Below are 72,089 nucleotides of genomic sequence, written 5' to 3' on the forward strand. Positions count from 1 at the left end.
TTAAAAGTCGCATGATGACTTAGGCCTAAGGTGGTGCCTTGGGTATTAGCCTAGCTGATTATTATTATTATTATTATCTTCTCAATAGCCCAAGGATTATAATAATTTTTGCATTTTTGTGTCCGCTTATTGTATGTTCCGTGTGAAACGAGGTCTCATTGAAATTTTTTCTATGGAAATGTTGTATAGAGGCATACTTATGTTACATATGGTTAAATATATTAAAATGCAAGTATCATTATTAATCAAGTCAAATTTGCGAATAACGATGAGGAAAAACTAATAGCGTCTGTTTTAGCCGCTACCTATCTAGGTTTCAATAGTGAACCAAAGGGGGTGAGGCTATAGCTTTCGGTCGCAAATAGGGCCCGTTCGGAAGGCGAAGTCTTTTCCTGGTTCTCGCACAATCATGGATATCACTCTCTCGTGTTGGGATGACATTCTCTTTGCGCGACTTGGTTATGGCTGGCTTCCGATGAAAACTACTCTACATCGGTTTCGATTGACAAGGAGACTACCCGAGGTGTTACACACCGATTTTTTTCAAACTCGGGGCATTGGTAGACCTTCATGTAACTTGAAAAATCGTAAAGGGATTTTATTCAATGGCACCGGGTTTGCCATGGCAACGAAAAATGTTTTTGACAACATAAAATGGAAATTTTCCCATTGAAAATAACATGGGATTTTACAAAATTGAAAAAAAATTAAAATACCAAAATTATAAAAAAGTTTATAAAAATTTACGAAAAAAATCAAAATTGGTCACATTTTTATCAATTTTTTAAATTTTTTTCACAGGGAAATCGGTCAAAATCTCATGTTATTTTATGTTGTCAAAAACATTTTTCGTTGTCATGGCAAACCCAATGCCCATTGAATAAAATCCCTTTAGGATTTTTCAAGCTACCTACGAACTTGGGTGCGCGGTGCGGATTTCGGGAGGACTCTCACCACATACTGTTTGACTGCCCGGGTTTTGCAGCTTCTCGGCGCTCTCTTCAGACATCGATCTTCAACCTTTTCATCTGTAAACAGAACGTCGTGCTTTCGTTAAGCCTAAATATGTCAATAAAAGCTACCCGTTTAAAATTTAACACTTGTTGCATAGCGTTCAAGTGAAAAGTGACTCGGAAATATTACTTATTGGCGATTTCCTTTGATGATGATTTATTGACGCGTCTACTTCGGAAATAAAACTCAAATAATCCCAGAAAATTTTCAAACGCCGATCTGGCCCTTTAAAGGACCACCGAATCTTTTGATTTTCACTAGTTTACCGCATTGGTTTTCGGAAATAAGGCTGCAAAATTTCAGAATATGATTGGTTTAATCTAGGGGAGGACCTAATATCGCTTCAATAAAACATCTTCAAGGAAATCGCCAATAAGTAATATATCCGAGAGCCAGGACCTAAAAGATACTGTTTATTTGGTGCTTGAAATAATGGAAACTTTTCACCTATAAACAGAACGTCGTGTTTTTGGATAGAGTGTTTGCTTAACCTTAATCTGTAAAAAAAAGCTACCTCTTTAAAAGGAAACACTTATTGCATACCGTACAGTTGATAAGTTTCCATTATTTCAACAAGCACAAACATTAATTCTTGGCGATTTCCTTGAAGATGTTTTATTGAAGAGCCAATTAAAATTCGAACCTAATTATCCGAATAATTCTGTGGCGCTTTACGTTAGAATCAATTTTTTACCCTGCTTAGCCTCTGACTTCAGTATTGTTTCGCGAGAGACAACTAGGCTGAGTTATATAAACCAAAACTACAACTGCAAGCAAAAATAATCTTGTAAGAACTATTTGACGTCAGTTGTTTTAACTTCCGTTTAAAAAAAACATCCAGTCTGCGATATAGCTAGAATTTTAATCTTATTTCAAGAAATCTTAACTACATACCCTAGATTCAAAATCACGGCGATTCTCGATTGCGCGTTTTATCGTGAGGCTTTTACTGAATTCGCGCCGAAAGTCGGAAAAATTGGGCTCCATAGTCTGCAGCGGAGCGTCCGCTATATTCGATAAAGTTAGATGTAACTTTAAACGAACAGATCTTCACAAAATGGAATGCACTGCGAGAGGAAATGAACAGGATAGAGAAGCTGAGAATCCATCGCTACGTCAGCCATAGTCAGGGGAAAGACTTATCTTTAAACGGGTTCTGCGATGCGTCGGAGAATGGCTATGCGGCGGCAGTATACCTACGAACTTCAACCGGCACAGAGTTAGCAACCGTTCGGCTCGTTGCAGCAAAGACGAAGGTGACTCCTCTCAGACAAGCGACCTTACCACGGCTGGAGCTCTGCGCTGCGGTACTTCTGGTCCGCTTGATGTCCCTGATTCAACGGTCACTGAGCACCACGATTTCGGAAGTCTTTTGCTGGAGCGACAGTAGAATCGTATTGGCATGGTTGTCCTCACCTCCTCAGCGTTGGAAAACGTTCGTTGCGAATCGGGTATCCGAGGTTCAAGAAGCGCAACCAGCTATCAAATGGCAGCATGTTCCCGGGATATGCAACCCAGCGGACTGTGCGTCACGCGGGATCACTGTAGCAGAATTCTGCCGTCATCCGCTCTGGTGGAATGGCCCGGCCTGGTTGGCAACCGGACATCCCGGCGGAGATCAGACTTCAGTAGCGGAGCCGACCGAATGTACCGTAAAGGAACGGAGAACATTGGCGGTCGTGACACATGGCGCTGTCGATTGGGCTCTGCTCACGAATTATTCATCTTTTACAACGCTGATTCATGTCACGGCGTATGTCCAACGTTTCGCACGGAACACTCGAAAACTCGCTGACAAACGAGAAAGAGGACCGTTGACTAAGACTGAGAATGACGGAGTGCTAAACCATTGGATACAAGCCACGCAGCTGAGCGCATTAGGAGAAGAGATTCAACGTATACGAAAGCGAGAGAGCTTGTCCTCTAAGAGTCAGCTGCTTCCGCTCACGCCGTTTCTGGCCATAGAAAGGTTTCTGAGAGTCGGAGGACGTCTTCGCCACGCGCGAGTACCAGAAAGCCAGAGTCATCCAATAATCCTTCCTCGTAAGAGCAAATTGACTGACTTCATTATTAGCCATGAGCATAACAAGACGTTACATGGTGGCGCGCAGCTGATGATGGCGTCTCTTCGAGCGAGGTACTGGATCTTTAGCCTTCGGGACGCCATACGATTCCATGTCAGGCGATGTATGCGGTGTGTCCGACAGCAAGCCAAAACCGTCCAACAATTGATGGGTGACTTACCAGCTAGCCGAGTGAACCCTGGAAGGCCGTTTCTCAGATGTGGCGTCGACTACGCAGGGCCTTTCAATCTCAGGGTCCTAAAGGGTCGAGGATGCAAGTCGTTCAATGGGTATATCTGCGTTTTTGCATGTTTCGCTACCGGAGCCTTGCATTTGGAGCTTGTAAGCGACATGTCGGCTCAGGCGTTCCTGGTGGCCTTGAAGAGATTCGTCTCCCGTCGGGGAAAATGCACAGAAATCTATAGCGACTGCGGCTCGAATTTTGTTGGAGCCAGCCGAGAAATGAAAGACTTCGTCATTTCCGTATCTACCGATACTAATCATCCGACGATAGCAAGATGGATGGGTGACGAGAGCATAACTTGGAAATTCAATCCATCACCTGCGCCTCGTTTCGGCGGCCTCTGGGAGGCGGGCGTAAAGTCTATAAAGCACCATCTGAAGAGGGTTATCGGCGAAACCAGCTAACCTTTGAGGAGATGCAGACGCTCCTTTGCCAGATAGAGGCCTGTCTAAATTCGAGGCCGCTTACGCCAATGACATCAGACCCTGCCGATCTCTCAGCCCTCACGCCCGGTCACTTCCTAATCGGGGATGCCCTGACAGCCATTCCGGAACCGGACTTAACTTCAGTCCAGATGAGTCGGTTGTCTAGATGGCATCTAAGCCAACAGCTACTGCAGCATTTCTGGCGACGTTGGCAAGCAGAGTACATATCTCGATTGCAGCAACGACCGAAGTGGGCTAATCCTAAGAGAAACCTGCAAATTGGGGATGGCTCGGGTCACGCAGGTCCATCTAGGCGATGATCAACTAGTTCGAGTGGTGACGGTGAAGACGGCAGAGAAGGAGTTCAAACGACCCGTGGTGAAACTATGTCTTCTACCGTTGGACACTTGAGGCGTCGGATCCATAGAAATCGGATAACAAACTAGAACGATTTTTGAAATTTTGTCGCGGGTTCCGATTAGAACTTTTAAAAAACCCTGCCTTTGGCCCATGCTTTTCGTTTGGCTGGCAACGAAAGTTACGCCATCGGTGCCAAACTGGTAAACTAACACTCTATTTCGCCTAAAATAAATGGCCGACTTTAGCTCGACGCTAACGCGGTTTTTTTACATCTTTAAAATAACATGTTTAATTAAAGTAATCAAATCGTGTAAGAGTACATACTAAAAAGAAAACATATCTTTTCACAGGTTAGTGTTAAAAATAGTTTTCTTTTTAAAATAATTTCCAATCGCTAAGAACGCACTAGAAAACGCGTTTCTTTCAAATAAATCTTTAAATAAACAAGTTGGCAAGCCAAAATATACCTCTCCTCGGAAGAATTGTCCCTAGTGGTATTAATTTCTCGAGATTACCCTTAAAGATATATCTCCGCAATTTAGAGTTATTTGTTAAAAATATTAACCCATTTCTATCCCGCCCGGTATAAAATTTTAATTATAATTAAAATAATTGAGACGAAACGACCAATTTTAATTTATTCAGAATATCATAAGTTAAGTAGTTACAACAGTAAGTTAGACGTACTATAACAATGCACAATTGAATTAAACCCTTTTACAGAACAAGTTTATCAGTTAAATATAATACGAAGCAAATTTTAATGAAAGAAATATCTACAGAGGCTTTTTGGAATTACTCGCTTACGAAATACTTGCCGCATCTTTAACGCTCATTTTATTTCAACACTCGCCCTTGATGAAGATACCGTAGATATCTGGTAGTGGACGACTCGTTCACTTCCTGTTGACGTTATGACGCATACCACATGAAAAAGACCAATGCCGTCCAATTTCCAATATCATATAATGACTCGCACACCCAAGAAATCATTGACTGCGTTAGAAATCGTAGATATCCAAATATCCACACCAAATGTATTTACAAGAAGCAAAAACCTTACCATCAACAAAGCACAGAGAGCCACTTGACTAACCGCCAGTTCTTAAAGCAATTAACGTTAAATTATCTCCTTTGAATTAACAGAACTATATATAGGTCGTTAAAAAAGTGGACCACCCACAGGGTCTACCCTTTAACCCTCTAATCTCGGCTGACTGCGCTAAAACAAGATTTAACCTTTAAAAAATACCAGATTAGGCCTTCATAAATTCATTAATAAAAAAAGACTTTATTACCTATTATGCTTACGATGCCTGTCTTAATTTCAGTGAATCTAAGCAGCTATCGGTGGTTCTGTGGTAGAGCGCTCGACTGCCAAGCCGAATGGTCTGGGTTCGAAACCTGGGTGGCGCGTTTGTTTTTAATCAATAGAGAAACGCTAAATTAGAATTTCTTCGATGCAATAATTTCAATTTCAATTATATTTCAATTAAACCAAAATTTCGTACTCTATTAAATACGCTTCCGATAAAGCTGAAGGTCTAATTTTCAATAAGGCGTAACAAGTGTCGGTGGTTCTGTGGTAGAACGTCCGCCTGTCAGTCAGGAGGTCTCGGGTTCAAATCCCGCCCGATGCGATCGCAAATTGATACTAAGACGAATACCGTGTACAACTGGTGGAAACCCTGCCATTGGACGTTGAGAGGTAGCATTACACTCAGCACTCGGTCCGTCCCAAAGTCATTAAGAAGAAGTTGGAGAGAAAACGCCCATATAAACACAACAGACTCAACATGCACAACCATCAGAACACAAACACAACAAATTCAACACTCACAACCTACGCATAAACATTACAAAAACGTAATACACCAAACCGTCACGACGGTGAGCGAAAAAACACCATCCAAACCAAACCGCAAATGCATCCGTTAACGCTCACCGTCACACGGTGGTTTTGCCAACCCTTTGAGAAACTGCGTACGCAGTGATTACACTTTGCACCGAAAATGCGAACGCGTTCGCAGACAGACAGACCCACCCACAGACCCACCCACAGACCCACAGACAGACACGGTCGTTGTATAACCCCTCCTAGGGGACTTTGTCCCCTCGGAGAGGTAAAAATAGAAACATTTATCCTGCAAAATGTATCTGATACAAGTTAAAAAATTTAAGTTACGGAGTAAAATATAAATAATAAATAAATTAAATAATAAATATAAATGCATCTGTATTAGTATTATCGAAGATTCTAAATACGAATTTTGTTTTCCTGAGTCAGGCGGCTATTAACGTAGTAATAGCCGTTCGTGCTACTCCGTCGAAGTTTTAGCCGTTCGTGTGTAGTTTTTAGATTAACGGACTTCGGACTCAAACGGACACAGATTATACGGACACTGTGTATATCACTCATTTGACACTGACGTTTAAATTTGTAGGTTTTTTATTTTCTGTATTTTTTATTACGGCATTAATTTTACATGGCATTGATATACAGGGTCTTTTTTTTGCTCGGAAAAGTGTTTTTTTCAAAAACTATTTATAGTACCGATTTCAAATTTGGAAGGTCAATTCTCTATACCGGGGGACATCAGTTTGAGAAATTTGAGCGTTTTCGGTAATGTTTTTCACCAATTTTGAAAAATTATTTTTCGACCACTAGGTGCGAGATAAAAAATTTCTATTATAAAGTTGTAGGCCGTCATCGAAAACCCCTAAAAATTGTCCCCTCGGAGAGGTAAAAATGAAGAATGGTTCAAAATTCCGTAATTAAATATTTCAGGAGTAATTACTCAAACAAAAACATCTTTTCACAGGTTACTGTTAGAAATAGTTGTTTTACGAGCAATGGTTATGGGGTAAACCGGTGCACAGTAATGGTTTATCGCGAATATCTACGTTAGTATTGTATGTACGGCTATAAACCCAAGTATGAACATTAGGGTCCGGCTATTTCCTACAAAAAATGTTCTATGAACATTTTACATACGAGATGCGAGATATGTGTTACGGCCACGCCAACGGGGGGATACTTGGGGATAGGGTTGGGATACCCGTGGCGGAAGTATGACAACCACCCGTTGGGGGATTAGTGGTCGTCCTCACACGGCCATCCACAAACTCTGCCTCCCGGACGCCTGGGATTACAGGAGTGAGCCACTACTCCCGGCCAGCGAAATTTTACGGTAATTTCCCGAGATTGGCTGTCGTTTGCATCATCTGCAATTGACTCCCGCGAGAGTAGCCGAACCAGGCTGGGAAATAAGGATTTTTTTTAAAGTGGACATTTGACCAGTGACCCCCCTGGCCTAAAATAAATAAACTGGTCCATGACCAGTGCAGGTGGTCTGCTACATTGGCATAGCGTATGTACTTGTACTGTTAACTTTTAACCGTTTTTAATAGGGTAAATTCCAATTGGAGTGTACAAACTAACTAAACTAAACGTAAAATATCGTTTCTAACTAATTAGTATTTTATTGCTTATGAGCTTACAAAAAATGTATATGAAAATTTATTACTTTTTCGCAGTTTAAAGCTATATACCTTTAGAAACGTTTAGGAACTATGGTATGAAAACGTTATACTTAATTATCACAATTAGTTATATCACAAAACTCGTCAACCAATGAATATGAAATTCTATCACATTTTGACAGTTTAAGGTTATTTGCCTTGAGAAACTAGTATGAAAACATAATGAAGTTGATACTTAATCATCAAAATTACTTATATCACAAAACTCATCTACCAAAATATTAGTAGGGAAATAGTCAAGGTCTTCTGACTCTTCTATCAGTACAGGTTTGGTTTTAGTTTTAGCAACTTGCTTATTTCTATTTTTGTATCTAAGGTTTGAATCCAAAAACCACAGATTAAGGACAGGCTGACAGTCAAAATCTTTAACAACTATGTTTTCCATTTTAATTCTAATGAAATTCTCTAGGTTTTCTCGACTTAGGTGACCCCTATACACAGACCTCTAAATCCAAAGACTAGTAATATAACATTTGGAACTACCATTTGCAAAATATTCAAGCAGAACCACAAAAAAAATTAAACACCTCGAATTAATTAAGTGGTCCAGTGGACCACTAACCCCCCTCCGATTTAATTAATAAACTGGTCCAGGCAATTTTTAAACTGGTCATTTGCCCACTGCCACCGCCTTATTTCCCACGCTGAGACGAACCTCTCTACGGCCTCTCATTGGCTGAAGGTTCAAAACGAACTGGCGACAAGCTCGGCCGTAGGCGGCAGCATTCTAGTTACCTATGAGATTTCTATGGTGTTAGAAATAGTTTTCTTTTTACCATAATTTGATAAATTTCCAATCGCTAAGAACGCACTTCAAATCATAGAAAGCTAGTTTTTTCTAATAAAAAATGAAGAATGGTTCAAAATTGTGAAATTAAATATTTTCGGAGTAATTACTCAAAAAAAACATATCTTTTCACAGGTTACAGTTAGAAATAGTTGTTTTACGCGCAATGGGTATGGGGGAAACCGGTGCACAGTAATGGTTTATCACGAATATCGACGTTGGTATTGTATGTACGGCTATAAACACGAATACGAACATTAGGGCCCGGCTATTTCCTACAAAAAATATTCTATGAACATTTTACATACGAGCAATCGTTGTGTCGTAATCGCGGTTTTAACGTTGTACCTGAAACGCGTCTTACAATTCTGCGCCTTCGTTGACTTAAAACGCATCCGCCGCTCTTCATGTACGTAGTCTAGATTATCTTTGGTCTGGCCGAATCGGCCCCTACTAAAAAGCCTACCGGCATACCGGGCATAACAGGCATACCATTAGCCAAGATAGAAGCGAACTTGGCCAGAAATTTTCCCATCATATACAAATCAGCCTAGATCGCTCTTATCTTACGAGCTATTCCAATCTCACTTCAATCTTTATTGTGAAAGTCGAACCTTAGAGTAAAAGAGTTAGAAATCAGTCACTCCAGCCTCCAGGGGGCTGAAAATCCTCTCTCCGCTACCTTTGGCTGTACAGCATAAGTAGAGAAACCTCCGCTACTCTCATTGCCACTACTATCTAAAAAAATTGAAAGAAAATAAGTAGTCCCGAACTCGACGCTAACACTAATTTTGAGCTTGCGAGAGTGCGTTTAAAATAAATCATTCGAAAGGGGGTTGCGGACCACCGGGGCCCCCAAATTTAATAAAAATAGTTATAACACACTTCACGGACACTTAGGAAAATATTTTTTACGCCGTCTCAGAAACACTGTTTGCCTACCCTAGTCGAGAGCGAAATCTAGCGGTAACGTTAACGTTTTAAAGTCAATAATAATTTGTATTATCGTATTTTCCCTCCCCATTTTTAAAATGTTTCCCGCATTCCCCCCTCCCCCAGGCTAGTGGCCTTCAATAAAAATTAACTTAAGATTGGCCGGGAGCCCATACTGCCCACGTTAAAAATATCACTATTCGCAAGTCTGTTGTGATTCACTGGTAAATGGAAAACATTTTAATATTATTAATGTGGTAGGGCACACGACCGAGGGGTACATGTAGGTCACTTCGCGAACTCGGTGTACACTGTCGTACCGCTGACTGTGCTAATAAGAGTTCGTGAACTCTTAAAAATCCGTACCTTTAACAGTACTAAGTACTCGAACTCGGTGTACAAGTCATCCGAGAGTGTCTTACCCCTCGCACACGACGACGGGAATTTTCGGAATTTTCGAATTAGTCGAACTAATTAATTTATTTTAAGTGTCAGCTTTGAATTTCGAGCTTCTCCGGATTTAGGTTTTTCGGCTAAAATGGGGCCTATAAAAATCGGGGGCCCTAGGGCGCGCACCTCGTGCGCCTGTGGGGAAAATCGCCACTGAGGGGAACCATTGTGAAGTTTAAAAAAACGCGACGTATTTACGCCTGTGTATCTAGAGTTCGATAGCTCAAATTGTTAAGCACTTTTCGGTTTGGTATTCACGAGGTCTTGTTCTAAAAGTCTTGCGAACCAAATTTTGATATCGCTAATGGGTATTAAAATAATCGTACCTAAATATGGCTGAAATAGACCCATGTTGAAAGTTGGGGGGCCGAAAATTAACATTTTTACCTGGCAACTCAGCATTTGGACGGAACATTCGTTTCCTTACTTCCGCCTGTATATTTCGATGGCGGTCACGTGGTTCAAAACGTCACAAACAGGATGTTCCGTCCAGAGGTTTCACTTAAGCCCTCGTCTGCGGCCCCTCTTTATTTATGGGTCTATTCCCATACAAGCTCACACATAACACTGTTTATCTCGCAAATGGCAGTGATTGTCATGGAAACGGAGGCGGAGCTTATGGCCAGTGTCAGAGCTCTATTGACGCGGAAAATTCAATTAGCACAACTGCCGAGAGAAATCGCATACCAACAAGCCGTCGCGTGGAACTCGTCTCCAATTTTTAATATTTAAATTTTTATTAAATAAAATCTTTTTTTTTAAATTGTTAAAATACCAATTTTTTTTCTATTTTGAAGCCATCGACTCTTCTCTCGATCAATGCCAGATATCCAAGAGACCCCTTCACACTTTTGGTAAGCACCTGACATACTTCATGCATGCACCTGACATACTTATGCATAAATCTGGCATTGTTCATGCATAAATCTGGCATTGTTCATGCATAAATCTGGCATTGTTCATGCATACAACTGGCATACTTTCTGCATATACGTGGCATACTTTATGCCTAAATCTGTAATACTTCATGCATACAACTGGCATACTTTCTGCATACACGTGCATACTCCATGTATACACCTGACATAGTTCATGTATACAACTGGCATACTTTCTGCATATACGTGGCATACTTTATGCCTAAATCTGTAATACTTCATGCATACAACTGGCATACTTTCTGCATACACGTGCATACTCCATGTATACACCTGACATAGTTCATGCATACACCTGACATCCTTATGCATACACGTGGCATACTTCGTCCATACACCTGACATACTTCGGAGCTCCACTTTTCGGGAACTTACAAACTCTAATTATATTTCAAATCTAAAGATCGTTGGGTTTTCTTTTTATTTACGCTCGAAAGAGCGCGCGATTTAAAGGAGTGAATTTCAAATCACGCGTCTGACGCCGTTAATTTCCTTCAATATATAATACATTGGTTATAGGTCTATATTCTGTTATACATATATACGCGAATACTATTTGATATAAATATACATGTGTTAAAATTATATATTTTTTCTATACCAACAGTTTTTGCTCTTTTTACATAATAAATTTTGACAGCGTTCCATTTTTAAAATCAATAATACCAATAAAACTAATTATACTATTTAATGCGCGATAATTTTCAACACCATGTATACACCTGACATAGTTCATGCATACACCTGACATCCTTATGCATACACGTGGCATACTTCGTCCATACACCTGACATACTTCATACATACACCGGACATACTTTCTGCATACACGTGGCATACTTCGTCTATACCTAAAACATGCGTTTTAATAGATGACATGTGGCGAATATATATGACATGTGGCGAATATATATGACATGTGGCGAATATATATGACATGTGGCGAATATATATGACATGTGGCGAATATATATGACATGTGGTGAATATATATGACATGTGGCGAATATATATGACATGTGGCGAATATATATGACATGTGGCGAATATATATGACATGGGGTGAATATATATGACATGGGGTGAATATATATGACATGGGGTGAATATATATGACATGGGGTGAATATATATGACATGGGGTGAATATATATGACATGGGGTGAATATATATGACATGGGGTGAATATATATGACATGGGGTCGTGTTTTTCCCAACACGTAATACACCCGAAATTTTCACTCTTTCCGCCGTGGATTTCGGAGGGGGGAATCGTGCGGGGTAGTATCAGAAGGCCCGTGAGTTTCGGAAACGGGGAGGGGGGGGGTTTCCGGGTTCGTTCTGATTTGAAAGTCGGCGTACGTTAGTCCCGTGGCCTTTATGCATCAGTCATTGGATACAGGGGGTTTAAAGGGGTACAGGGAGGTTTGGAACGACTGCGAGTTTGAGTTATTGAGTAATTATCACATGGGGAAAAGGGGGAGGAACGGTAATTATCACATGGGAAAAATGGGGAGGGGTACCCCTGCAATTTTCACATGGGAAAAAAGGGGAGGAAGGGCCTTACTGCGGTGGTTCGACTATGGGGTAAAGAGTACCACGGTAATTATCACATGGGAAAAAGGGAGGTACAACGGTATTATAACATGGGGGAAAAGGGGAGGAACGGTAATTATCACATGGGGAAAAAAGGGAGGAAGGGCCTTACTACAGTGGTTCGACTATGGGGTAAAGGGTGCCACGGAAATTCTCGCGTTGGAACGGGGAAGGGGAGTACTACGGAAATTCTCGCATGGAGAAAAGGGGGAGAGGGTACCCCGATAATTATAACATGGGGACAAGGGGAAGGAAGGGCCTTACTGGGGGGGTTTTACAATGGGTAAAAGAGCACCACGGTAATTATCACATGGGAAAAAGGGGGAGGTGGGTACCCCGGTAATTATAACATGAGAAATAAGGGGAGGAACGATAATTATAACATGGGAAAAAAGGGGGGAACGGTAATTATCACATGGGGAAAATTGGGAGGTGGTACCCCAGTAATTATCACATGGGAAAAAGGGGTTGGGGGACGTACTTGAGTGGAGCGCCTCGAAACACTCAATTAGCTGAGGGCCCGCCTGTAAGGCGGGCTTCTCGGCTAGTTCAATATCATTCATTTGTTCGTGGTCACATGCATGTTTGTTTGGAAACCGGATGATTTCTAGGGTTAGTAACGGAATTAAATTATTTGGCAACGTCTCGATCATGCGAGGATTGATTGTTTATTCGTTCCGTAAGGAGTGCCAATGTATTAAGGGTTGTTATAACTGATTTCTACGGCCCGTAGAGAAACAATAAAATATAATCGTTTAAGTAATAGTAAGTGTAGTGGATATCGTTGCTTGAAGGGCTTGCTACCGACCTTATACGCAATTTAACCAAGCCACATGAATTATTGCCATTAAAGGGGCTGGAAAGAGGGGTTTTGAAATCGTCTAGTGACGTGGTATCTCCAAAAAATCTGGACCCTGCTTTATTTTCATTTTCTCCCGCTTGAGGAATTTGGCTCTGACGGAGATGTTTTGAAAATAGTGAGGAGCGACCCGAGAGAGACTAGTGACAGGTATTCATACGCGAACTAAGATATTCGGCCTTCGTGGACGTGGTTTTGGTTCTAGTATTTTAATATTTATTTAATTTAATGAAGTTAATGAACGAGTTTAATTCAAATAAAAACGGAAACGTGATGATACGAAAATATCTCTTGTTGGTGAATTAGATCAGCGGTTCCCAAAAGGTGTTCCGCGGAACCCTAGGGTTCCGTGGAAGGATCACAGGGGTTCTGAGAATTAGCAGCGCGGCCATCTTTGTTTGTGTCAAAAGTCTTTTAAGATAAGTAAAAAAAATAGTTGGGGTTCCGCCAGAATTAGGTGGATATTTTAGGGTTCCATAGAAAAATAAAATTGGGAACCGCTGAATTAGATAATTGGGAAAAGGCAAAAGAACTGTGGTGTAGTATTAAGGTTTATCAAAATGCTCTGGACAGTGAAACCAAGGCCCTTAGAAATTGGCTTCGATCCAGCTAGCGTTTTTTTACCAAATTCGATGAAACTCGCAAATAATAATTTAAAACAAGTTGGCAAGCCAAAATATCCCTCTCCTCGGAAGCATTGTCCCTAGTGGTATTAATTTCTCGAGATGATCTTCTAAGTTATATCTCCCCAATTCAGAGTTATTTACTAATAACGTAATCCTGGTTCAATCCCGCCCGGTATAAAATTTTAATTTGAATTATAATAATTGAAACGAAACAACCGAGATTAATTTGTTCAGAATATTATAAATTAAGTAGTTAAAAAAGTGAGTTTGACGAACTAGAACAACGCACAATTGAATTTAACCCTATTTACAGAAATTTTTTATCAGTTAAATATAATACGAAGCCAATTTTAATGAAAGAAATATCTACAGAGGGTATTTGTATTTTTGTCGCTTACGAAATACTTGCCGCATAGTTAACGCTCATTTTATTTCAACGTTCGCCCGATCAAGATACCGTAGATATCTGGTAGTGGACGACTCGTAGACTGTCGGAACCATCCTGTTGACGTTGTGACACATAAAGCATGAAAAAGACCAAAACCGTCCAATTTCCAATATCATATAATGACTCGCACACCCAGGATATCAATGACTGCATTAGGAATCGTAGATGTCCAAATATCCACACCACCAAAAAACTTATTAACAAGAAGCGAAAAACTTACCATTCACAAAGCACAGAAAGCCACTTGACTAAACGTATATCAATAAATGACCGTAGAGGGAATAGTTAGGGTTCTTTATAAATAAACACAAACGAACCCAATTGATGAACTGCATTAAACATCTTAATCAGCCGAGAAAACCTTTAAAATAAATTACGACCGAGATGAAAACCAGACCAACTCGATATGTTGTTAATAAATGAATTATTAAGCTTGAAAACCAATACGCTAAACCTAATAGATAAGAATATACGACTGAAAAAAACTAAATAAATTACAAAAAACTAACGGGTTCTACCCTTTATCTTATCTGCTGACTGCGCTAAAACAAGATTTGACCATTAAATATTTTGAAAATGCGACGTATACACTTTGAAGGTTCCGTCAAAAATTATCCTTTCCCAAACGTAAAGGTTCTCAAAACATTAATACACAAAAAATAAGTAAAAAGGTTCCTCCAAAAAATGAACCATTTTGCGGAAGAAGTAAATAATTTTAAAAAAATAAAAGATAAAACAAATATACAACCGCAAAAATAAAACGTCAAATAATAGAAGAAAAAAATCTTTAACTCCATTCATTAAAAAAACCCTAAACAAAAGTACCAAATTGAAATAAAGCAACTTATTATATTAAACAAGATTAAGTCTTTATAATTTTTTCGTAAAAAAACCACATTAGGCCTTCACAATTTCATTCGTAAAAAAATTCAAGACTTTGTTAACTATTATGCTTACAATGAGTGTCTTATTTGCAATATAGCTTGAAGTTATCGTTGGTTCTGTGGTAGAGCGCTCGACTGCCTAACTGAACGGCCCGGGTTCGAAACCGGAGTTACGCATTTGTTTTTAATCAAATGAGAAATCGCTAAATTAGAATTTCTTCGATGCAATAATTTAAATCTTTCACGAAATCTTGCTCTATTTCAATTAAACCAAAATTTCGTACTCTATTAAATACGCTTTCGATAAAGCTGAAGGTCTAATTTTCAATGAAACGTAATAAGTGTCGGTGGTTCTGTGGTAGAACGTCCGCCTGTCAAACAGGCGGTCTCGGGTTCGAAACCCGCCCGATGCGATCGCAAATTGATACTAAGACGAATACCGTGAACAATTGGTGGAAACCCTGCCATTGGATGTTGAGAGGTAGCATTACACTCAGCACTCGGTCCGTCCCAAAAGTCAATAAGAAAGAGTTGGAGAGATACCACCCGTACATACACACCACAAACTCAACACCCACAAACGTCATAACAATAACACAACATTACCACCCTACACATAAACATTACAATAGCGAAATATCCAAACCACTGAATTGAACCTGTCGTGACGGCGAGCGTTGACGAAAAAAAACCACCGAACCAACCCCGCCTGCAAATTAATCCGTTAACGCTCACCGTCCCACGGTGGTTTTGCAAACACGGTTTTTCGACTTTGTTCCCTAATTACTAGCAACTGCGAACGCAGAGATCTCGAGAAACTGCGTACGCAGTGATTACACTTTGCACCGAAAATGCGAACGCGTTCGCAGGCCTGACAGACACACAGACCCACCCACAGACCCACAGACAGACACGGTCGTTGTATAACCCCTCCTCGGAGAGGTAATAACAAGTTGGCAAGCCAAAATATACCTCTCCTCGGAAGAATTGTCCCTAGTGGTATTAATTTCTCGAGATAACCCTTAAAGATATATCTCCGCAATTTAGAGTTATTTGTTAAAAATATTAACCCATTTCTATCCCGCCCGGTATAAATTTTTAATTATAATTAAAATAATTGAGACGAAACGACCAATTTTAATTTATTCAGAATATCATAAGTTAAGTAGTTACAACAGTAAGTTAGACGTACTATAACAATGCACAATTGAATTAAACCCTTTTACAGAACAAGTTTATCAGTTAAATATAATACGAAGCAAATTTTAATGAAAGAAATATCTACAGAGGCTTTTTGGAATTACTCGCTTACGAAATACTTGCCGCATCTTTAACGCTCATTTTATTTCAACACTCGCCCTTGATGAAGATACCGTAGATATCTGGTAGTGGACGACTCGTTCACTTCCTGTTGACGTTATGACGCATACCACATGAAAAAGACCAATGCCGTCCAATTTCCAATATCATATAATGACTCGCACACCCAAGAAATCATTGACTGCGTTAGAAATCGTAGATATCCAAATATCCAGACCAAATGTAATTACAAGAAGCAAAAACCTTACCATCAACAAAGCACAGAGAGCCACTTGACTAACCGCCAGCTCTTAAAGCAATTAACGTTAAATTATCTCCTTTGAATTAACAGAACTATATATAGGTCGTTAAGAAAGTGGACCACCCACAGGGTCTACCCTTTAACCCTCTAATCTCGGCTGACTGCGCTAAAACAAGATTTAACCTTTAAAAAATACCAGATTAGGCCTTCATAAATTCATTAATAAAAAAAGACTTTATTACCTATTATGCTTACGATGCCTGTCTTAATTTCAGTGAATCTAAGCAGCTATCGGTGGTTCTGTGGTAAAGCGCTCGACTGCCAAGCCGAATGGTCTGGGTTCGAAACCTGGGTGGCGCATTTGTTTTTAATCAATAGAGAAACGCTAAATTAGAATTTCTTCGATGCAATAATTTCAATTTCAATTATATTTCAATTAAACCAAAATTTCGTACTCTATTAAATACGCTTCCGATAAAGCTGAAGGTCTAATTTTCAATAAGGCGTAACAAGTGTCGGTGGTTCTGTGGTAGAACGTCCGCCTGTCAGTCAGGAGGTCTCGGGTTCAAATCCCGCCCGATGCGATCGCAAATTGATACTAAGACGAATACCGTGTACAACTGGTGGAAACCCTGCCATTGGACGTTGAGAGGTAGCATTACACTCAGCACTCGGTCCGTCCCAAAGTCATTAAGAAGAAGTTGGAGAGAAAACGCCCATATAAACACAACAGACTCAACATGCACAACCATCAGAACACAAACACAACAAATTCAACACTCACAACCTACGCATAAACATTACAAAGACGTAATACACCAAACCGTCACGACGGTGAGCGAAAAAACACCATCCAAACCAAACCGCAAATGCATCCGTTAACGCTCACCGTCACACGGTGGTTTTGCCAACCCTTTGAGAAACTGCGTACGCAGTGATTACACTTTGCACCGAAAATGCGTTCGCAGGCCTGACAGACACACAGACCCACCCACAGACCCACAGACAGACACGGTCGTTGTATAACCCCTCCTAGGGGACTTTGTCCCCTCGGAGAGGTAAAAATTACGAGCACCAAAAGACCTTATCACTGAAATGCATTTTTCGTTAAACATTTGTTGTTCACTAAACTAAATCTCAATAAAGATTAATGAAATTTTAAAACTTCCTACGAGCTCAGCTAACACTAACCAAGACCACGCTAGATTTCGTCATACAAAAATCCCAACACAGCGGTGCCTGTTTACGTCTTCGCGAACTTGAGGAAAAGTAGTTCTACGCGCCAAATTTCGTTGATGACGTCACGGGTGACGTTTTTCAAAACCCCACTTTCCAGCCCCTTTAAAAGTAGCTCGATGATGTAGCGAGGGTGTCGGAGATCAGATCTCAACCTAGGGACAATTGACTTAAGCGAACCCCTAAGGTACCAGTCTACTATTAAACAAAAAAAACAAAAGGAGATAATAATAAATGAATTCGCCCGGGACTACTCGCGTAACGTTATATGGTGGGGTTAGCGAGGGTCCTCAGTAATAAATTGGTGTCATTAAAGTTAGCTAGATGATTTGGGCCTAAGCTGGCATTCCATGTGAAATCAACACACTCAAAAACCGTACCATCTCGGATTTCGACGAAATTTTGCATACATATATAGTGTCTAGGGAGTTCAGGTTTTCAAAATACGGCTGTTTAAAATTTAAAAAAAATGGCCAAATTCACCTGACTGGTATATTTTTTAATCCGCATAGCAGTTGTTCTAATTAAGCTACAGAGTTGCGAATAGTGTCATTTTACTCAGCTATATATGCCTTTTCCAACGATATACACCAAATGAACATTTTTTTAAAAAACATATTTTTAAAATTTCAAATAATTTTTTTAATTTGATTTTTTTTAAGTGCACCACTAAAAATGACCCAGAGTTAATAACTGGAATTTTTTTTCCGGGGAATTTGGTATTTTCAGATCGCATAGCACGCGCAGGGGGTCATGAAAATTGGTTAATTGGAAGCTAAGATAACTAACACAAAAAAACAGAAGATCATGAATGTTCAATGACTAATTACCAACATTAAAATTTATTCAATTAGGCTCAGATTAGATCGGTTAAAATAAATTTGGATCTAAAAAGTGATGGCGAACACTTCGAATCGGAACCAACCTTCCAAACCAAACGGTTTTCGAGATACATTTTGAATGACCATGACGACATGGTTCAAGGCAAACAGAATTTTAATAGCTTATAATTTTACTAGAGTTAATTTCTACTCAAAATATTGATAACGTAGCACAAGTACTTTCTAAATTATTAACACCTAATTGTGATCTCTTGGACATTTTTATTTATGGCCTGCTTGCTTTTGGTGTTTATTTTCTTGGGTTCCTATTGGGCAATTAACATCGGTTCAGAGTCACTTGGGCATAAAATGTGATGGGGCACACCTTCCTAATTGGAACTGAGTCTCTAAGCCCAAAGGTTCTCAAGAAAGTTTGGTTTCATCTAATGACACCTGCGCGTGCTATGCGATTGGAAAATACCAAATTCCCCGGAAAAATAGCATTTCAATTATTTACTCTGGGTCATTTTTTGGTGGACATCCTATATTAATTATATTCATATATGTATTTATTATATTATAAGTATACAGGTTGTTTGTTTTTGCTCGAAAAAGTGATTTTTTTCAAAAACCATATTTTCTAGAAAGTTGAAATTTGTACTGACACTTTTTACCAAAATTGCATCTAAATCGAAAAATATTTTCACGTTTTTTGAAAATTAAAATTTTAACCGCTAGGTGCTATAAGAAAATTGTCAAGGAGAAAATTGTAGAGCGTCACCGAAAACGTACAAATAGCGTTGGCGCGAAAAAATAGACGTAGTTTTCACTGATAAAAAACGACTTGAAAAAGTGACAAGTTGGGCAAGCTAAAATAATTTTTTTTGAATTTCATTGGGAGAGTAGTGTAACTTTATGAAAGTCAGAAATTTGTTAATCTGGTGTTTAATGCAATTTGGCTTGCAGTAAAACTCGCATTTGGGAAATTTTACATAGGTATAAGTACCATCCTTACATAGCAACGCTTCACCACGGTTTAGGAGATGGAGACGCTCAACAACGGCTGGATTTTTGCAACTGGCTGCTAAATTTCGGGCACGACGACCCACAATTCCTCCGCAACATGCTATTCTCGGATGAATCCTCGTTTGCAAGAGACGGCCCTTACAATCACCAAAATAATCAGGTTTGGAAAGACACAAATCCACACTGGGGATATGAACACCGTCACCAATTTCAATTTGGGCGCTTGAATGTGTGGATTGGTCTTGTTGGAAACCGGTTAATTGGTCCAGTATTCTTACCGCAAAATCTAAATGGCCAGAGTTATTTAGATTTCTTGAGAAATGAGCTAGAACAACAACTTGACGAACTGCCGTTGGCGCAACGAAAAAGACTGTGGTTTCAGCAAGACGGTGCGCCGCCTCATTACCACAGAGCCGTGAGAGATTACCTAAACAACGAATTTCCACAACGATGTATAGGTAGAAATGGTCCCGTACACTGGCCAGCAAGGTCGCCAGATCTAACGTAATTTAAATTTCGATTAATAATTTAATTTCTTCGCCATTGTCTCCTCGATTTTTCAGTGGTGTTTATTGCATTAAACACCAGATTAACAAATTTCTGACTTTCATGTACAGTACAAATTTCAACTTTCTAGAAAATATAGTTTTGGAAAAAAATCACTTTTTCGAGCATAAAAAACACCCTGTATATATGCATATATGTAAACACATTATATGTAAATATTATAGATCTACACATGCGTATATGTATACATAATATTTATATATATATGCATTATTTGCATATATGTATTTATTATATGAATATATGTTTACATAATTTGCATATATGTATTTATTATATGAATATATGTATACATATTAAAGGCTGTCATTTTTTAAAGACCTCTTTTTTTAAATAATGTTTAGCTATGAACCCATGGAATTTGGTCAATCATTTAACTTAGATACAAACTATTCACTGTATTTGTTTTTTAAATTTTGATGGTGCACTTTTAAAAAAATCAAATTCAAAATATAATTTGAAATTTGCAAATACTTTTTTTAATAAATATACATATGGTGTATATCGTTGGAAAGGGCATATACATAGCTGAGACACTATTCGCAACTCTGTAGCTTAATTAGAACAGTTGCTATGGGGATTAGTAAATATACCAGTCAAGTGATTTTGGCCATTTTTTGACAATTTTAAACACCCGTATTTTGAAAACCATTTGAGATAATTCAATAAACCTTTGCCTATTCCTTGAAATCCCTAGACACTATCTATATGCAAAATTTCGTCAAAATCCGAGATGGTCAGGCTTTTGAGTGTGTTGATTTCACATGGAATACCCGCTTAGGCCCAAGTTATTGTAATGCGAAATATCAAAATAATCATAAATATACCATCCCCTTCCCCTAGAATAATTGCTGGTCCAATATTTTGGTGATTGGGTGATTTGGTTGTTTGTGGTTATTCCAGGTAAGAGAAGGGCCCGTCCTTTTACCAGGAGATCTTTGGTTCTGTGGGATTGGGATAGCGAGGAAATTACAACGCCCCCTGTCACCCCTTATTGATATGCCGACGTGCCCAAGACCACTTGTTGGATTGTCATTTATATTTCTTATACATTATATATATATTATATATTCTTTATTGTGTTAAACAGTTAAAATATGCCTACATGTTTTATACATATTTTTACGTATATATCTATTCTCAAAATTAAAGAGTCGAAAAATAACACGCGAGACAAAATAACGCGCGCTGAGTCGCGAGCTAAAAAGAAATTGTAACGGTTCTTAAAAATGTTTTAAAAAGGGTAAGTTGATTTGAAAAGTACTCCATTTTATGACCGGAGAAAAATAATTTTTATATAACTAATTTTGGACGTTAAATTCGTGTTTTGTTTAACCTTCGAGCTGTATACGTGTTGACTTGAAGATAAGTGCAGCAACAATCTGTATTGGCAAATTCGTGATGTCGAAAATATCATCGATTCCATGAATTGTAGCCCAACTATCCAGTGGCTACTTTCATCACATTGTACGAGATATACCAGCGCTGTTCCGAATACTAAACCACTTCGCTCAGATTCTTCCACGGCTCCAACCGGACTCTGCCACTAGGATAAAGTTTCCGCAGTTTATCTGAACATTTCAGGATAGACTTTGTTAAGTAATGGTTGCAACGTATATATATTTTACATTTCGTTAAAGTCGCGAGCACTGGCCAGTTGCTTAATTTGTTAATATTTCATTTATTTAGTTAAATTAGTATTTAGGTAGTTTTGGGTTAGCTTTAATGTTTGGTTAGGATATTGAGGTTAAATTAAATCATTTAGTGTTAGGCAATCTAACAACTGGCTTGATGTGGCTTGGTTAAATTGCGTAGCCCTTCAAGCAACGCGATCCATCAGCTCTTTACACTTACTATTACTTAAACGATTATATTTTCTTGTTTCTCTACGGGCCGTAGAAATCAGCTATAACAACCCTTAATGCATTGGCACTCGTTACGAAACGAATAAACAATCAATCCTCGCATGATCGAGACGTTGCCAAATAATTTAATTCCGTTACTAACCCTAGAAATCATCCGGTTTCCAACAAACATGCATGTGACCACGAACAAATGAATTATAAGGCACCATGTGTGACACAGTTATGTGCCTAGTGTGACACAATTAAACATCAGGTATGACACACTTATGCACCATATATGTCATATATATTCACCACATGTCATATATATTCACCACATGTCATATATATTCACCACATGTCATATATATTCACCACATGTCATATATATTCACCACATGCCATATATATTCACCGCATGTCATATATATTCACCACATGTTATATATACTCACCACATGTCATCTATTAAAACGCATGTTTTAGGTATGGACGAAGTATGCCACGTGTATGCAGAAAGTATGTCCGGTGTATGCATGAAGTATGTCAGGTGTATGGACGAAGTATGCCACGTGTATGCAGAAAGTATGTCATGTGAATGCATGAAGTATGCCAGATTTATGCATAAAGTATGCCAGTTTTATGCATGAACTATGCCAGATTTATGCTGAAAGTATGTCAGGTGTATGCATGAAGTATGTCAGGGGTATGCATGAAGTATGTCAGGTGTATGCATGAAGTATGCCAGATTTATGCATAAAGCATGCCACGTGTATGCATAAAGTATGTCAGGTGTATGCATGAACTATGCCAGATTTATGCTTAAAGTTTGTCAGGTGTATGCATGAACTATGTCAGGTGTATCCCTGAAGTATGTCAGGTGTAGGCATGAAGTATGCCAGATTTATGCATAAAGCGTGCCACGTGTATGCAGAAAGTATGCCACGTGTATGCAGAAAGTATGCCAGTTATATGCATGAACTATGCCAGGTTTATGCATAAAGTATAATAATAATAATCAGCTAGGCTAATACCCAAGGCACCACCTTAGGCCTAAGTCATCATGCGACTTTTGAAGCCCTTAATTCAGGTGGCCAGGTTACAATGCGTAGGAGGAAGGTGGCAAGCCCTGCATGCCACGAGATCGAGCCAACAGCTCCCTACACTAACTATTGCCGTTAACCTCAACAAGTTTTTATGTCAGGTGTATGCATAAAGTATGCCACGTGTATGCAGAAAGTATGCCAGTTATATCCATAAAGTATGCCACGTGTATGCAGAAAGTATGCCAGATTCATGCATAAAGTATGCCAGTTGTATGCATGAACTATGCCAGATTTATGCATGAAGTATGTCAGGTGCTTACCAAAAGTGTGAAGGGGTATCTTGGATATCTGGCATTGACCGAGAGAAGAGTCGATGGCTTCAAAATAGAAAAAAAAATTAGGTATTTTAACAATTTAAAAAAAAAGATTTTATTTAATAAAAATGTAAATATTAAAAATTGGCTGGCCACATTTGGAGACGAGTTCCACGCGACGGCTTGTTGGTATGCGATTTCGAAATTGCCCCTAACCTTGTGAAAATGATACGAAATAAAGTTAACATTGGATGGGATCACTTTGAGACGAGCTTGTTGGTATGCGATTTCTCTCGGCAGTCGGCATGTATGCTATTCGAATTTTCCGCGTCAAGTTCATTTTAGCCATTTGTTATGTGTGAGCTTTTATGGGAATTTCAACCATATTTAGGTACAATTATTTTAATTTTAATACCCATTAGCGATATCAAAATTTGTTTCGCAGGACTTTTAGAACAAGACCTCGTGAATACCAAACCGAAAAGTGCTTAACAATTTGAGCTATCGAACTCTAGATACACAGTTGCAAATACGTCGCGTTTTAAATTTCACAATGGCTCCCCTTAACTTGTGAAAGCGATACGATGACGTTTGCATGAAGTTTCATCCCTTTGGCGCAAGTATGCCCCGTCTGAATGCAGGTATGCCCATTGAAAAGTAGTAGGAAATGAAGAAAAACACATTTTAATAGGACGTTTGGATTAAAATCCATCCCTTTGGCGCAAGTATGCCCCCTCTAAGCGCAGGTATGCCCATTGAAAAGTAGTCGGAAATGAAGGGAAAACATTTAAATATGACGTTTGGATGAAGTTCCATCCCTTTGGCGCAAGTATGCCCCTTCTATAAGCGCAGGTATGCCCATTGAAAAGTACTCGGAAGTAAAAACAATTTAATATCAAGTTTTATTATTGAAATTAAAATAAATCATTTTAAAGTAATTTAAACTGTATAAAAATGTCTGTAAAATGGATAATCTTTCCAAACCTTGCGCGAAAATGAATTTAAAATCAATTTAAACTGAATAAAAATGTCGATAAAATCGATAAACATTCAAAACCTTCGCGAAAATGAAGTTAAAATCAATTTAAACTGAATAAAAATGTCGATAAAATCGATAAACATTCAAAACCTTCGCGAAAATGAAGTTAAAATCAATTTAAACTGAATAAAAATGTCGATAAAATCGATAAAATTCAAAACCTTGCACGAAAATGAAGCTAAAACGATTCGTACTACTATTCCTCCATGGTATAAGCTGGCCAAGTTCGCTCTTATCTTATCTAATGGTATGCCCGGTATGCCGGTATGCTTTTTAGTAGGGGCTCCGTATTCTCTGAATACTTCGTGTCATAAATCGCAATCGAAATTTATTTAAGCCTCGTTTGTCAATCGTCAAGTTGTTTATGCTGATATCTTTTGCTATTCCATTACATTTTTGGCGTTAATAAATGGAAAATAATTTTGGAGGTAGGTGTTTTTTAATTACCGCTTACTACGACACTGTCGACACATCAAGCTATATACCGATCACTGTAATAAAATACTGGTTTTGAGCGTAACGTCAACAAGCCTGACCCTACGAATCTGGCATATGGTATTTAATTTAATAAGAAAAAGCAGTGGCTCTAAATGTGAATTGAGTGAAGCATCTGTAAATTGCAACAATTTGTTAAAAAAAGTAAGCATCATGGTCTAGATGGGCAGGCTATGGTTGGAAGCGAAAAATATGGTAAGCCCAATTGGTTCTGATAAAAAATGGTCTAGCAACCTGGCAATCATTATATTTCTTAAAACATACTATCTTAAATGAGGCAATTCAAATTTGTTCTTATTATTGTATTGCAAATATTTTGAATGCGAAGGCAGATAGAAGTTCTAGTGAGGAGAAAATAGGAAACTTGACTATCAGGGTTTGCAAGAAAAACTGAGCCGGAAATTTGTTTGAACTGAACCACCACAGTGCATTGCGCACTAGTTTTTTAACAACATAACTTTGGAACTAGCACTTGGGGTTTTGATTTTTGGTTTTGTGCAGTGGATTAAAAAATACGAAGTGTTTATTTTTCCGTTTTGTTGTAATATTACTCAAAACTCCCCAAAACAAAACCAAGTGTGAAAAATTGTGGGTGCTGTAAGTCCGTATTATTCTTCTCACTATTCCAATTTTTTTTTAAATTTCCCATTACATATTTATTTTTGAACACGTGATTCTTGAGCCATGGTCACGCTAAATCTTAAAATCCAGTTTAAGTCAGTTTGAAAGCCAGTTTTGATATTGAGAGAAACTCACCATGAAAACTAGTATGAATGTTTAAATGGTTTTGTACAAACAAGTGTAATGTTGCTACTCTGTTAAACAGTGAACAGTCAAGTATCCACCTAATGAAAGTCAACCTAACCCGACATGTTTGACTATTATGGGTAGTTTTAATTAACTATATTTCCATAGATAGATAACCTAGTATTTGGAATAGAATGAGTGGTGATAGTAATAATAAAAATAATATGCTTCTTTATTGGAATACCTTTTAAGAAAAAAAACTTATTTAAATCAAGATCCTGGTCAGTAAAATTATTTAAAATTAAAGTCTTTTTATTCAAATACGCAGAAACCTGGCTTTTTAGAGAATGAGAGTATTACTTGATTTAAGTTCATTTGGAAATCGATTTCAGAGCTTGCCAGCATTGAATCTTACACTTTTATCCCTAAAATTTTTGTGTACTTCTACATAGAAATTATTTTTATGGCCTCTTGTAATTGGGCCCTTATCAGGAACGGGGAACCATTTTACCATGTATTGTGGGACATTTCGCTGTTTCTATTCATACATGAATAGAAGTAAGTTATGTAGGTACTGTACTGTAAACTATTTATTTAGGCTATTTGTTTTACTTCAGTTAGGGATGAATATTTGGGTTTTTTGCCATTAGTTTTACAACTGTATTTTGTACGTTATCTAACTTAATAAGTGTATTTTTTACCTTTACAGCAGATAAGACTCCCATAGTCAAGTAATGGTTTAATGGTCGCTAGATGACTTGGGCTGAGGGTGGTGCCTTGGGTATTAGCCTAGCTGTTTATTATTATTTATTTGAATGATAAAAGAATGTGAAAAAGTAAAAGCAAACTTTATTAGGTTTTAATGGTCGCTAGATGACTTGGGTTGAGGGTGGTGCCTTGGGTATTAGCCTAGCTGTTTATTATTATTTATTTGAATGATAAAAGAATGTGAAAATGTAAAAGCAAACTTTATTAGGTTTTAAATTTTTCTTGTAGTATAAATTGTGGGCACTTTTGATTTCGTAACAAGGCAATGTGAACTGGCCACCAGAAATGGTTAGACACCCTTTTTATCCAATAGAGTATTCGCCCCAGGCATTGCACACCCTCGGTACGGCACTGCAGCTCCGTGGAGGGGTGCTGTTTGAGAACTTGCCAAAGCTCGTTGTAAGGAATTTGTAATTAACATTGTAAACTGGCCAAACGGTATGTCTAAATGTAGAGTATGCCTGTTTTTCTAATATCTAATTTAATTAAGTAATGGACTCCCTAAAACAGGTAACTATCTGAATGGGAATATCCAAAATTAAGCTTTTAATGATTTATTTATTTATTTATAAATGTATGATGCTCTTTATTATTTCACCCGCAGTACTATTACTATAAATTTGAAGTATTATAATTATGATGAGTTAAAATATTGTGATTTCTTTATAGTTAATGAAAATGACAAAATAGCACCTATCTCGGAAAATGATCTTCTTGAAAATGTTCAAAATATTCTGAATCCAAATGGCAACTTTGTGGAGAATGGAAATCGAGACAGTGCCAATGAATCAGATGAAAGCTCTTTGGAATCTCATTGTTCAGTTCATTCTGGTATTTTTAGTAATTATAATAAACCTACGATCACAAAATAAATAATACAATTCAATTTCTTGGTAATTCCTGTGAAAAACAAAAGATAGTTACTGCACGATAGAATATGGCATGCCTTAAACATCATCTGAATTTATTGCTTTTCATTATTAACAGACACTGCCAGTGAAGTGTTGTTAAGTGGGGAAGAATCTGATCTGGAAGATAACGTTGATATCCAGAATAATGTTCCTATTATTCAATGGAAAATTCGAAATCCAAATCCTGTTGACCTTCCGCAAACTACGACAGTTTTGAAAACAGCTGATGGAAGTAGGGTGTACCTTGTCGGAACTATACACTTCAGCAAAGAGAGTCAAAATGATGTTGCCAAAGTAAGATATATATATTTCCAGTATGAAAAATGTACCTTCGCAGGCTCGATGTACATTCTGTCGGGTATGAATTTTTTGCCAAATTGAGGATGTACACGCAGCATCATGGCTCACAATTGGTGTTTACAAAAAATAAAACAATAAAAAATTAAAAGTTTAAAATGTTTTTTTCCGCGTCACGAGCTTAAGCTTTTTTGTTGAGGATTCTCATTAACTTGACTACGTTAAATAAATAAAACTGTAGTAAAATGCAAAGTTAGTTTATTTACATATTAAGATATTAACAGCTTGCTGTTATGAAGGCTGGTAGAGAAGTGTTACATAATGTCTGCCACCAGCAGACGAACCATACTAGTTCAGTTCAGTTCAGTCAAGTGTGAACTGAACTGTTCCACCAATTAAACAATTAGCTTATAAACACCTGTTATAGCAAAGACTATATATTCATACAACACTCCCCCTTCTTTGATATAACCGACGACTATATAAACAAATCATTAATCACTAATTAACATATTAACAACCTAGGTTAAGCAAATTTCTAATGGTTATAAAATTATGTTTTACTAATGTTTTTGTTAAGATATCAGTGGCATTACATTTTCACTGAACATATAACAATCTATACAAATTTCTATCAATATTTTCTTTAACAAAATGGAAACGCATATCTATATGTTTCGACCGCTGCTTTTCTACGCTGTTGTGTGCGAAAAACATTGTAGCTTGATTATCACACAAAATTATTGGGTCACTAACACTAACACCGAAAGTTCAGAGTTCTTCAATGATTGGTAAAAACCATAAGAGTTCTTTGGATGCTTCAGAGACTGCATAAAATTCGGCTTCCATTGAAGACGGAGCTCTAAGATATTAGACAGGAACCATAGAAGACCGCATAACCGCTCTGTGACTTCATTGTATCCCTATCGGAGCCCCAGTCACTATCACTGTAGACAAGTAGATTAGGGTCGGGTTGTTTCTTATAAATCAGTCCATAGTCGGATGTTGTGTCCAGATACCGTGCAAGGTGACACAACCGTGCCCAATGAGTATGACCTGGGTTGTTACTGAATTGCGACAAGGCTATAACAGCAAAAAGAATATCCGGCCGTGTCCTTTGCGCTACGAATAAAAGGCAGCCAATAAAAGACTTGTATGGGTAATCAGACATACCGAGCTTTTCCTCTGATGTTGATGGACAATCGCTCCTTGTCAGGGGAATTGACGGATTAAGCGGCAGATGGACCGGTATGTCATTCTGTAATCGAAACTTCGTTATCATTTGCTTGATATATGTCTCTTGCTGTAACTTTATGGTCCCGTCAACTCTAATATCGAACTCCACGCCCAAAAGTTTCTGTATAGGCCCCAGACGTTTGAGTTGGTACTTGGTAGTGAATGTTTGGTAAATTTCATCCAATATGGTTTTATTCCTTGCTATGACCACAAGGTCGTCAACGTATACCAACACCAATGCCTTTAAAGGTAAATAATAGATACAATTTGTACCCATCAATTTACTAAGGCCCAGTTCTCTAAAACTTTTATCAAGCTCCAAATACCACATTCGGCCACTCTGTGGAAGACCATACAGAGACTTTTTCAACTTCAGGCATTTCGACGGGTCAGTTTCTCCAAAACCTGGTATTAACTTCATGTAGACATCTCGATCAAGGGTCCCATATAAGTAAGTGTTCTTTACATCCTAGTGTTGATGCACCCAACCAAGGGTTACAACGAAGACAGCGATAAAGAAACGTACGAGACTAAAGCTTACTACTGGGGAGAAAGTTTCATCATAATCTATCCCCTCTATCTGGCTACATCCTTGAGCGACCAATCTTGCCTTGTATCTAATTATCTTATTCCGGCTGTCTCTCTTAATAGCGTAGACCCAACGACAGCCTACTATCTTCTGATGGTGTGGTTTTTCAACTACCTCAGCAACTTCACGCTCTGTTAATGTATTGACCTCCTCTTGCATAGCTGCTCGCCATTCATTCTCCTGCTTCGAGTTAATGGCTTCTTCATAAGTCTTGGGAAGTACTACCTCAGTACAATATGCTTCGAACGGTTCATCTTCACCTTCTACAGATATGATTGTCATTAAAGATTCTGCTACAGACTTTCTTGAAAAATCAAATGCATTAATATCTGCAGTAATATTTTTGTCTTTTAAGTAATTTTCAACTTCGGCTCTTGAACGTAAACGCTTGTTATTGTGGTAATAATATATATCGACACGCCCTATCGTGGCTCCACTCTGTCTGATACTAACGTCTCTCTTAAAACCATCAGGAAGCTCAGGCTCTTTTTGTACCTCTATTCTCCTCAGTTTGTATCGTTTGCTCAGGTTGGACATCCCTTTGATCTGGTTCGTCATTCAGTTTGGTTGGTACAACCATTGGAACCAACTCGTCATCTTCTACCCAACAAACCGAACGTGTTTCTTCAATTCTCTGAATATGCTGGATATGTTCAACCCCTTTCTTCGTCTCATCAAAAGTGACGTGCATGGTTTCAACGACTTTATCATCTTTAGGATGCCATATCCTATAGCCTTTGGTATGAATGGCGTATCCGACAACCACTCCCAAATTCGCACGTCTATCCAATTTACTTCTTCGCCGTTGCTGTGGTACATGTATGAATGCCAAACTACCAATCTTCCTCAAGAAATGTGCACGAGGTTTCCTGTGCCACCATATTTCATAAAGAACTTCATTACCCAGTTTCGAATGCCGTGAGCGGTTCTTCAAAAATGCCGCTGTTAAAACCAATTCCGCCCACAACTTATTTGGTAAATTTCCATCTTGCAGAAATGTACGAACAGTATTCATCAACGTCCTGTTGACCCGCTCGGCAACACCATTCATTGCCGGTGAATAAGTATTGGTACGCTGATGTTCCATTCCATCCATACGGCAGAAATTAGAAAACTCGGGAACAATACTCAAGGCCGTTATCAGTTCTGATCGCCTTGATAAGTTTCCCTGTTTGTCGTTCAGCCGTCCTTTTAAATTGCTTAAAACATTCCAGCGCCTCACTCTTCCTCTTCATAGGATAGACATGGATGAAACGACTCTTATCATCAATGAATGTTATGTAAAACATAACGCCTCTCGCAGAAGAAACTGGGGCTGGCCCCCAGACATCAGAATGAACAAGGTCCAAAATTCCTGAGCTTCCAATACAATCAAGACTCTTGTTGGGCTGCTTTGTGCTTTTGGCCAACTGGCAAGAAACACAACTTCTAATTTATCCTTTTAATAGTTTCAAATCTTCCAACATACCCATTCGCATGTGCCAAAGATTTAAACTACTATCATTGTGACAATCATTTCCGGCTTGATAGGCCATAGAGTGTGTTTCTTCATTTCCGGAACCTCCGCATGTAGAACCGTTGCCTCTACCGTATAGAAATTATCAGCAGACAGTGGTGCCTCAAACGCAAAATTCCCATTTGGGAAATATGCTGTAAATTTAGACTTCTTCGTAACCCCGGTATAACCGGCCTGGTCCATCAATCGCTCTGAGATAAGATTCCGTCCCATATTCGGTGTATAAATAACATCTTGCAAAGGAAATTTATTACCAACTCTGCCGTTCATTTTTAACCATATGTTGCCACGACGTTCTATTTTAGAACTTCCTTCTCCAACTATAACTTGAGCATCCAAAGGGGTGAATGTATGGAACCATCCTCGCGAAAATCAACTACTTTTATGCGAATAACATTAGGTAGATAAATACTTAATTTAATAAATGGTTAAAGCATGACTGATACTTCATGGTATTTTTAATTTTATTAAAAACAGTTAAAATTTACATGTTACCAGAGCTTTCGGGTTCGAGACCCCTCGTCAAGCGGTATTTTGTTCTGAATAATTTACAGATTGAATTACAATTTGTGGAATTTTTTATATATCGATGCAAAGATTAACATTTCTCATACAACAAGTTTTTTACGATTTAATTTTTAGTTCTCCCCAATTTTTAATACAGATTTTACCCTTCTCTAAATTTAATTCTCCCATATTTTTAATTACTACTGCCTCTTTAAAATCTCTTAAAATGATGTTGTTCTTTAAAAACAATATCGCCGTTAACCATTTATTAAATTAATATTTTAAACCATGGTAATTAAAAAATTTAACTTATAAGATAAATACTTATCTTGTAAAAAGTATATTATGTGCTTCTGAACAATATATTTTGTTTGGGTAATGGAAATGAGAAACTGGAAAAAATATTAGGAATTCCTTTGTTGTGTACACTATTTGTTACATTTTCAGTCTGCTTTTATTATTTTTCTCTATTTGACAGCAACACGGCTTAAAAGTATAGCATTGCTAATTGTGTTCTTTACCAGAAAACTTAGTATGTTATGCTCGGCTAATAACATTATTTGATGTAAAATTATAGGATATATTATAAAACTCTTTGCTGTTGTAAAATGATGAAAGTTGTATACTGGAAGTAGTAGGAATGTCTAACGTTGAGGTACTATTTTCATGCTGATTTACTTTTAATAAGCATGAAGTTTCTTCACACAATTGCAAAGTTGAACAAAAGAACTAACTTTCTGTTTAACATGAAATTTTGTGCCTTCTCGTTTCTAATACTAGAGCATAATTTAGCATTAGAAATGTTTTCTGTTAGTATAGCAAAAACTATTTCTCGTTAAAGAACGAAATACAGTTAAGCATTAGGCATCTTTAGTTTTTAAGAGCATAACAAAGTTTTGCATTTTTATATAGCATTTTCAATTAGTGTAGCATTTTTTGCCCTGCAAAAGGTAGAGCAATATGAGCATAAAAAACTTTGATTAGGCTGTTTAGGCTTCATAGAGGGCATTGTACCACAAGATTATAGCACAGCACAGCATCAGCTATAACATTAATAAATATGTACATATCTGTATGTTAGTCTGTTAGATGGTCTGAATGCGGAATACTTAATTAGCCTTCATTAATATCATTCTGTAATGTGTATAATTGAGTTACTAGAATGTGTTACATTTTTAACACTATTATCTTCCGCCTGATTTTTTTTAAGTAGATCAAAATTTATTTGGTATATTTTATATCCAGACTATTCAAGAAACACAGCCAGATATTGTTATGGTGGAACTGTGTCAAAGCCGAGCAAATATTTTAGCCATGGATGAGGAAAAGATTCTTGAGGAATCAAAGAACATGAATTTGGAGAAAGTCAGACTTGCTATTAAACAGGTATCTATTTCTATTTGGTTCAGTACTTAAACAAAGTCCTTTGTATTTCTTATGCAAGAAATACAAAAGCCACTGTTGATCTGAATAGGGAAATTCAACGATTTTGGAGAGGGAAAACTAAATTTTACCATCAGTGGTGCAGCTGAGAACTCAAAGGCCTCCCCGCCAAAATCTCTATGGGCGCCCCTTTTAAATTTTTTTATGGTGAGCGGGGCTCCCTGAAGCTCGAGGCGCCGTGGGGCCTGCGGACCATCAGCTACGCCACTGTTTACCATATTTTAATGTAGCCAATAGTCCTTTTTAGGCAAAAAGACAATTTAAGCTTTCTAAATTAAGATTTGAGTTATGTTGGAAAGTAGGCGGATAAATCAAACGTGATTGCTAGTAACAAGTCTATTATTATTTATTCTGTTAAAGTAAAAGTTTAAAATATCATACATCATTTACATGTTGTATTAGTAGTGACCACTTAGGCCTATATTAAAGATATCAGATACTTGGGGCAGCTCATCCTACACATGCAATCATCTCCAGTGCAACTCGCACTATGACGCACCTCCAAGCCTATTAGTCAATGTGCCATTAGTTAATATAGAATGTCGCCACTAGATGGCGCCACCCTATTGTTCATTCTGGCTAAGATTAAAGGTCAATGAACTCAAGGGTCAAGGTAAGGACTTATTAACAAATTAGCAGATTAATATACTATTTCTAAGTTAAGTTGTATTAAGTTGACTTTTAGCCTGGATGGCCTATCAGCCAAAGTAAACTATTAAATAAATGTAAAGGTTATTTCTTCCATCTTAAAATAGCTTTTTTTATTTTTTGCTTAGTTTAATGTTCTTTAATTGGTATTTCTTGCATTCATTAAGTACTCTTATTACCATTAACATTATTGTTTAAATATAGTATAAATTCCAACAGTGTCATATATGGCTGTAGCTTTGTTCTAGTGTAGTTCATGCGATGTTTGAAACTTGGCTTTCTTGTGGTCAAGGTTAAGAAGCAAATTGCATTTTGTAACACTTCAGTATGGATATTTTCCATGTTTTATTATGTTGACTGCAATAAATATTTCCATTTTTACCCCTTGCATAATTAGGCTACATTGCATTTCCTTACATTGTAGACCCGAGGAAAGGGTCAAAATTCTGTGTACAAGTCAGCCAGAGTTAATTTATTTTGGGCAACATCTCCTGTTGTTATGTTTTTAGATGAAAGGGGGCATTCTTGTCTTTTGTATGCCCCACTAGACAGTGCATGCCAATTTTTCTATTTATTGCACAGCATTTAGTGTAGAATATAAAATCAAAGGCTGTTTTAGTTCCCTTTTATAGAAAAACATTCCAAGAACCTCATAGAACCGCACATTTAAGCAATTGTCACTCTAAAGCTTTAAACGAAGTCAGGATATTCCAATGAAATAATTTACAAACTATTCATTAAAACATCTTTGAAGTTCACCTCTGTTAACGGTGTGGCTACGAGCTGCTTTACACTTCTTTGTGAAAATACAGTTTTTAAAGCTAAATGGAGAATAATAAGTTTTAATTTTTATCTACTTCTTTTTTTAGAACGGTATGGTACAAGGTATAATGTACCTTCTTTTACTCAGCATGTCAGCTCATCTTACCAAACAACTGGGAATGGCACCTGGTGGAGAGTTCAGAAAAGCTTATTTAGAGGTATTTTATTTTTTGAATAATAATGTAAACTCTGCCCTTTAGGCCATGGCTTGTAATGTTTGAAAATGGTGGGTACCGCTTTACACGAGAATCAGTTCATCAGTGCTTTTTCATATGCAAGTTTCAGTATTTTTAGGGGAAATCCAAGGGTTGATGTATTTGCTCTGTATAAAAATCTACGGTTTATATGGCGGTTAGACAAGGAGCTATCATTTGGAGTTGGCTTGTACATCCATTACGTGTAGTAAGCCGAGATAAAGTACACGCAGTAAGATTATATACTTATTGCCGGAGACTTCTACACCTATTAGATAGTGAACAGCCCCTCAGGTGAGATTTTAATCATGGGAGAGAAAAACTGAAAGAGAAACCCGACTTTTCTGCCCAAAAAATATTGAATTCCAGAAAGGCCTACTTCAGTCTATCTACACGCCATTACTACATTACTACCATATAATTTCAGAAATTAAATGGTTACAACATAATTTTTGGGTAACCCTAACCTTGACTACTAACTTTGTAAAAACATTAGTATTTAGTCCTTAATATATTTTATCTTTTCCTTTAGGCTCGAAAAGTGTCTGGGTGTATGTTGCATTTAGGAGACCGTCCAATCCAAATAACCCTACAAAGAGCTTTAGCTGCGCTTTCACTTTGGCAGAAACTTTCACTTGCGTGGTACATTTTTACTTCCAAAGAACCTATAACGTGAGTAAATTATATTTACTATCAGGGAGCAGCGTAGGAAGTGTAGGTGGCAAAAGCTCTAGCTACGTCACTGCTATCAGGATGAACCATTAGAAATACCAAATTTTTACTCATTAGTTCTAGATCCTTCTGATGGATAAATTTATTTTAAAAATTATTAAAAAATTTAAAATTTAATATTTTTACCTTTTATCATATTCTAAATACACCCATGAGTACAGAACGGAATATACTTCAAACATGTGCCTATGTTTCACCCACAGCAGGGTATCAGTATTTTGTTTGCTGGAAGACGAGTAATACGCGAACTTTTCTATAAAAATAAGCATAGGTGTTAGGGTATATGCTGCGTTATATACTATTAGATTACTTTGGTTCAGTTATTACTGATATGCCAAATTAAAATTCCCTTTCATGATAGTTCCGGATATTTTTGATTTCAAAATTTGATGATTAATAGTTAATTTTTTAAATTAATTAATTATAGCTGGGTCATTCCGTGTCAAATGTCCCATTTTTGAAAAAAATTCCCCACGGCACCATGCACGATTTCGACGAAAATTTACACGTTAGTAATTGAGATAATTTTGGTGGGAAATCCAAATTCTTAGCCCTAAATTCATCGTAGTTTTTAAAATATAATTTTTTAAAAATATTATGTATAAAGTGTTCATTTTCAAAACGCCGAAAGTCCCGGTATTTTCGTTCAAATAATTCTAAAATTATTAAAGGTAGCCCCATCAAACTTTTTAAACTATAAATATGGGTAGTAGAGAGTAACTAGCATAAATATTATACAATTTGTTTAATTAGATTTTTAATTATAAATTGTTGAAAACGACGACTTTTACTCGAATGTCGCCAACTGAGGTAAACTAAAAAGGTTTCTGTCGCGAAGGTATTAAATATAAAATAAATATTGAAGTTTATAATAAGTAAAATGAACCCAATAAACACGAAAATTGTGTTGAAAAAATTCTAGTAAATTTAGTTTCTGAAATATAGCTACTTGAACCGATCCATTTTTTGAAAAACTGCAAAACATGGTAGTTCTTTAGGGGAAATTACGGTATAAAGGACAAAAATATACAGAAAACAAATAACACCGTTAGAAAGCTGAGATTTCAAGCTACAAAATGCATAAATAAAAAAGATGTATATGAGAGACCTTCAACCCAAAAAATAACTCTTAAAAATATGCTATTTTATCTTAAAAACAAATGTTATTTTACATTTTATAATACAGAACAAAAAACTTTAGAGCAAAATATTTTAATTTTGGTTTGGTTTTTGGGTGTTCTATTATTACTATTAATAAATCCTTAAATAATTAAGGAACTAAACAAAATAAAAATTTTATCTGCGAAATTTTGATCGAAACAATGAATGTACATATGACGAAGATTGGTACATTGAGAAGAAGAAAAAGACGGATCTGTTAGTTTCTTTCGTAGAAAAGATCTTAAGCTTTCTTGGCCAAGAAGAGAAGACGTATGCTGGGTGCCGTTTCAAAATATAATATCAGTAGTTAAACCTGAAATACGTTCTGATGGTAAAACGTATGTTCTAATTGTTCTTAGAAAATTAGATCACAAGAAAATTTGGCTCCTGAAAGACGTTGGAAAATATTTTTTTTTCATTGTGTCGATCAAAATTTCGCAGATAAAATAAAAAATGGGGCTACCTTTAATACTTTTAGAATTATTTGAACGAAAATACCGGTACTTTCGTCGTTTTGAAAATGAACACTTTATACATAAAATTATTAAAAAATCATATTTTAAAAACTACGATGAGTTAAGGGCTAAGAATTTGGATTTCCCACCCAAATTATCTCAATTACTAACGTGTAAATTTTCGTCGAAATCGCGCATGGTGCCGTGGGGCATTTTTTCCAAAAACGGGACATTTGACATGGAATGACCCAAATGACCCAGCTATAGATTTTTCTATAATATCTATATTTCATGTTAGTGTTTTTTCTATGTCACTAGTTGTAGACATTTAAAGATAAGAAGCATGGGAATCCTTTTCATTTTAACTTGGGTTTGTGCTGCTGGGAAAACCCATTTTTGTCTTACATTACTTAAAAATCAATTTAAAGAAATGAAGAAGTGGAACGTTTTAAGAAGAGCGACCTTTTAGAAGAACTTTTGGCAGAGATGACAGGAGACTTTCCAGCTCTCAGTCGAGTGTTTGTTGCAGAAAGGGATTTGTATTTGGCTTATTCCCTGAGACTAGCTGCCACTCCTGTTCAAGGACCGCAAGGTCCTATTCCTTCAGTTGTTGTTGGAGTAGTTGGTATTGGCCATGTTCCAGGAATTGTTGAAAATTGGGAAAAAGTTTCGGAAGAGGACATAAAAGAAATATTGAGGTACCGGTATAACTAAACATGATTTTAATGGTTTATTGAAGCATATTTCTAAAGGGACTCTTTTTGTACTTTGCAGTATTCCTAAGCCTTCAGTAGCCAGTAAAGTGTTGCGTCAGTCTATTCGAACTGCAGTTATAGGCCTAGCAGTTTGGGGTGCCTGTCGATTGCTGCTTCCTTCCAGTGTTTACTCCGCATTATCTCCAAAATGGACTGTTACTTTATTAAATAAATATTGATAATTCAGTTTCGAAATGGTTATTTTATTTTTATCATGAAAATCTGAAACTATAATCTGTTAAAAAAACTTAACAGAAAATATATATTTATAAAAATCAGTGTACATATTTAAAAATCAGTATTTTGAATAAAACCGAAATATATGGAAAAAAATTGTTTTCACAGGTTCAAAAATTAACTTGTAGATAAGTCATTCAATTACAGTAAAAAATTACCTTTGGCTGCTGATGAGAGTTCTGCTCCAACATTTTTGAGCTCATTAGTAAAAAGGGACTTATCAAGAAAAATATTTAGAAAATAATGAAGAGATCAACTGTCCCAAGTAAGAATGACCGATATGTTTCACTAGAAACTTTACATGTTAAAAGCTAGGAGCAACAAACACAACCCGTTAAAAGTCGTGGATTTTCTTGTTTACAATTTTCATTGGTTAGACGCTTTAGCGCCTGCTGCCACCGGAAGGAGAAAATTCGGAAATTGTCTTCTCCCGCCCGTAAATCATTCAGCGTAAAGGTTCGTACAATAAAATTTGTACACAACACTGCGTTAGTGTGTTTAAAGGCTAGCAACTGAGAGGGAGAAATAGAACACTTGAAACTTGATCGCAATTGGAAAACGCTATTAATTTTTAATTATTGTAACCCAAAAAAGTCAATTTGTTTATCAGTATACTTCAGCTTTGATCATTTCAGAAACAGAAGTACAGAAGATTTTCTTACAAATTGTACAATTAAAGAATTTCCAACAATGGCATAACTAAGAAAATTGGGCAGCTTATTAAAAAAGTATAATAAGGAGTTTATAAGTACAACCTACGAATTTTAAATGTAAGGGTAGGGTTTAATTCAATACGTCCAAGAACCTCTAAATTTACATAGAACTTAGAATAGTGAGTTTCCATCCAGCTCTTCACAACTATCAAGGCCTAATTAAACCTCACCATAGTAACAAGTTTGTATATAAGTTACCGTGAAGAAAACTACAAAAGAATAATAAATTTGTTCCTCTTGATAGAAATCTGGGAATCAGTGAATACAACTATACGGCCGCAGGGTTGGCAAAAAAATGGCTTTTTTTTTAAATTAAAAAGCAAGTATGGCTTTACTTGGTTAAAACCAGGGTGAGACCACCAGTAAAGAAATTATACATATATCAGGCTCTAATATAAATTTTTATGCAAATGTAGATGTATTAAGACAACACAAAGTAGAAAACAGTTAACAAAATCTTATATCATAGTGTTGATGGTTTTAGCAGATGATTCAAATCAGAAAGTTTTAGTTTCGTACTTTCGTTAATGAATGACTCTTGTTATTCATATTTAATTTGAAATAACACATTATTTCGCTTATTTTCACATGTTTAGTTTTCTTGGTTACCATACATATTAACACTAAATGAGTTAAAAATTACCAAAGCTAATGTATGTTGGATATTCGCGACTGAAACAAGTATAGGTGGGGTAACTAAGCTAGCTACTCCGAGGTTGCGCCTATGATCTACCTTCTGCTACAGACAAATCAAAGTCATAAGAATATTTTTTCTTAAATACACAACCAAATATAATCAAACACTGCAATTTTTTTTATTAAAATGTAAGTATTATTATTTATAAAGTGATATTTACGAATTATGATGAGGAAAAACTAATAGCGTCTGCTTTAGCCACTACCTATCTAGGTTTAAATGGCAAACCAAAGGGGGCGTAGCGATAGTTTTTGGTCACTTATAACATTTTCCAAGATGGCATCAGTGTTGAAGTTTTATAGCAGCAGCGCTTCGCAGTGATGATCAAGGGACTCGAATAAACGATAAACTGGTTTAATTTATTAAAATAATGAGAACAAGTTACATGATTAAAAGCTGTTAAATTAGTGACACACTGATACGCAGTGTAAAAGGTTTTTATATTAAAACCCGAGCGGGAAAAAATTTAAAAAACAAATGACAATAAAGCGGAGAGGTAAAGTAAAAAAACATCTCTCCGTGGTTTTGTTATCTTTCCCGCTGTGTTGTTAAACAATCTTCATCGGTTATCTTCAACACTCCCTCGACGAAGATATGGTTAAATGCGTGGAGATTCAGGCTTTGGCGAAGGCGTGTGAATATCTCGGCACATAATGGCTTCGTGAAAATATCTGCCAACTGCTCTTCACTTGGCACGTAAGTGACATCAATCTGACCGTTGATCACAAGTTATCTCACGTAGAATTGACGGACGTTGATATTCTGGATTCCGAATCAATTTGATAACTCCGGCGTTGTCAATGCGCAGAACTGGAATCTCTTTCTCTTTCAATGCCCAAGGACCTTTTGATGGCTTTGATCCAGACAATATCTTTCGCTGCTTCTGTGGCGGCAACCAATTCAGCCTCGGTAGTAGATAATGCAACGGACTGTTGCTTTCGACTTGCCCACGTAATTGGCGTGGATCCCATCAGGCAGACAATTCCCGAGGTTGAGCGTCTGGTCTTTTCACATCCGGCATAATCGGCGTCGCAGTAGGGGACAAGTTCCGATGTATCATCCGATTTGAACAAGAGACCCAGGGTTGTCGTTCCTCGTAGATAACGAAAAATACGTTTCACGGCGTTCCAGTCTGCAACTGTTGGGTTTGCCATAGCCTGCGATGTACGATTACGGCGAACTCGATGTCAGGACGTGTACCCATTGCAGCATACCGTAGGCTTCCAATGGCGGAAGCGAACATCGTTTGAGCTTCGAATGTCTTCTGGCCATCTTCGCTGCTATCTGGCATAGAGGCTGGTGTTTTTACAGCTTTACAGTCAAGCATATGGAATCTTTCCAAGACCTTCTCGAGATAGGCGCTCTGATGAAGGAAAATTGAGCCATCTTCCGTGAAGTCGATCTTGAGACCAAGATATGTTGAGGTGGCTCCTGTGGTAATCTCGAATTCATCAGTGAATTGACGGAGGAATGCATCAACATCTGTAGCTGTAGTTCCGGTAATGAGACCATCGTCGACGTAGAGGATTAGGATAAGCAATGTCCTTCCAGATGAAAAAATGTAGAGGCAATGATCACCATCACCACGTCTGAAACCGAAATCTTGTAGAACTCGATCAATTCGCTCGTTCCAGCAGCGTGGTGATTGTTTAAGTCCGTACAGACTCTTTTTAAGCCTCCAGACTGTTAAATATTATTATCATATGGTACTTCACATAGTTGGCCGTGTTAAATATTATCATATGGTACTTCACATAGTTGGCCGTTTCGTTTTGTTTTGTTTCTGGCAGTCAGATGAAAGCGTCGTCTGCTTTCCTTATGTTTTTGGTTTTGTATGGATGAGAATGAATAAATGATTAGATCTTGTTGAGCATATTCCAAGCGTGGTTTATTGTTTTTAGTTCTCTCTCCCTTTTTGATCATGACATAGTTTAGGTTAAAGTACATAGATAACAACATTAAGGGCAACAAAGGTTAAGAGCCTAAATGATCGATAGGTATAGCAGTTATAGCAAGGCAAGGCTTAGGTGAAAGTTAACATGGCTTTCAAAGGGGAGGAACTATTCACCTTCAAGAAATTAGACGGCACCAATTATGCTGATTGGAAAATAGATATTAAAATGGCATTGGCTGCGAAGTTTTTAAGTAAATTCATTGACTCTACAACAACCACACCACAAGATCCACATTTATTGGCACTACATAATGAAAAGAAGTCCCAGACATTGGGTTATTTATATTTGACTTTAGAGCCAGAGATTAAACGTCTATTAAGGAATGCTACTGATCCATTAAAGGCATGGACCACATTGAAAGAAACGTATGAACCCATATCCAGGGCACGTATAGCCATGTTACGTCGTACATTCATTACATGCAAACCAGAGAAAGGGGAGCGGATAGAGATTTTCCTAAACAGAGTTTTGGAAGCTGTTTCTTCTCTAGAAGAAGCAGGGGGGACTATTCCCGACAATGAAATATCGTACCAGATGATCAGTGAGCTCCCTCAGGAATTCAATGGTGTCGTATTAAATGTATATCAATGGGAAGATGCGGATTTTACATCAGCGAAAGTAAAACATGCTATTATTTCTGAAGCCGATCGTTTGAGATTAAAGGACGATGTAAACGAATCAAGGCTAGATGTAATGACAACATCGACACCACAGTCACAAACCCGAAGAGAAAGTAGAACATGTTACAATTGCGGTATACCTGGACATCTCGCCAGAAGATGTAGAAAACCAAAGAAGAGCTATAGCAAACAAAAGAGAAATACCAATACTCGAGACAGACCAAGTTATGATGTTGCTACAGTATCAAAGCCCGATGAATATGGACCACGGACAAATGAATGGATTTGGGACTCTGGAGCAGGGGCACATCACAAATTTGAAATCTATCGCTCCATTAACAATGAATTCCTATCATGACACGTTTACCGTAACAGGGATAGGCGATGTTGTAATCAAACATCAGATACAAGATAAGACACGGATCTTATTATTGAAGAATGTAGGTTTTGCTCCAAATGGCCGACGAAATCTCATTAGCGGATTTCAGAGTGATAAGGCAGGACACAAGTGGAGGGGTGGTGATCAGACATTGACAGTTCTAAATGATAAAGGCGACACTATAATGATATTCAAAGGTGACCGTGGATTGTATAGGATGTTTGGTGAGCCATATACCGAAGATGTACCGGTAGTTAATTATACCGAAAAAGCGAACGACAGTTTGGATTTATGGCATAGAAGACTCGGGCACCATAGTGTCCATACCATTATCAGGATGTCAAACAGCGGAAGTGTGAGATATTTACCTCAGTTTCGTAATCAACAACATGAGTGCGAAATATGTAAAGAAACAAAAATGACAAGAATGGAAAGGAAAGCAATACCTACAATACAAACAACAAAAATATTGCAGCTTGTACATACTGATGTTTGGGGTCCATCTGCATACATATCAGGATCAGGCAAAGTGTATTACATATCATTTCTCGATGATAATACACGTTGGACAGAAGTAGCAGCAATGAAAAATAAATGGGAGGTGTTCGATAAGATGAAAGAGTACATAGTAAAGATGGAACGCCAAACAGGTGAAAAAGTTATCTGTATTAAAAGCGATAATGGTATGGAATACTGCAGTAATAAGATGCAAGATTTCCTCAATTCAATGGGTATTGCACACCAACGCACGAATGTATATACACCCCAACAAAACGGAACAGCAGAGAGATACAATAGAACAGCTTTAAATTCCATAAGAGCTATGCTAAAGGATAGTCAACTGTCTCCTCGGTTTTGGGTCGAAATGCTATATACATTTAACTATTTAAAGAATCGTATGCCACAAAAGAAATTAGACAACAAAACACCTTTTGAAATGCGTTTTGGCTGGACCCCATCCGTAAAGCACCTAAAAAGAGTGGGTAGTCTTGCACATTACTTCGTACCGAAAGAAATTAGGAAGAATAAATTCTCTGATACATCTAAGAAAGGTGTCCTAGTGGGCTACGCCTTGAACACACGAGGTTATCGTATTTGGAACCCCGAAACAGACAAAATAGTGGAATGTGACAACGTAAAATTCAATGAAACAATGCACTATGAAAAAGCGTTGACGAGGGACGAACGAAACTATGTACACTTGCCTATCACGAATGAAGATAATGATCAAGCCATAGAACTACCAGTTCCTATTCCATTTCCGGAACAAGTATCAAAACAATCGGAGGAGGTAACAAAGATAACAGCTGACACAACAGTAAAACACCAACCAGATGCTGAAGATAAAAGAGAAATAGTACCTACTCAAACTGTTTGGATTCGAAAAGTCAGACAACGACAATCAGGAAAGACAGCTGGTACTTTTGACATTTATTACAAATACGGGGAGCATAAAGATTGTAGAAGTAGCCGTGAAGTAATTGAGTTCTGTACTGAAAAAGGAATAGCAATTAACCCAGATTTAATAGATTTTTCGAAGAACAATCACTACACAGGGATCTGCGATTTAGCGTTAAAAGAACCTCCAACAGAAGAAAATGTTGACACTAACGTCATTGGTTTTTTTAACAACTTAAACTTCTGTTTTGCAAACGTTGATGACCCTAAAACTTTTGAAGAAGCGCTGAAGGCTGAAGATGTTTCTGATTGGGATTTAGCGATGGACAACGAAATAACCACGCTCAGAGAAAGGAACGTTTTCAAACAAGTGAAAAGACCAAATAATCACAAAGTACTCGGTAGTCGGTGGGTATACGTGCGTAAACGTAATGCTAAAGGAACTATTTTACGACATAGAGCACGAATTGTAGCTCAAGGGTTCACGCAAAGCAAAGGAACCGATTATCAAGAGAGTTATGCACCCGTAGTGGATTTCACATCCATTCGTTTATTTTTATTGTTCCTTGTGGTCCTATTACGTTGGTCACACAAACATGTGGATATTACATGTGCTTATCTTTACGGAGACTTAGAAGAAACAACATATATGGAGATTCCAAAGGGTTACAAGATCAACGACCAATATGTGTGGCAATTACATAAAAGCCTTTATGGCTTGCATCAAGCAGGTCGATGTTGGTATGATAAGTTGGACGAGGAACTAAAAACTCTAGGTTTTTCAAATCTCATGTCTTGTCAATGTGTGTACCGTTACAGTTGGGAGTGCATATTACTCGTGTACGTTGATGATATAATTATCCTAACGAAAAACGAATCCATCATGTCTGAAATAATGCAACTTTTGTCATCTAAATTCGAGTTACAAGATTTAGGGGAGATAAAGACTTTTCTAGGAATTGACATTCAAACCAATCAAGATGGGATAATGATGTCACAAACAAGATATATTGAAAACTTGAAGAACCATCAATTTAAAGATATTCCTTTTCGACGGTGTTATGAACCCATGAGATATCGAAGCATAATTGATACTCCTGTGAAGACAGAAGAACATCCACTGCAAGTCCCTTATCGAAATTTAATAGGATGCCTTTTGTATATTGCCCGCCATACTCGTCCAGATATTTTATACGCTGTAAATACTTTAGCCCAGTATTGTACAAAGTATGATATGAATATTTGGGAGAAGTTGATACACCTCTGGAATTATGTGGTTACGACGAAAGAGAAATGCCTAAAGCTGGAACGTACGAGCAATCTGGAAATTAACGTTTACAGTGACGCATCGTTTGCATCTGATCCCGAAACAAGAAAATCCACCTCTGGTTGTATAATAATGTGCGGTACAAACCCAATCACATGGCGATCAGCTAAACAGACCCTGACAGCATTATCAACCATGGAATCAAAACTAATTGCAGCTACTGAAGCAACAAAAGCCATTATAGTACTGCAACGCATCTTAGAAGAGTGTAAACCAATAATTCCACATGTTCCAGGACGTATTATACTGAAGATGGACAATCAAGCCGCCATTCTATGCATTAAAAACCATATCGATAATGCAAGAACTAGATACTTAGATTTACGTGTAAAATTCCTTCGTGAAAAGTGTAAGGAAGGACTGTTCACAATATGTTTGGAACGTTCCAAATATAATTTAGCTGATATTTTCACCAAAGCTTTACCAACTGTAGTTTTGTGTAGATTAACAAAGTATTTGGACTATAATGTTTCCGGAATGTAATATTTTGCTTGTCTATGTGAAGTAGGGGAGTATGTTAAATATTATTATCATATGGTACTTCACATAGTTGGCCGTGTTAAATATTATCATATGGTACTTCACATAGTTGGCCGTTTCGTTTTGTTTTGTTTCTGGCAGTCAGATGAAAGCGTCGTCTGCTTTCCTTATGTTTTTGGTTTTGTATGGATGAGAATGAATAAATGATTAGATCTTGTTGAGCATATTCCAAGCGTGGTTTATTGTTTTTAGTTCTCTCTCCCTTTTTGATCATGACATAGTTTAGGTTAAAGTACATAGATAACAACATTAAGGGCAACACAGACTTTGCCACTACTGTCATCAAATCCTTCTGGTTGGCACATGTAAATCTCCTCAGACAAGTTTCCATTGCTTTAAATTTAATTTTTTCTGAGCAACGATGCTGAGGAATATTCTCAGGGTCTCAAAACGGGCAACTGGAGCAAAAGTCTCTTCATAATCGATCCCTTCTCGCTGTGCATATCCCTTGGCTACGAGTCTGGCCTTATACTTGGAAATCGTACCGTCTTTGTACGAAAGATCCATCTATTTCCAATGATTTTCCGGCCCGGAGGAGGATTGACCAATTCGTAAACTTGGTGTTCCTTCATTGAAGAGAGCTCTTCAGACATTGCCGTTTGCCATTTCATGGATTCGGCGCTTGAACAAGCTGCTTCGGCTGTCTTTGGAAGATCATCACCCATCAGGAAAACTTTGTCTACAGGCATGCAGGTACAGCAAGTGTGCCCTTTTGCCCTCAGTTTTGAACGATCTCGAAGTACGGGTCCGGTGACTGCAGGTGGTGATTCGACGGATCTGGATGTCACGTCTTCGGAATCATCGACGGATCTGGATGTCACGTCTTCGGAATCCGAATCGTCGGAACTCTGCTCTCCCTGACTAGAGACATCCATACATTCTCCAGGTTTAGTTTCGAGTATGCACTTCTCAGGATCGAACTTGACATCTCGAGATCGGATGACGTCATTTAGCTCTGGAACGTAGACTCGATATCCATCCATGTTATCTTCATAACCAACGAGAATGCCTTTCAAAGCTTTCTAAGACAGCTTCCTTCGCTTCTCCTTTCCAAAAATGCGTAAATGCTTGACTGTTGGATTCGATGCGTGTTGGGGCTGTGCGATTGAGAATATACGTCGTCGTGTTGACAGCTTCAGCCCACAGCTTTAGAGGTAGATCGGGTTTCGAATACAGCATTGCACGTACAGACTCCATGATTGTTCGATTCTCACGTTCAGCTACTCCATTTTGCTCAGGAGTGTATGGCATTGAGGTTCGATGCTTCAGGCCAACTTCTTGTGTCGTTATTCGGCGAAACTCATCATTGACGTAATCGGTCCCGTTATCCGTGATAAGTTCTCGTACATACATACATATGATCATGGTTCTTGCAGAATGCGAGAAAGTCCTTGAAACGATCCACGACCTCAGATTTCTTCGCCAAGAAATATGTGATACGAATGCCGGAATACTCGTCCTTGAAGAGAAGATAGTAGAGCTTGCCCTTCATTGATGGAGTCGGTGATGGCCCCAGAGATCTGAATGAATTCTTTCTGCTGGCTTCGTGGCTTTATCTAACCGAGTGCCAAAGCTGTGACGAGTCATTTTTCCAAAGATACATCCTTCGCATAGCTTATCAGTCTCCTGATTGATAATCTCATAACCAAGTTTCTTCAGAGTAGCTGCTACATGTCGTTTATCTTGATGGCCCAATCTTTCGTGCCAGACTTGGAGGTCCACCTTTTTCTCGTTTCTTGGACCAGTGGCAAGATATAAGGAACTCGATGGCTGCTCCACAGTCATATCTACCCGGAACAGTGATTCGACTCTCCCAGGAAGACGTAGATGCTTTCTTCCCTTTATTTTCTCATACAGGCCGCAGGAGAACGCAGTGGCTTGAAATTCCAAGTTGGAGTTTCGTTTCATGGCGCTTTTTAGAGAAAATACATTGCATGCAAAACCGCTGATGTGCCAAACGTTGTGGATAATCTCGTGACGAACGGACTTTTCATCATTAAAACGTACGCGAATGTCGCCCTCGCCGTCCGCTGTCATCTGAGCTTTGTTCCCAACTTGTAGAGTGGCTGGACTGTCAAACCTCCTGAACTGAATGAACTTCGTAGCGTCATTGGTGATGTGCTGCGTAGCTCTGGAGTCAAAATACCAGACAGTGTCTGCCGTAGTATGAGCAACAAGGCCATTTTCCGCATAAAGACCACCGCCATTGTCGGCGCCAGTGTTGCTTCTGTTTTCTCCAGTTCTTAGATTGCCGGATGGTTTCTTCCCTGCTGTGCAGTCCCTCGAGAGATGTCCTAACTTTTTGCATTTGAAACATCTCTTTCGATTTCCTCTTGAGCTTTTGCCAGGGCTTTTGACATTTCTTCGACGAGCTAGAAGACCAGAAGACTCTTCAAAGGCGTTTCCATCACGTGTTGAACGGCCTATCAGTAGGCGCTCCAACTCAGCGACCGTCTGCTTTTCTTTAGGCAATGTATCCCAGAGCATACCAAACTCTCGGTATTCGTCTTGAGGTAATGACTCGAAAATGCAGGCGATCAGAATACAGTCATCAAATGAAACGTCCTTTTCCATCTTCGCTGTCGTCAGGATGTCTGACCGTAGGGAACGCATTTGTGCAAGATGGGTGGCCATGTCATCTTCAGGAGCTTTCGTCGTTTTTATCAGTTGGGCGAGTAATTTCCGAAGCCAGTTGGACGACTTTTGTTCGAAAATTTCCAGTAGTTTACTCCACATTTCCCTTGGTGTTTCACAATCAGCAATCATGCTCTGACCAGATGACAGTACGGGCTGTACTGAATGCAACTTGGTATTTCCCTAGGGCTGCAGAGAACGCTGCCTCTGTCTCATCAGTTCGTACCGGTTCCGTACGACTTCCATTGACAACGTTGTATACGCTTCAAATCGTCAAGACGTCACAGACTTGTCTTTTCCAGCTTCGCCAATTCTCTGGACCAGACAGCTTCTCGACATCATGGCGTAGACGACCATCCATCGTGGCAGGAATTAGAACGCTGTGAAACAGGATACGATGAAGACAGGTAACCAGTTCAGTTGATCATCATAGACAGTAGTGTGGCGCAGTGGGAGCGTGCTGGGCCCATAACCTGTTGAAGTTTTATAGCAGCAGCGCTTCACAGTGATGATCAAGGGACTCGAATAAACGATAAACTGGTTTAATTTATTAAAATAATGAGAACAAGTTACATGATTGAAAGCTGGTAAATTAGTGACACACTGATACGCAGTGTAAAAGGTTTTAAAACCCGAGCGGGAAAAAATTTAAAAAACAAATATGACAATAAAGCGGAGAGGTAAAGTAAAAAAAACATATCTCCGTGGTTTTGTTATCTTTCCCGCTGTGTTGTTAAACAATCTTCATCGGTTATCTTCAACAATCAGATTTCAACTAAATAAAATGAGTTTCATCTTTCAAATGTGATCACACAAATAAAAGCCTCACCTACCTTATCCAATATCGAATCAAATGTTGATGACATTCCATCTGTAAGGTGCTTCCAATATTTCATACTAAATTACTACGGCAACAATTATTTATCTGTGGTTACTAAAAATTTAAATTATTTGAACTAAATTACCAAACTGACTAAATGAAAATAAATTAATTTAATAAAAATTACTAATTCATTTTATTAGCAATATACTAAATTTAGTTAGTTTTTGAAAATAATTTTGGTTATTACAAAAGTTCTAGTGTTTTTAGCAAATAATTATAAACTAATTTGTTAATTTATAATTAAGTAAACTAAATATTGTTTCTACAATATAAAATGAATAAAAAGTAATTTAAGTAAATTAATAAATTAAATTGCTAAATTCGATAACTGGTAATGAACTTTTCTGAACATATTAGTAATCAACTTAAATTACTATTCAATTGAATTGCTTGCTAAGCATATAAACATTCATTTTATAAATTACTTAAATATTGTGCAAAAAACTAATTTTTAGTAGTCTATTCTAGAAAATTTTCTAATTTACCTTATTGCAAAATTAATTTTAAAAACTACCTAATGAAAAGTTTAGAAATTAAATTTCTTAACTATTTAAGAAATAATTATTTAGTAACTTGGGCATCCCTTTGTCCTCTGATCAGTCCCTGCTCTTTGAGCCACTTAAATAACTATGCCTAGAATCTACGAATGTTCATCTGTAGCATGGGAACTAATATAGTTTCCATTGTGCTGCTCAAAGTGGTTTCAGATAACCCCAGAAAAAGAAACTTGTTCCATTGGGAAAAAAGTAGTACCCTGTGGATTGATCCAAGCTGCTCCGTCTCTAGAGATAGGAGTGACATTTTCAGATTGCTCAGATCACCAATGGAATACAAAATTAACACAGTTTTGCTTGGTTTTTGGAAGATATCAGATGATACACCACTCTTTGATAACTTAATTTCATTGAGAGCAGCTCTATCTTGCATCCCTGCCACCCCTGTGATGTCACGGTCAAATCTGGATCAATATTAGAGCAGTCCCAATGGAAAACACTAACGAGTAAGTCAAATATGTTATGACAGTAAAATAAACATAATACAAAATTTAAACTTATTTTATTTATAGTAAAGCTACATAATTAAAACACTTCAAATAACTTAACAAGTTCAATTTAAATTCAAATGTTTATTTAATGTACGAAAATTTCATTAACTAAATACCAAATTGGGATCTCAAATTCATCAGTAAATGGTTTCAACTAAAATTAGTTTTAAAAACCATACTTCATACTGTTTGAGATCCACAAAATGTTTAAAAATGTTGCTACTAGCGAAAACTTCTACATGAGGCTGGTTTTTCACATTGTATAATTATGCTGTACTGGACGTTGAGCACAACTGAAAATGCCCCTAAGAGAGCTATGAACTGGTAGCATGGTTTAACCTCAGCAGCCCTTTTGTCGGATATTAGCTCCAGATCGCTTCGTTACGGACAATGTTGTAAATATCTGAAATTGTTTTTAAGTTTATGACAACTATATTTCACATTCTAGGTCACAATGAATTCTGGGAGGAATCAAGTATTTATTCGGGAGTAGATCATGGTTAGATAGTTATGTGTGGCTTTCATGCTGCTGAAACTTGGCCACCCAATTCGTGCCATCTGTATTCAGCTAAGCTAGGCTAATACCCAAGGCACCACCTTAGACCCAAGTCATCTAGCGACTTTTAATGCCCTTAAACTAGTTAGTCAGGTTACAATATGTAGGATGGTGTATCCTGATCTTACACTCTTGGATTAAATGACAACAAATACCTCAGCACAAGTAGGATGAATTCCTATAATTCTATCAAAGTCGCTTTTCTTAGCACCAAGTCTTAGTCCCAAAGCAAACCCCTGAGTTACTTCACCAGCATTTGGTCCTAAGTAATGAAAGCCAACCACTCTCTCCTGTAATTTAAGAAATAAATTTCAAGATAACAGCATGAACATTACATGGTTAATTTGTTACAAATGAAATTTAAACAATGTATTGATTTGCAAAAAGCTTAGTAGCTACAATGAATTTGTTATTTCACTTACATTTTCAGGAATCACACATATGAGTTTAGCATAGCAAGTATTTTCTTCCCTTTTTGGTACACTCCATTCAAGTGGTGTAAAATTAGAATGGTATACCTAAAATTAATGTGTAAGAATAATTTGAAATAGAGGATAAAAATTCAAATCAAGCTGAAATAAAATTTGCGGCACAGGTCTAAGGCTAAATCCAGTCACACTATCCCTTAAAACCACAGTAACATCTCCATCTCATTGGGCAAAATGCATTCAAATTGACTTAATCTAGGTTTTATTGTCTATTAGGTTGTAAGGACCAAGGGTTCCTTCTAATAAATTACAGCCACTAGATGGCGCCACCCTCAGTAGACATAGATAATAAATAGGTCTAGAGGTAAAGGTCAGTAGATAGAATGGGTATATATAGTAGACCCTCACTCATGTTCATCACTCCACACCTAGCCTCCATAGGAGCTAGGCAGCCTTGTAATTTATGTGGTTTTATAATAAAATGTAGCTAGTATTCAATATGTCTTTATAATAAATCTTAAGTTAACTTCTAAGTCTGCCTGCTGTATTCAACCGCTGGTCTCGTCATGGATTCCTAACATTGGTATCATCAGAGACGAATTCGGTAATGAAGAAAGGTTCATTACAAGGTCTAAGAATGTATCTATTTATACTTAAGACTGTTGAGATGGTCTGTGAGCATCATGGTTGAATGGGAAGGAAGTGTGTTTCAATCATGTTGAAAGATGACAATTTTTGGGAACCAATAAGATACTGGCCTCAATATTTTTTTTTCAGGGGAAGTAGGAGAAGAGCGATTGGGAGCACTGTTAAAAATTGTCTCAACATTGTCATTCACCCAAAATATAAACAGGTTTCGTGGTAACTAAATGTTATGGGTCAAACTGCATCCCAACCGACTTAAACAAGTTTTTAGGGTCTAGTGTGGCTGTGTTAGCAATAATAAACTATACCTCTATGTTTTCTTCTCCATATTTTTCAATTGCAGCTTCCTCGGGAAGCCCAATACAACCATACTCCAATGGGGTAAAAACTGTGGTAGGAATGTTGTTATAATCGCATTGTACGTTACTTCCTCCATAAATCCTTCGAGCAAGGAGAATTCCAGCTTCAATTGCAACAGGAGTTAATTCTGGTTTTCCTTCAACTATATCACCAATCGCAAAAATGTGGGGCACACTTGTCTGTTCATTTATTGTTGGAATTTTCAGATTTCTATTTAATTAAGAGATATTAGTAGTCGAATGACTAGTATTTGCAGAAACAATGATAATTTTATTCTTTATTTCAGAAAATTTTGTAAATCCCAAGCAGATGGCTTAGGGAACAAGTTAGACTAATAGCGTTTTCGATTGAGATCACTCCAAGAGTAATCCAATTTTATCTCTGACGTCATCGCTCTAAGAAGGAAGTTTTCTGCTATCTTCGGTAAGTCAAGCAAAAGTGTATCAAGTTCATATTCCATTGGTGATGTGAAAATGTTGGCGAGCGAGCAACAGGGTCAATGAGAGACATGCATTTCTCTCGGAGCTGCTCCCTTTTTCCCAATGGAACAAGATTTTTTTTGAGCTTTCCAAGAGTACTCAGATTGTCTCAATCGAACAAGCTATAACACACCCCTTAATTATTTTATGAGCTTTTCCAATACTGAACAAACCTCTTACTTTGAATTTACATTAATCCCAACAGTCTCTAAGCCAATAGCTGTTGTGCAAGCATCACGACCAATTGCAAAAACTACCTATATACAAATACATCATAACTTATGAAAAAGAGAAACAAAATACTAGCAACAATAAGACAAAACTAAAACAATGGTAAGGCTATATTAAATTTCTTATAGCAACATCCATGTACCTTAAAACAATACGATTCACTATAAACATCTCAGAACTGTACCTAGAGTAGTTACAGTTTATGTTGTTAATGACAACACAGACATATCATCAAATTAATTAGATTTAACAGAAAATAAATTTATACAATTTTTGGGTCTGTTGGATAGTTAAGTAGAAATTTAAAATACATTGAATTTGCTTACCGTTTCATATTCCTCTTCTATAATATCTCCTGTCTCTATCATCTGGCCAGTAACTTTCAACCTCCTAGGTTCAATCTCTTCAACCTAAAATATTTGTTATAAGTTCAATTCATTTACTTCAAGGGAATATTACCCCAACGCATTCTTTAAGGAAGAACCCATAATAATGTGAGCAAGTATTCATTAACCAGAAATATCTATAGCTGTATAATAGAAGGGCCAGTGATGGAAGTGTTACTTGTTTCCCTCGCTTAGGAATGGCAACAAGTAATTTTGAACCAGGTTTTCTTTTAATAAACCCATTTTACCTTACCCACTGCTTCGCCATTTTATTGATTGGGGTAGAGAACCTGACCAACAAAGAGGCTACTCATACATAGCACGTTCAGCAAAAACTATTTTTGGGTGCCATTAACAATGGCTCAAAATGCAGCATTTAAGTTCATGAATCATTAAGAGTTTAAAGAGTAAAATGTTTAGTTTGTAAGTTGACATTCCAAAGCGGAAGATAATAATAATAATTTGAGGAAGAAATATTTTAACATTTACATAGGTTGGTTATTGCAACACATTATCTGTAGTAATCAAAATTATATTTTAAATGGAAAATTTCAAATTGAAACTAACCTTAACAGGAATACAAGGCCTCAAAAATTTTACGTTAGCACTGGTTTGCATGTAGTCTCCTATCCGTTCCGCCATATCTTGGTCAAAACCTCTCAAGAAAATTGATCGAACCATCACTGTAGTATCAAGCCCAATTCCAGCAAGGAACCCAGCACATTCGAGAGCTACGTAAGATGCGCCTATTACAAGAGTTTTCCCAGGGCAATCTTGCAGTGAAAACAGATCGTCACTACAGGAAAAAAATGTGTGAACAATATCTGCTTTTCATAGTAAAAAAAATAAGGAAGTTTACATCTGGTGCTTGTTTAAGGATTGTACCAAATATAAGAAAAACAGAAAATTGTGTATGTATACAAAGAATGTCAAAGGTTTTAATCAAGGTGTTAATTTTCATTCGGTGAAAAGTGAGGATGAAGCTATCTGGCATGATTTTCAAATTTATTAACTGGCTGCCGATCATTAGGGGGAAAAATTGACTTACGTGGAATAGGAAAATTAACACAACCAGAAGTAGGACGATGGACCTCTGGTTGCCCCCTTCTAATAATAACTTAACCGGAACATGTATTTAAGAAACTTTGAATTAGTTTTCACACTGAAGTTTTGGTACTGCTCTAAATTTGCTACTTTATTTATTAATTTAAGAATTTGGATTGCAAAGAAGACAATGTAGTAAATGATAATTTTAGTTCAATTTTAAAAAAATTCATAGTTTCTGATTCCCTTAAATACACAAGGTTTGAAAACTAAAAACCCACTTTCAAATCTGAGATTTTGGAAGAAAAACCGACTCATTTAATGTGCAATGACCACTTTAATATCTATCTTAGACTGAATTGTAATGATATACAAACTTTATATAGTTAACTAGCTTGTTAACTTGAAACTTATAACTTGGTACTTCTACCAGTCCTTTGGTTCAGATTTGCAGTTGCTGTATACATTTTAAATACAAATATGGAAATTGTATACTAAAATAAAAAACCCACCCAAATGAAAAAATCCATTAAAAACCCACTGGGTTGGGCTTTTGAGAAACAAAAATGGGTTTTTTCGAACCCTGTTTAAGTTGGTAAAATAATCTGGTTTTAGGAATGAACTTTAAAATACAGATTAAATATTAGGTATTTATGAAAGAAAGCGCCACAATTTATCGTACTCTATACAATAAATACTCTAAGTTTCTTTGGGAATCATCATAGAATACCAGGTCCATGTGTGTACATACAAAATATTAAGGTTTGAGTGTGGTACAGTTACTATATGCATTCGTATTAAGTGAAGAATAAAAGAACGTCGTTATATTTGCATATATAAAACTTTTTTATTTAATAGTAAAAACAATTAAATACCATCTGACCGGTTTCGTCGGGCTTAGCCCTTCATCGTCGGAGACAAAATCTTCCAATTTAGTTACAACCTATATATATAGCCCAACATTGCACTAGAAAAGTTTTTTACAGTTGACCTTTATGGCTATGAGATCTCAGGGGGTAAGTTTTTTTATTTTTAAATTTTTTTAAATAGATATTTAATAATTGTGATTAAGCGCCATCTGAATTTTTTTTGTGTTTTTAGTGGATTTTTTACGGATTTATGGGGGGAATTTAGGTAGTTTACAGTTGAATAAGGGTTATATTAATTTTTAGGGACTAACATTTGTAATAATTACATTATTTCTTCGAAAAATTTATACCAGATGGCACTGCAGACATTCCCGGCTTTATCGTTAAGCGCGGTTTTTTTATTTAAGATTTTACAAATTTCGATACTTTCTCTAACATTAAGTTTATATTTATTTGATGGTTGTGCTAATAATTCCATGTCTTCCCAATTAATATCATGTTTGGTCAAAAAGGCATGTTTGGCAATGGCAGATTGTTCGCAAGCACTTTTTTTGGTGTAGCCTATGTGATTTTTAATTCTTTTCTGCAAATTGACTTTTGTTTGGCCTACATAGTTTTTCCCACAGGAGCAATTAATTTTATATACGACTTTTTTTAAAATAAAGATAAAAAATCTTACCCGCCGAGATCTCATAGCCATAAAGGTCAACTGTAAAAAACTTTTCTAGTGCAATGTCGGGCTATACATATAGATTATAACTAAATTGGAAGATTTTGTCTCCGACGATGAAGGGCTAAGCCCGACGAAACCGGTCAGATGGTATTTAATTGTTTTTACTATTAAATAAAAAAGTTTTATATATGCAAATATAATGACGTTCTTTTATTATTCACTTAATACAAAATATTCTGGAAATTAGCCTACCTTGTAATTCCATATTCTTTTGCTCCTGGTATATCTGGGTAACGAGGTCTTTCCCCAGTAGCAATGATGAAATGTTGGGCCGTAATTAGTTTTTCATTTCCTTTCTTATCCACTGCCTTAATTTTATGTGGTTCTACAAATGTTGCGTAATTGTTCAAATACTGTACAGAATTTTCTCTCAAAGCCACTCTGTATCCCCAATTAAGTGATCCAATATAGTTTTGGATGGCTTCTCTCATGGTTTCCCATTTATGTTGAACTAAGAAAACCAAAAAATACCTCAACAAAACCATTATCTCAAAAAAGTTTTTTTTTAAACCAAAAGTCAAAACTTAACTTTTTTTATAAATTTAATTTTCAGATTTCTCTAATTAGTATTGAAACCAACTCATTACATGAAATCTGATTAATATTATAAAAATTATTAAACCTACTATTTTCAGGTATCTCCCAACCAAACTTTCGAGAATCATCTATTGAGTGTCCTGTTAATGAAATATAACAAGAAAATTTAATACAGTGAAAATGTTTATGGTTAATTTCGTATCTCATAAAGTCCTATGCAACCCAACATAAATTATGTTAGACGCATGACAGAACTTTGGAAGTTATGCTGGATATTTCTTTACATCATTTAGAACTCGAATATTATGGATTATATCTAATTTACTAGGTTTAATATTCATAACCAAAAGTTTATTATTCCTTTTTTTTCAATTTGGGATATTTTATAGAATTTCCAGTTTAAAATAAATTATTGATGTAGCCAAAGGGGTGTTTCAGGTTTAGACTGCTCTGAGACAAATCTCTTAGTTTTGACTATACATTAATTACACCCCATTTCTAACCCGCTTGAGCATTATGTTCTAAATGGGCTAAGTGATAAATCAATCCTACCACCAATTTTAATAAAAATATCACTTAGGTAAATTAAGTTAACTCTACTAACTAAAAAGTTAAATCCAAGGGTTTTGTTTTTATATTTAGAATACATTATGATAAAATTTGGTTTGAATAAAATTGAAAAAAAAAAAGAATTACCTAAAATTGCTGATTGATGCATTAATTTTTTAGGAATACATCCAACATTAACACAAGTTCCACCAAGACCTGAAATTAAACTGGAATCATTAAAAAAATATTTGAAACTTCGTAACTCTTTAATATTAACATGTCTGATCTATCTAAAGTCTACAAGAACACTACACAAAGATTTTTAACTAAAAAGGTATCGCATATAAGAACTTTTCTTAATAAAGATAAAACAATGGGAATTTAATAAGAAAAAAAGTAGTACTTTGGCAGAACATGCTGGCTTGTAAATTGAAGAATTTAAAAATTTAACACCCGCAAAATGAACGAATTTCTTTCCTGTTTACACAAATTGCCATAGTAAAAATAAAAAAAGTTACACCAAATGTCTCAAATGCACAGAAATACTACCAAACTTGGTTAGTGTAAAATTGGATAATAAATTATTTGTAAAACCACCAAAAAGTTTAAACTCTTCTTCCAGTTTAAGTTCATAATTTTCACCTTCTGAGTACATCTGTACTCAAACTATATGGATATAAATATTTCATGGTTTGAAGTTCATCAATTATATTATTAAAGAGAGTGTCAGCTTGGACACATTTCGAATTTATTAATTTACGGTACATCATAAAATATATATATTTCAAAATTCTGGACATAAAAATCTATGTTATGGCACTTAAAATCAATATTAAATAATTAAAATTAACTTAAAAATATTTATATGTTAATCACTTTGCCTCAATCTTACCCATTGTTGCGGAAAGAAAGAAATGTAGAAGATTTACTACCTAATTCCTACCATTCTAGTTTTTCTGAACCATTTTTTACAATTATTTTATCATATACACTACTGTTATGATAATTCCTTATAGGTAAAACAATTGGGTAATTCCACGAAAGATTTTCCCACCGATTTCAATGAAAACTTGTATTTAAGGTTATTTTGGTCGTGGAACCCAGATCTGAAATTTTCACGACGATCTAGTGAGTAGTTTCGGAGATACGGGATAGGCGATTTTATGAAAATGAAATTGAATAATTAAACATCGTTTTTTCTCTTGGTATATTTACTGTTTCAATCTGTATTTTGCATCGTATTTGTCTCTCCGTTTCCTTTAAAATAAGACCTCATACACATTTTTACTGAGAAAATTTTATGAACGTATTACGGGTCAAGGTCATTTTCATAAAATCGCCTCTCCCGTATCTCCGAAACTACTCACCAGATCATCGCGAAAATTTCAGATCTGGGTTCCACGACCAAAATAGTCTTAAATACAATTTTTCATCGAAATCGGTGGAAATAGGGTGCCTCAGGTGGGAAAATCTTTCGTGGAATAACCCAATGAGTTTTTTAAAGGTAGAATTTCGATTCCGATGTTGCATTAGTTAACCCCATAAGGGTTAAAAAGGTTTTTGAAATTCCCAAATTTAGGCTGAAGGTATTAAGCCTGAAATTTTCGTTCTACTATATTTTATCTCTGGTTTCCTTCTAAACATTATCTCTAAGCTTGCTTTATAAGCAGCCAATATAATAATCTAACCGCAAAGGATATCAATAATAGGCACCCAAGAAATGCAGGAACACCTACCCTTCCAATTAACACTTTAATTTGCTAGTTAATATTTATTTTTCAGGTACAATCGTTATAAGCATTATCTAATACACCACGAAAATTCTGACACTATCGCTTTAATTATATAAAGGAATTAAGTAGTAGACAAATGTATAATGGTAGAGTAACTAATATTATTAATACATTAGCATGTATCTCGAAACTTCAAACAGCATCCGTAATATCAGACAACACCTAAGAATGCATTAACAAAGCAGTAGTGCAATATCCATTAAGCGTAAACTAATATTATTTTTTCAATAGGTAATACAAGTCCCCTGAGAGCTACTAATAGGATTTCACAGTGAGATCAATCTTTTGACTACCAGGGTGGTCCGATTTAAATCCATTTGATTTATATCTTGGCTTTAAATCACCTCTTGTATTTTACAAGGTCAATTCAGAGAAAACGAACTTAAAATTTAAATTTCACTAAAATTAAATTAATTTAAAATTTAGTTTATGTTACCATTGTACTCACATCATTAATCAATTGGTCAAGACAAATAGGCAAAACATGTTAATCAATAATAAAAAAATTATTAAAATCAAATTTAAATCGTCAATTTTTTAAATTTATTATAATATAAAACCGTTAAACAAACTAAGCAGCTCACATTGTGACCAAACATTATTCATACCCATAACGTTTTACAATTCTTAGTATTCTATTATATTTTTCTACACCACTTTAAACAAATTCTAAGCTTCAATATTTCTGGTTGAAAGGCCTGGCCTATACTGATTTATAATAAATTCATATCAATTATGATATTACGCAAAGTAACACAATACTTTAATAAAACAATGAAGCCATAACTCACCCCAAGTTGTTCCCTTTGGAGTTGGTTTTACAAAATCAAATACTGCAACTTTTTTCCCAAATTTTGCTGCTTCCTGTAGAAATAATAAACTGTTATACAATTATACAACTTAAATACATTGTTACACAAATAGTATTTTAATAGTTGAGTATTTTTAGAACATTCTTAGTAAATGAGAATATGTTAAAAATAAAACCTAACACTATGTACACATTGCGAGTATTAACTAATGTTATAATAATAATATTTAAAAATCCAAAAGGTGTGACCATAAATCTATAATAATAAATAATAAATAATCATCTAGGCTAATACTCAAGGCACCACCTTAGGCCCAAGTCATCTAGCGACTTTTAAATGCCTTTAAACAGGTGGCCGGGTTACAATGTGTAGGAGGGTGGTGGTAAGCCCTTCGTACCACGCGCGCCAACAGTTTCCTACACTAACTATTAACATTAACCAGTGGGTAGAGAACTTGCAAACTCTACGCAGTAGTAGTTCCGAGTTTTCACACAGTGCCACAAGTTAGGATCAAACCTGGCTCCTCTTGCTGCGAGGCGTAAGCGCTAACCACTCCGCCACCCCATGAGTCTTTATGGAAAATATTTCGCCGAGAACTATTCTGAGTCGGTTTACCACCAGAAGAAAATTTTACAGCAAGATGAGAGATTTATCGGACACAAAATCTGCCAAACCCGCTATAGATAATGAGACGCGAAAAGTAGTGTTCGTATAGGGTCAAACTAAAGTCGGGGTTGGGGTCGGGGATGGAAAATTCTTTGTACTAATTAAGAATAGAAAAATTATAAAAATACCCCAATTTTTCTGGTTAAGATTAGATAAGTGTATCTTGTGTAAGCCAGCCTCCGAGCTTATAGGGACTATTAGTAATAGTCCTAGTCGATAGCTACGCCGCAAAATTTTCGTTTTGAAAACAAAAACATTTGAGAGAGTCGGCCATTTCGATCTATCGAAATCTGTCAGCTTTGCCTGCCTTCCGACCTGTATCTCCATGCCGAAAATGGCCAACGATTACGTCGCCGAAAATATTTTACAAAACTGATCGGCGACATTTTTGACCGTTAATTTGTGTTATCGACTAAGACAATAGTAAAAATAGATAAGATAGGTAGATTTTAAAATAGAGGTCTATAGCTTAGGCATTGTAACTCCAAACTCCTTAGCTGAGACTGAGAGAGCCTGAAACAACGGCAATTATGAAATTAAAACTTAAAATCGACTCAAGTCGGAGTCAAGCGTGAACCACGTCAGCGGCATCAGCCGAAGGTCATTCGGATCATTCTATGGTGGGAGAGAAGGAACCTATATATTTTATATTTTTAGGATTTAGCGGGGTACTTCGGCGCAAAAATTTAAAATTACACTACGAAAACATAACCCTGAAAAATGGAAAACCCAGACTTGATTTACGACAGTATAAACTCTCAGTATAAACTTTCCACTAACACTGAACACCAAATAGGCGTTTAAAGGTTTAGCTTTTAAGAGATAACAACTTGCCTTTGATGCAGCCAAACCTCCAGAGCCACCCCCGATAACAATGAGGTCATAGTCATAGTTAACGTCCAACGTTTCTGGCCCTGTAGGATTGAGTAGTTGGACTAGTCTTCCTTCTGCATGACTGGCTAATGTGTCATCACATCCACCTATAAGCTGGCCTCTTACAAAAACCTGCGGAACTGAAGTTCGCCCAACTTTTTTCTTTAAGGCGTCATGTAGCTTATCACCATTATCTGAAAGCAACAAATTTGTAAAATGTAATTCTTCTATAAATGTAAATAAATAAGCCATTTTTATAGCCTGGATGGCATAAGATACGCAATTCAAACAGAATTGTGGTTATTTCTGTCACCAATAACCACCAATGATTGCTCTACAAACTCTGTTTTTGTGGAATGGGAAACTGAAGTACTTGAAGAAAAATCCCTATAACAAGAAGAGAGGGCTAACCACTCCGCCAAAAAATAAAATGCGTTTGGTACAGCTAAATAATACTAATTTAGCGCATAGTTCTTTGATCATGGTATTTTTGAAACAACAATATTAAACAAGTTAGTTACAAATACTACCTTTTATATCAATGGAACAACACATGGGCATTAACTTTCTCATTGTAACAACAACTAAGTGTTCATAAATGGCAGCTAAGTTCTTACTTCATCTCAAACTAGACCAAAACAATTCACACTGAAAAAAAGAAGGAAACGACAGAGGAATGACCTAGTTTACCTGGGCGTCAACAGAGGTTGCTATGGTTACTGTCTCCCCCTGTTAATGTAATGCCTACCAGAGAAAGCCTATTTATAAATTAATCAGCTAATAGTGTTACACAATAAAAAACATAGGGTACATGTTGAATACAAAACACCCGAAACTATGCCAGCAAAGCCTAGTAACTTAAATTGGAATATAAAGTTTTTTTTTAATTTTATTTTTGGAGAATATACAATGTATATATTAGTATAAATATAATTCTTGTTATGAAACTCACCTATAGTATTAAATTCTAAGGCGTTGAATTCAACATTCAGAGACTGAAATAGTCCTTTGACCTGAAAAGATTTACATACACTGGTTAAATTTTCATTTAGCCCTTAAACATTATTTTTTCAGAAATGTCATCCGCAATTTAATTGGCCTGCATCTTTTAAATGTTTTACCAAGAGATTTTTAAAGTAAGGGAGACGACACCATTATATTTTTAATTACTAGGTTATAGTTCCAACTGTGATATAACTATTGTATTGTGCGAGTATCTATACACCAAACATACATTTCGAGAACGAGATTGAATTTTGTATTTTCGAATATATCTATATACAATTATTACTTGTAGCTTCAAAACATTTGTGAAAATTAATGGCAACCCGATTTAAAATAAAAGATATAACAAATTATAGCTGGCAAAGGAAGAATCACTACAACGTTAGAAGTTATTATAAATTATAAAAAATTATTCCTTTAAACAGGATTTAAAAATTCCCCAGTGGTATTACTATAAAATGTAACATCAACACTATGTGAAAATGCCCCAATTCTTGAGACCTCGGTGTCCAAAGTGAGTGACATCACCATTTTTAATTGAACATTGATGAAAATCATTCGCCTGTCATGTCACTAGCTATTAAAGCTACATCTTTGACATTGCACGTTTTGAAAAATTTAATAACTCCGAAATCTTAATGGGATTTTTTAATTATAGGTCCCTGAGCCTAATTTTTATTTTTTTATTTAAAAAAAAAAGGTTAAGATGCTAGGGATTTAATGGTGCAAGCCTTACGCATCAAGAATTGTCCAACCTGATATTAACCCAACCAAAACACTAACAATTTTGCTCTAAACCTCCTAAAATAAAACCCGCGGTAACAAAACATTTATAAGAAATGTTTTTGTGCTTGCAGCATTAATTTTGCTTAAATCAACGCAAATTTCCAAGCAATTGGGTAATGTAAGGGGAAAAAATTGAGTAGTTAAATATAAATAATTTTGAACTCGCAATCCAACACTCTTCCAACTGAACTAGCAGGTTGGTTGGGAAGGTGCTAGCGAATGAATGTTTTATCTCCGCCGATCACACCGCCGCTAGGTCAACAGGCACATGCGCTCGCGACCAATTATATATAATTTTGAATTAACTATATCTCCTTAAGTATTCATTTCCGACAAATAATTTAATAACAAAACAAATATATAGGAGAGGGACCTATTCTTCAAAATAGCCACCTTAAGGAAAATGGTAAACATATTTTGAACGAAATAGATTATCTATATGAATAAATATTACCTGAGTACAAAATGGACATGTAGTCTTACTAAAGATCATAACTTGGTTAGAATCAATATATTTTTGAATAGCAACATCAAAGTTTCCATTTTCAGAGATAGGCGCCATAACTAAAATCAGAAAACTTAATTTAGCTACATAAGAATGAAGTAGTAATGTTTAAATAAAATATCTGAAGAAGAAAGCCTACTGGAAAAACAGAATCTTCCAGAATGGAAGAAACCAAGCTTAGAGGTAGGACTTGGCTTCAAATTAAAAAATACATTTCTCGATAGATGTTTGTAAATCGTAATCGCCGAATTTATGCCGGATATAAAACTCCTCATTTCAGATGAAATCTTACCATCGTAATTTTAAATTTCCTCGTATAATGCCACTACCTTCTGCCTAGTTCAACCTGTTCAAAGAAATCAACCGGTGGAAATTCCGTTTCAAATACATCTGCCTGTCCAGGGTATATTTCAAAGGATTTCCCTAAAATGCATAGGTGGCATAGTTGGCATAGTTGCGGCATAGCTCCATTCCCTACCGTAAAAGTTCCTACTGCGTAAAATAAACTAAGGAATGGAAAGACAAGAAAGAATTAAGACAATACAAAGCATTATGTAATTCCAAACATTACAAAGAAGTGGAAACACAATTAATCTGGCATAGGCATTTCTAATCTGGCATAGTTGGATGATTTGACGTTATCACGCGGTTTAATTAATCTGGCATAGGCATTTCTAATCTGGCATAGTTGGATGATTTGACGTTATCACGCGGTTTAATTAATCTGGCATAGGCATTTCTAATCTGGCATAGTTGGATGATTTGACGTTATCACGCGGTTTAATTAATCTGGCATAGGTATTTCTAATCCGGCATAGGCATTTCTAATCTGGCAAAGTTGGATGATTTGACGTTATCACGCGGTTTAATTAATCTGGCATAGGCCTTTCTAATCTGGCATAGGCATTTGTAATCTGGCATAGGCATTTCTAATCCGGCATAGTTGGATGATTTGACGTTATCACGCGGTTTAATTAATCTGGCATAGGCATTTGTAATCTGGCATAGGCATTTCTAATCCGGCATAGTTGGATGATTTGACGTTATCACGCGGTTTAATTAATCTGGCATAGGCCTTTCTAATCTGGCATAGTTGGATGATTTGACGTTATCACGCGGTTTAATTAATCTGGCATAGGTATTTCTAATCAGGCATAGCTGGATGATTTGACGTTATCACGCGATTTAATTAATCTGGCATAGGCATTTCTAATCAGGCATAGTTGGATGATTTGACGTTATCACACGGTTTAATTAATCTGGCATAGGCCTTTCTAATCTGGCATAGTTGGATGATTTGAAGTTATCACGCGGTTTAATTAATCTGGCATAGGTATTTCTAATCAGGCATAGGTATTTCTAATCCGGCATAGCTGGATGATTTGACGTTATCACGCGGTTTAATTAATCTGGCATAGGCCTTTCTAATCTGGCATAGGCATTTGTAATCTGGCAGAGGCATTTCTAATCCGGCATAGTTGGATGATTTGACGTTATCAAGCGGTTTAATTAATCTGGCATAGGCATTTGTAATCTGGCATAGGCATTTCTAATCCGGCATAGTTGGATGATTTGACGTTATCACGCGGTTTAATTAATCTGGCATAGGCCTTTCTAATCTGGCATAGTTGGATGATTTGACGTTATCACGCGGTTTAATTAATCTGGCATAGGCATTTCTAATCAGGCATAGCTGGATGATTTGACGTTATCACGCGGTTTAATTAATCTGGCATAGGCCTTTCTAATCTGGCATAGGCATTTGTAATCTGGCATAGGCATTTCTAATCCGGCATAGTTGGATGATTTGACGTTATCACGCGGTTTAATTAATCTGGCATAGGCATTTGTAATCTGGCATAGGCATTTCTAATCCGGCATAGTTGGATGATTTGACGTTATCACGCGGTTTAATTAATCTGGCATAGGCCTTTCTAATCTGGCATAGTTGGATGATTTGACGTTATCACGCGGTTTAATTAATCTGGCATAGGTATTTCTAATCAGGCATAGCTGGATGATTTGACGTTATCACGCGATTTAATTAATCTGGCATAGGCATTTCTAATCAGGCATAGTTGGATGATTTGACTTTATCACGCGGTTTAATTAATCTGGCATAGGCCTTTCTAATCTGGCATAGTTGGATGATTTGACGTTATCACGCGGTTTAATTAATCTGGCATAGGTATTTCTAATCCGGCATAGCTGGATGATTTGACGTTATCACGCGGTTTAATTAATCTGGCATAGGCCTTTCTAATCTGGCATAGGCATTTGTAATCTGGCAGAGGCATTTCTAATCCGGCATAGTTGGATGATTTGACGTTATCACGCGGTTTAATTAATCTGGCATAGGCATTTGTAATCTGGCATAGGCATTTCTAATCCGGCATAGTTGGATGATTTGACGTTATCACGCGGTTTAATTAATCTGGCATAGGCCTTTCTAATCTGGCATAGTTGGATGATTTGACGTTATCACGCGGTTTAATTAATCTGGCATAGGCATTTCTAATCAGGCATAGCTGGATGATTTGACGTTATCACGCGGTTTAATTAATCTGGCATAGGCCTTTCTAATCTGGCATAGGCATTTGTAATCTGGCATAGGCATTTCTAATCCGGCATAGTTGGATGATTTGACGTTATCACGCGGTTTAATTAATCTGGCATAGGCATTTGTAATCTGGCATAGGCATTTCTAATCCGGCATAGTTGGATGATTTGACGTTATCACGCGGTTTAATTAATCTGGCATAGGCCTTTCTAATCTGGCATAGTTGGATGATTTGACGTTATCACGCGGTTTAATTAATCTGGCATAGGTATTTCTAATCAGGCATAGCTGGATGATTTGACGTTATCACGCGATTTAATTAATCTGGCATAGGCATTTCTAATCAGGCATAGTTGGATGATTTGACTTTATCACGCGGTTTAATTAATCTGGCATAGGCCTTTCTAATCTGGCATAGTTGGATGATTTGACGTTATCACGCGGTTTAATTAATCTGGCATAGGTATTTCTAATCCGGCATAGCTGGATGATTTGACGTTATCACGCGATTTAATTAATCTGGCATAGGCCTTTCTAATCTGGCATAGGCATTTGTAATCTGGCATAGGCATTTCTAATCCGGCATAGTTGGATGATTTGACGTTATCACGCGGTTTAATTAATCTGACATAGGCCTTTCTAATCTGGCATAGTTGGATGATTTTACGTTATCACGCGGTTTAATTAATCTGGCATAGGTATTTCTAATCAGGCATAGCTGGATGATTTGACGTTATCACGCGGTTTAATTAATCTGGCATAGGCCTTTCTAATCTGGCATAGGCATTTGTAATCTGGCATAGGCATTTCTAATCCGGCATAGTTGGATGATTTGACGTTATCACGCGGTTTAATTAATCTGACATAGGCCTTTCTAATCTGGCATAGTTGGATGATTTTACGTTATCACGCGGTTTAATTAATCTGGCATAGGTATTTCTAATCAGGCATAGCTGGATGATTTGACGTTATCACGCGGTTTAATTAATCTGGCATAGGCCTTTCTAATCTGGCATAGGCATTTGTAATCTGGCATAGGCATTTCTAATCCGGCATAGTTGGATGATTTGACGTTATCACGCGGTTTAATTAATCTGGCATAGGCATTTGTAATCTGGCATAGTTATTTCTAATCCGGCATAGTTGGATGATTTGACGTTATCACGCGGTTTAATTAATCTGGCATAGGCCTTTCTAATCTGGCATAGTTGGATGATTTGACGTTATCACGCGGTTTAATTAATCTGGCATAGGTATTTCTAATCCGGCATAGCTGGATGATTTGACGTTATCACGCGGTTTAATTAATCTGGCATAGGCATTTCTAATCTGGCATAGTTGGATGATTTGACGTTATCACGCGGTTTAATTAATCTGGCATAGGCATTTCTAATCTGGCATAGTTGGATGATTTGACGTTATCACGCGGTTTAAATAATCTGGCATAGGCATTTCTAATCCGGCATAGCTGGATGATTTGACGTTATCACGCGGTTTAATTAATCTGGCATAGGTATTTCTAATCAGGCATAGCTGGATGATTTGACGTTATCACGCGGTTTAATTAATCTGGCATAGGTATTTCTAATCAGGCATAGCTGGATGATTTGACGTTATCACGCGGTTTAATTAATCTGGCATAGGCATTTCTAATCTGGCATAGGCATTTATAATCCGGCATAGTTGGATGATTTGACGTTATCACGCGGTTTAATTAACTTAATTTTGTGTTAATTTTTGATCGTCGTCGCGTATTCAGTTGTACCCAATTACTAACGGCGGGCAAATGGTTTTTGGATGGATTCACTTTTTTTCCTCCATGTAATTTTCTGTTTACATAGGCTCGTATTATAACTTACACCAATATTTTAAATGTATAATCAAATTGAATAAAAACTAAGAAGTCACATAACTCAATATATACTGCTTTTCAATTTTCCTATTAAATAAATTTAATTTACATAAACACTGTCGAAGGACGGAATTATCGTTGTGAATTTAATCAGTATATAATATAAAATTATCGGTAGGTCAGAGCTAACGACGTACCAAGTAAGGAAGAAAAGCCGCTTGATTGTTGCAAAATTAGTCATAATTGTAAATGAAGTGTTGTTTAACGAATTGTAGCAGAAGTAGTCTTTTACTTTTATGTTCGTAACAATTAAAGCTTGGAGGAATAAAACAAGTATACAGGAGTTGCGGAGAGCTGCGAAATCGGTTTCGTCAGTGACCGTGAACTCGCGCGAGACGGAGGGGTTCAAACGCGACTAGCGCCAACTGCATACGGAATTTTGCAACTATTCTCATTTTATAGCATTGTTTTCGCGTCGTCTGGTTTGTTTTATTCCTCCAAACAAATACGAGTCATTTTGGAAAAAGGCGCAAGGAATTTAGAAAGGTTTCAAAACAAACCAGACGACGCGAAAACAATGCTATAAAATGAGAATAGTTGCAAAATTCCGTATGCAGTTGGCGCTAGTCGCGTTTGAACCCCTCCGTCTCGCGCGAGTTCACGGTCACTGACGAAACCGATTTCGCAGCTCTCCGCAACTCCTGTATACTTGTTTTATTCCTCCAAGATTAAAGCAAACCCCAAATTGGAGCAATCGATTGAAAAGTAAGTTTATATTTGTGATTTTGTTACATTATTAACGTTTATAATACAAGCGGTGATAGCAGAACTATTCAATGTACCAAACTTATTAGTAATTATTAATCAAATAAAAACTTAACTTTTCACGTTAGTTCTGCTGAACTATAACAAACGGTAAAAGTTAGTAACAGTATCAGTAATGCTCCTGTTTTCAAAGTAAATTAAAATATTTATAAACAGGACTATTTTCTGACACTGTTCCTAACTTTTACTAAAAGTCTTTTAGTAGAAAATGTCTTAACGTAAAGCTAGAGGCGATTGTTATCGAAAAAGAATAAGAGAAGAGATGTAGAGGCTTCTAAGTCTCCTAAATTCATCATGTTTAAATCATTTCTATTTCAATATAATTAAATTACTGTAGTGAATATTGGTTTCAAATTTACTTAAGTTATGACATACATTGGGGGCGCCATATAAACATTTTGAACCAGGCGCCACCAACCCTCGGTGCGCCACTGAGCGTGCCCCTTAGGAAAATGGCGGTCCCCCTCTACTGAATAATCCTGGCTACGGGCCTGATATCTAGTTATTTTTGTCTTATAACCACAATGTAGAGCTGGATATTATGTTTAAAACGATGTATTGGTTCCTTCTACTTATTTACGTTTATTACGCTTAAACACTTTTGTGTGGGATAACTGATATAGATTCCTCTCTGGTAAATCTCATTTACTACACTATACAACTTATTGAATTTTTCCCGGGTGAAGACTTAGCGTCGTTAAAGTGGTGTGAGACGAGGCGTGGGGAATTAACTAAATCCCCTCCGAGGAGAGGTAATATTACGATCTTGGCCGGCTTGTTTTATTATTATTTGAAAAGATTGAATGTTTTTCAATTTTGATTTTTAGCTTTAATTATTTCTGTTGTGGTTGGAGATACGGGTTTGTGGCGCAATAGTCAAATGTCGACTATGTTATTTTCTAAAATTTCTATTGAATGAGGCCTTACGCAATATTTTAGGTTAATTAGATTAGGTGGTGCCTTGGGTATTAGCCTAGCTGATTATTATTATTATTATTATTATTATTATTATTAAAAGCTTAAAAGGTCAGATTTGATCTAAATGGGGGCGGAGCCGGAGGACGCAACATTCGGATTCATGGGGACTTGTGGGATTTTCATAAGGGCATCATATACTAACTTAATGCAAAAATTTAGCGACTCCTACTTTATTCCAGATTCGACCTTTTTTTGCTTACATTTTGTGGACTACAGCGTAGTTTTGAAACTGTAGGTGAGTAGGTCGCGAATTCAATAGTTTTTTCTATAAAATGAGGTCGTTACGTAATTTTAACAGTGTTATGGAACGCTTTTTTCAATAATTTTGGAAGCCCGTACAATATTTAAATTAATTTTATTCATAATTGCCATAATTTACAAATATGTGCTATATTAATCACCCTTTTTAGTGTTTGGCATCTGAATTATCTGTCGTTTTCGAACGTTATTTGTTTAACTTCGTATTTATAAAGGCATTCTCTTAAATTAGACCAAAATAACTAAATTATTCGTACTTGTTATTTACCGATTTCATTATCCCTTTAATATATAATTATAAATTAATTAATAATTAATTAAACGTTTTGAAAATGGTTTAGGATTATGGATGGTAAAAATGACAAAAGGGTTTCTTTTACCCGTGCGACCACTTTGGAATTGAGAGAGGTGGAAAACATTTTAAAGGAGACTACTGAAGGACGATTCTACGGTCCTGTTTTTCAATACCCACAAAAGGACATAAAAGGAGGTGATTGTTATGTTTTTTTAGTACCTAAAGAAAGAGAATGCGATGTTACCGCCGATCAAATACGTTGGCGCTCGTTATTAAATGATGCAAACACCACTAAAAATGATGTAGTTAAGTGTTACTACAGTATGGATAAGGGTGTCGTAAATGGAAAACGTGCGTACGACAATGGATTTAGAAGACGAGTGTTTAAATTGAGAAATAGGGAACGCTATGCTCAAGTTGCGATAGTAGTTCAGTATTTAGGTGACGAGACTCTGTGGGTAGGAAGGGCTCATGGGAATGCCAAACATGCCAGTCGTCTTTACGTACAAACACGTAAATCAGTCAAGGACATTATCAAAAGAAAAGTAACTACCCGAGCCGTTCCGCCATTGCAAGTCTATAAAGAAACCTTGGTTGAAACTGAGAACGGTATTGTTGACGCGCGTAAAAATGACCTTAGCGGCTTAGTACCTACGGTTGAAGAATTAGAAGCCGCAGGAGTACGAAATACAAAACAAGCTGAAAACTTTAAATCGGCTGAAACTCGCCACAGCCTGATCAGCAGAGACAGTGTAGTAAACATAGCCAGCTTGGGTCACACTTCTTTAAAAGGTGTCATTTGTAAAGCAGATTATTGCCCAGAACTTAACGTAGTTTGGGCTCACTCGGAAGCATTCAATTTGGCCAATCGCCTACTACAAGCATCGTTTGCAGATAAAAATCTTAAGCAATGTATAACGTACGACACGACTTACAATTTAGGCGATTGCTACATATCTGTTTTCATGATGAAAAATACCGAAGTAATTGGGGACCCGTCATTTCCTTTAATTTTTTTAATGCACACTAGCCGAAAAGAGGACGTACATACTCAGTTATGGAGAGACCACGTTATTAAACGCTTACAACTAGACCAGTGGGGTAAGAACGCTCCAATTGTAACAGACAGGGAGAAGGGTTTGTATAATGCAGTTATCAAGTCGTCTGTGGTCGGGGAGAAAAATTTACGCTTTTGCCGAAATCACGTGAGATCCGATCTCAAAGCATGGTTGTACAAGAAACACGCGCAGTCGTTCCAGATTCAAGCTTACAACGCGTTCCTAGATAAGTTGTTTGGTTGCCAGAATTCGAAGAAAAATATGATCAATATTCGGATGATTGGGATTTGGGTGTCGCGGAATATTTTGATAAATACCTAAAGAACGATCTGAAGACGCGAACTATTGCTTCAACAACGAATGAGTTTGCCGCATTCGTAGATATCGTACCAACTAATAACCTAAGCGAACGTTTTAACAGAACGCTGAAAGATGAATCCGCGAAGAAACCTCTTAATCCTGATGAAATCGCCATGACTTTTACGCTAGTACAAATTTATATCTTGAATGAATTCAACAGAGCGTATAGAGATTCGGCCGGAAATTTTGTGGTTAAGCCGCAATTTAAAAACATCGCAAAGGAATTGCAGTTGCCGGGAATCAATTTTGGCAAATTGGAAGACATTGTAAGAGGTGTTCGCCAGGGAGAAGTTTTTTTCGATCCTCATTCAGAAGAA

General features: G+C 36.8%; 4 protein-coding genes across 8 annotated transcripts; 3 read left to right on the plus strand and 1 right to left on the minus strand.

Moving 5' to 3' along the window:
• Positions 1 to 2,093: 2,093 nt before the first annotated feature.
• LOC149964384 (uncharacterized) lies at positions 2,094 to 3,725 on the plus strand. Its single transcript, XM_090167080.1, has one exon. The coding sequence runs from the start codon at positions 2,094 to 2,096 to the stop codon at positions 3,723 to 3,725; it is 1,632 nt and encodes a 543-aa protein (XP_090023206.1).
• Positions 3,726 to 24,193: 20,468 nt separating this feature from the next.
• LOC149964385 (traB domain-containing protein) lies at positions 24,194 to 38,096 on the plus strand. Of its 3 annotated transcripts, none has more exons than XM_090180808.1 (8): positions 24,194 to 24,227; positions 27,305 to 27,466; positions 27,623 to 27,840; positions 32,937 to 33,077; positions 34,652 to 34,762; positions 35,331 to 35,470; positions 37,575 to 37,844; positions 37,921 to 38,096. In XM_090180808.1, exons 1-8 carry the CDS (start codon positions 24,209 to 24,211, stop codon positions 38,078 to 38,080), a joined length of 1,221 nt encoding a protein of 406 aa, XP_090036934.1. In that variant the 5' UTR covers positions 24,194 to 24,208; the 3' UTR covers positions 38,081 to 38,096. The 3 variants fall into 3 exon arrangements, with proteins under 3 accessions (XP_090036934.1, XP_090036950.1, XP_090036942.1); XM_090180824.1 differs by lacking the exon at positions 24,194 to 24,227 and adding an exon at positions 24,956 to 25,053; XM_090180816.1 differs by lacking the exon at positions 24,194 to 24,227 and adding an exon at positions 25,186 to 25,315.
• Positions 38,097 to 41,587: 3,491 nt separating this feature from the next.
• Positions 41,588 to 42,481, plus strand: LOC149964386 (uncharacterized). The gene has a single exon (XM_090167088.1). It carries the CDS (start codon positions 41,588 to 41,590, stop codon positions 42,479 to 42,481), a length of 894 nt encoding a protein of 297 aa, XP_090023214.1.
• Positions 42,482 to 50,399: 7,918 nt separating this feature from the next.
• Positions 50,400 to 63,997, minus strand: Trxr1 (Thioredoxin reductase 1). Of its 3 annotated transcripts, none has more exons than XM_090180844.1 (15): positions 63,726 to 63,994; positions 63,536 to 63,645; positions 62,243 to 62,303; positions 61,248 to 61,484; positions 59,731 to 59,799; positions 57,294 to 57,362; positions 56,687 to 56,737; positions 56,253 to 56,511; positions 53,982 to 54,210; positions 53,355 to 53,438; positions 52,978 to 53,054; positions 52,267 to 52,528; positions 51,308 to 51,403; positions 51,041 to 51,175; positions 50,400 to 50,732 (listed from the first exon to the last, which is right to left on the minus strand). In XM_090180844.1, exons 1-15 carry the CDS (start codon positions 63,859 to 63,861, stop codon positions 50,664 to 50,666), a joined length of 1,944 nt encoding a protein of 647 aa, XP_090036970.1. In that variant the 5' UTR covers positions 63,862 to 63,994; the 3' UTR covers positions 50,400 to 50,663. The 3 variants fall into 3 exon arrangements, with proteins under 3 accessions (XP_090036970.1, XP_090036979.1, XP_090036962.1); XM_090180853.1 differs by having other exon boundaries at positions 50,401 to 50,732; positions 59,731 to 59,803; positions 61,252 to 61,484; positions 63,879 to 63,997; XM_090180836.1 differs by having other exon boundaries at positions 50,401 to 50,732; positions 59,731 to 59,803; positions 61,252 to 61,484; positions 63,726 to 63,992.
• Positions 63,998 to 72,089: the final 8,092 nt, after the last annotated feature.

The sequence above is a fragment of the Leiobunum rupestre genome, chromosome 1 (assembly GCF_980474605.1).
Source record: "Leiobunum rupestre chromosome 1, qqLeiRupe1.1.hap1, whole genome shotgun sequence".
Taxonomy (NCBI): Eukaryota; Metazoa; Arthropoda; class Arachnida; order Opiliones; family Sclerosomatidae; genus Leiobunum; species Leiobunum rupestre.

Bases quoted from the DNA above. Each gene is read 5' to 3' on its own strand.
- LOC149964384 (XM_090167080.1), top strand. From the start codon at position 2,094: ATGAACAGGATAGAGAAGCTGAGAATCCATCGCTACGTCAGCCATAGT.
- LOC149964385 (XM_090180816.1), top strand. From the start codon at position 25,294: ATGGTTGGAAGCGAAAAATATG. The intron at 35,471-37,574 runs GTGAGTAAATTA...ATCAATTTAAAG, and splicing joins ACTTCCAAAGAACCTATAAC to AAATGAAGAAGTGGAACGTT. The intron at 37,845-37,920 runs GTACCGGTATAA...TGTACTTTGCAG, and splicing joins GACATAAAAGAAATATTGAG to TATTCCTAAGCCTTCAGTAG.
- LOC149964386 (XM_090167088.1), top strand. From the start codon at position 41,588: ATGGCTTTCAAAGGGGAGGAACTATTCACCTTCAAGAAATTAGACGGC.